Source organism: Podarcis gaigeae (genome assembly GCF_964106915.1).
Source record: "Podarcis gaigeae genome assembly, chromosome: 2".
Classification (NCBI taxonomy): Eukaryota; Metazoa; Chordata; class Lepidosauria; order Squamata; family Lacertidae; genus Podarcis; species Podarcis gaigeae.
Window position 1 is genome coordinate 107,891,684 of NC_139679.1, and position 69,624 is coordinate 107,961,307.

At 47.7% G+C, this 69,624-nt stretch overlaps 5 protein-coding genes across 10 annotated transcripts in view; 3 read left to right on the forward strand and 2 right to left on the reverse strand.

The window, feature by feature from the left end:
* LOC310839485 (uncharacterized protein) overlaps positions 1–910 on the forward strand; it is a gene marked incomplete at its 5' end in the record, with an annotated part of 7,822 nt that extends 6,912 nt beyond the window's left edge. Inside the window, one exon of the mRNA XM_083728125.1 lies at positions 1–910. This exon is cut by the window's left edge and continues 3,066 nt beyond it. Within this exon, the coding sequence (XP_083584251.1) occupies positions 1–35 (35 nt within the window). The 3' untranslated portion in view covers positions 36–910.
* Positions 911–9,472: 8,562 nt separating this feature from the next.
* On the forward strand, positions 9,473–24,716 carry LOC310836622 (uncharacterized protein). Its single transcript, XM_083722168.1, has 5 exons — positions 9,473–9,539; positions 10,543–10,646; positions 12,272–12,398; positions 14,482–14,682; positions 17,283–24,716. Exons 2-5 carry the CDS (start codon positions 10,629–10,631, stop codon positions 23,912–23,914), a joined length of 6,978 nt encoding a protein of 2,325 aa, XP_083578294.1. The 5' UTR covers positions 9,473–9,539; positions 10,543–10,628; the 3' UTR covers positions 23,915–24,716.
* Positions 24,717–30,396: 5,680 nt separating this feature from the next.
* On the forward strand, positions 30,397–42,352 carry LOC310837580 (uncharacterized protein). 3 transcript variants are annotated; one of them, XM_083724412.1, is made up of 9 exons: positions 30,397–30,805; positions 32,999–33,082; positions 34,340–34,534; positions 35,414–35,436; positions 35,539–35,651; positions 36,572–36,604; positions 37,271–37,362; positions 41,315–41,438; positions 41,647–42,352. In XM_083724412.1, exons 1-9 carry the CDS (start codon positions 30,431–30,433, stop codon positions 42,252–42,254), a joined length of 1,647 nt encoding a protein of 548 aa, XP_083580538.1. In that variant the 5' UTR covers positions 30,397–30,430; the 3' UTR covers positions 42,255–42,352. The 3 variants fall into 3 exon arrangements, with proteins under 3 accessions (XP_083580538.1, XP_083580536.1, XP_083580537.1); XM_083724410.1 differs by having other exon boundaries at positions 30,398–30,805; positions 41,644–42,352; XM_083724411.1 differs by having other exon boundaries at positions 30,400–30,805; positions 37,274–37,362; positions 41,644–42,352.
* A 2,055-nt stretch (positions 42,353–44,407) lies between these two features.
* On the reverse strand, positions 44,408–57,674 carry LOC310839486 (E3 ubiquitin-protein ligase TRIM58-like; the record flags this gene model as incomplete). Its single annotated transcript, XM_083728126.1, has 6 exons — positions 56,862–57,674; positions 55,370–55,465; positions 52,709–52,939; positions 50,963–50,985; positions 46,437–46,543; positions 44,408–44,982 (listed from the first exon to the last, which is right to left on the reverse strand). Exons 1-6 carry the CDS (start codon positions 57,252–57,254, stop codon positions 44,408–44,410), a joined length of 1,425 nt encoding a protein of 474 aa, XP_083584252.1. The 5' UTR covers positions 57,255–57,674.
* Positions 57,675–62,473: 4,799 nt separating this feature from the next.
* The window catches only part of LOC310837565 (uncharacterized protein), a 7,776-nt gene continuing 625 nt past the window's right edge, over positions 62,474–69,624 (reverse strand). The window contains exons 1-2 of one of the 4 annotated variants that reach the window (XM_083724360.1): positions 68,443–69,624; positions 62,474–64,789 (exon numbers count right to left, since the gene is read on the reverse strand). The exon at positions 68,443–69,624 is cut by the window's right edge and continues 625 nt beyond it. In XM_083724360.1, coding sequence (XP_083580486.1) covers positions 63,168–64,789; positions 68,443–68,509 — 1,689 coding nt within the window. In that variant the 5' untranslated portion in view covers positions 68,510–69,624 and the 3' untranslated portion in view covers positions 62,474–63,167. The other 3 variants (XM_083724359.1, XM_083724362.1, XM_083724361.1) reach the window with 3 other exon arrangements.

Sequence of the window (69,624 nt, forward strand, 5' to 3'; positions counted from 1 at the left end):
ATTTGAAGACCCATTTGAAAATAAGCTCCTCCTAGAGCTAGACCAGCTAGATCAGGTTTCTCAACACAGGGTTGCCATATTTCCAAAAAGTAAAATTCCTGACGCCTGCAAAGTTGCTCAGCTTTTTTTTTTAGGAAGGTCCCAAAATGTTGAGCTTCTTTGGGGGACCCCTCCCCCCACAAAATAGTGATTTTAAGCTTTTGGAACTGTTTCCGCTGCTTTTTCCATCGCGTTGCCACACATCCGTGTTTTCCCTGACATTTTGCCGATTTGGCAATATCCCCCCCGACGCCATTTTGGCACCCAAAAACCAGGACGTATCAGTGATTTTCCTGACGTGTGGCAAACCTACTTAATATGTTTTCCCAAGAAGTAATGAAATGGGACGATCCTTAATATTGTCTGCTAATGTGGGTCTGTTTTACCTAAGATCAATGGTGCTGAAACACTCCGGTGTCTTCAGGTAACCCAGAATCTCTATACTGTATAAGGAATGGTCATAATCTACCTCATAATCAACTTTACTTTGTGCAGTTTCAAAGTACCTTTGCTCAGGGAATGAACCTTTTGTGCTGCTGGTGATACATAGATATTTTGGTTGTTTTGAATTACTGGACCTGACTGGGGAAACACGGGTGTTGCTTGACGGAGGAAGGAAGTGGTAACCAAGAGGCCAGTCTACTCTCTCAAAAGAAGAGGTGTGGGGAGAAACAACTGTGTAGTTATTAATTTTAAAACATCCACTCCCTAGTCAGAAAACAAGAGCTGCAGAATATTGTTCACTTGGGCATGGCTTAGTTTGATGTTGAACTGGTCTGAATTCTAACACCCTGGTCTGAGCCAGTGTGGCACAATGGTTAGAGCAGGGTTCCCCAAACTTGGGTCTCCAGCTGGGTTTGGACTACAATTCCCATCGTTTAGAATGATACCGCATAGGGAAATGTTCCCTGATACCAAGATGAGGGATTCTATGGAATGCAGACAGAGAGAATTGATAAGAATAATCATCTGTTGCGACCTTGACGGAAGCATACAATAGACGAGCCTTCTTGTGTTTTGGCTCGTCCGTCTCTCTCTCTCTCTCTCTCTCTCTCTCTCTCTCTCTCTCTCTCTCTCTTCTTTTCTTTCTTTTTCTCCTTCTTTCTTTTTTTCTTTCCCCATAATGGCTCACGTTTTATGCCATGTATTTTGATATTTTTTGTAGTTTTGTATCCCTTTCTATTATTATTAAGGATTTCTCTTTTGTAATTTTGTAAATTTACCAGTATTTGTTTAAAGCAAAAATAAAAAAAAAATCAATTAAAAAAATTCCCATCGTCCCTAACCACAGGTCCTGCTAGCTAGGGATAACGGGAGTTGTAGTCCCAAAACATCTGGAGACCAAAGTTTGGGCAGACCTGACGGACCAGGGTTCAAGTCCCCATTTGGCCCCTGGGTGACCCTCAGCCAGTCATTGCTTCTCAGCCTAATCTTCCTCACAGAGTTATTGTGGGGATTAACAGAGGAGCAAGGGAACCATGTCTGTCACCTTTGAGGGGGGGAGTGGCATATAAATGCAATAAATGAATAAAAGTAATAATTCAAAGTCCCTCTTTCATCTTCTGGAATATGAAGGTTTTCACTAGGATATTTTTTTAAAAGGAGAGGCACAGCAACTGAACTGTTTGGCAATTTATGAACCTTGTGAAAAGACAAAATATTCCTAGTATTCTTAGGCACACTGGATTTTGAATGTCTTTTATTCTGATGCACACTGCATGTTAGGCATAATCACCATAGAAATCAAAGTTTAATCACCACCTTGCTATGCTACTGTTGCTGTTGTTTTGGTGGTCTTTCCTTTCTCCATCAGATATATCTCAGGTTACTGTCTTAGCATGGGACTGGCAGGGAAAATATATGTGTGCAGACATATTGCATAGCAAGGGCTCTGTCAGGGAAGTTCTTTGTACAGTGGTGCCCCGCAAGACGAATGCCTCGCAAGACGAAAAACCCGCAAGACGAAAGGGTTTTCCGTTTTTCGAGGCGCTTCGCAAGACGAATTTCCCTATGGGCTTGCTTCGCAAGAAGAGGTCCTGGACCTCTTCTGAAGGCTGGCGGGGGGCGAAAGTCTTTGCTCCCCCCCGCCTGCCTTCCCGGGGGCTTTAAAATCGCCCCGGGACAGCAGAGAAGTCCTCTGTCCGGGGCGATCTTAAAATGCTGGCGGGCGGCAGCGCTGCCGCCCGCCAGTATTTTAAAAAACCCCGGGACAGCGGAGAAGTCCTCTGCTGTCCCGGGGTTTTTTAAAATGCTGGGGGTGGGAAGAAAAGCCCTTGTCCCCCCCCAGCCTTCAGAAGAGGTTGGGGGACAGACTGTCCCCAGACCTGGTCTGAAGGCGGTTTCCATAGGAACGCATTGATTGATTTTCAATGCATTCCTATGGGAAACCGTGCTTCACAAGACAAAAAACTCGCAAGATGAAAAAACTTGCGGAACGAATTAATTTCGTCTTACGAGGCACCACTGTACATCTCTCTCCCTGCTCCTGGTTGTACCGTAAGGTGTGAACTCAGAAAATCTGGGAAAACACTAGTGGTGGCAACAGGATTAAGTACTGAAATATGGTACAAAATTAAAACCTACAGATTTCTACAATTTACAGCGACTGGAAAACCCAAGATCGTTCAGGATAATTGCCCTACGAAGTCCATCTTTTTCAGGAATCCCAATTTACTATTGTTTTTCACCTGGATATGTATATTGTGTGTGTGTGTTTTATAGGAGCAGCTGCTACTTACTTATCGCAGACACTCCTCTGGAACCTAAAACTTTGAGGATGAATTATTTACACTGGTTTTTTTCTTCATAAAAGCTTTTTTTTTTTACTGGTATCTGTTTTCTGGATTTTATTTCGGGGTGGGTGGGGTCAAAAGACATGGCTGCTGGATGGCAGAAGAAGGAAATTATCTTGAGTGTAGGAAAGCGATTTGTCTGCCTAGTCAAAGACTGGGAGGGGATAATAATAATAATAATAATAATAATAATAATAATAATAATAGGTTCCCCCAGCCACTCTGGGCGGCTTCCAACAAAGATTAAAAATACATTAAAACATCAGTCATTAAAAACTTCCCTAAACAGGGCTGCCTTCAGATGTCGTCTAAACGTCTGATATTGTGTATCTCTTTCACATCTGACAGGAGGGTGTTCCACAGGGCGGGCACCACTACCGAGAAGGCCCTCTGCCTGGTTCCCTGTAACCTCACTTCTCGCAGCAAGGGAACCGCCAGAAGGCCCTCGGAGCTGGACCTCAGTGTCTGGGCTGAATGATGGGGGTGGATAGGCCATTTAGGGCTTTAAAGGTCAACACCAACACTTTGAGTTGTGTTCAGAAATGTACTGGGAGGACAGTGTAGGTCTTTCAATACTGGTGTTACGTGGTTCGACGGCCGCTCCCAGTCACCAGTCTAGCTGCTGCATTCTGGATTAGTTGTAGTTTCTGGGTCACCTTCAAAGGTAGCCACACGTAGAGCGCATTGCATAGTCCAAGCGGGAGATAACCAGAGCATGCACCACTCTGGCAAGACAGTCCGCGGGCAGGTAGGGTCTTAGCCTGTGTACCAGATGGAGCTGGTAGACAGCTGTCCTGGATGCAGAATTGACCTGCACCTCCATGGACAGCTGTGAGTCCAAAATGACGCCCAGGCTGCACACCTGGTCCTTCAGGGGCCCAGTTGCCCCATTCAGGACCAGGGAGTCCTCCACACCAGCCCGCCCCATGTCCCCCGAAAAGAGTACTTCTGTCTTGTCAGGATTCAGCCTCAGTCTGTTAGCCGCCAGCCATCCTTCATATCATTCCTCATTTGTCTGTGACAAATGTGTTTTGGTATGGAGGAACTCGCGGTTCTGTGAATAAAGTGGTTTAACCTAGAACCAGGTTTTCCATCTCACCTGCATTTTGGGAGCCAGAGAGGGTGCCAAACCTCTCAGATCAGCTGCCTGCTTCCATCACTGGTTGCCCAACAAGCATTTTCAAAGATCATCGAGGCTGGTTGGATTTCTTCTCCATGTTTTGTGTCCTGATTCTGTCATCTGCAGAAACTTGTGAGTGCCCTGAGTGTGGCTACTTTGTGAGGGCAGCAGTGAGCCAGGGCCTCACAAGTAGCACCTGGCTTTCCTCACAAATTTCCAATAATACTTCTCCCGCCCCAATCCTGCTTCCTCCCAATTCCTCTGTGGGAGGTTGTGCACCTAGCAGCATGACAGGATGCTAGAGCAATGAAGGTAATTTTCTCTCTACATATGTAAGCTTCATAGAATCATAGAGTTGGAAGAGACCACAAGGGCCATCGAGTCCAACCCCCTGCCAAGCAGGAAACACCATCAGAGCACTCCTGACATATCGTTGTCAAGCCTCTGCTTAAAAACCTCCAAAGAAGGAGACTCCACCACATTCCCTGGCAGCAAATTCCACTGTCAAACAGCTCTTACTCAACATACGCATTTGGGTATTCAGTCAAAAGTAGGCCATAGTCAGTCTTCCTAAATTTCCACAGCTGCCATATTTCCTGGTAGGGCTTTAAAGAAGTGAACGGAAGATTAAATAAGCTGCTACCCAGTAGAAGCTTCTAGAACCCTGTCACCAAGCCCACACGTGGCCGATATTTATTTTTGTTCGGTTCAAAAAGTAGAAGTTGTATTGAAAACAGCTATTTATTTTTTTACATACACAACTGTTTACAATTATCACCTTCCTGAAAAATAAATTTAAGACCTTGTGTGAAAAGAACCTTTTTACAAATGAGTTTATCCATAAAAGTCAAGCGCAACATAAAATTTAACATACTAAAGTCCTGAGCCAAAGGGTGGCATTCTAAGGCAAATATATCACTGCATAAACTGGCCTGTGGGGATTTGAACCCAGGTTTTTCAGCATTCGCTTTCAACATTTCAGAGACCCCTTGGCCCAGTGGATCTCTACTTCCTAGCTGGAGTGGGTTGAATGCAAAGGCAGCTGTGCTGACCCATAAAGAAAATGTCATAATCCTCACAAAATTCTGTGCAAGCCTTCAGGTTCTCCAGAACGCTTTCATCAAGCTAAATGGTGAATAAAGAGGAAGAGTTCTGGGTAACTCAAAAGCTTCCACACTATAAAGCCAGAATTATGTATAGTCAAAACCCATTGGGTGCAATGGCTGATGGCATTGTCAAAGAGATTTTCTCCAGACACCAGCCCTCTTTTGAATTAAAACATATTTTTGGCCAAGTGCATAAAGATGAATGTGCACAAGTTAAAACAGCATTCCGTTGCCCTAATGGGGATTTTGGAACGTCATCTCTCCAGGTGGTTGTGGTGGTTATCTCTTAGTGAACCGGCAGGTTATCTCCTGTAAACCAGCAGGCAGATTTACTAAGATCTGAACAGCTCTACTAAGGAGTTTATTCCATCAACTTGGGCTGGTGGCCCAGGGATAATGTAACTACTGCTGTCTATGCTTTGGTAACCTCTAGGTGAGATTACTGCAATGTGTTCTACATAGGATTACCTCTGAAGATGGTTCAGAAACTCCAGTTGGTGCAGAATTTGGCCAAGTTGCTCACAGGGACCAGAGTCTTCCAAGTGGCCCTATTTCCCAGGGACAGTCCCGGATTTAAAGAAACAGTCCCAGTTTCTGACTTGACTCCAAAATGTCCAACTTTTCCTTAGGACATCCCTATTTTCACTGGAGAAATGTTGGAGAGTATGGAGTTTTCTGACCCCCCCCCAAGCCACCTGAAGGCAGCCCTGTATAGGGAGGTTTTTTAATGCTTTGTTATGTTTTTATATATGTTGGAGTGGCTGGGGCAACCCAATCAGGGGGAGGGGGATAATAAAAATAGAATCATAGAGTTGGAAGAGACCTCAAGGGCCATTGAGTCCAACCCCCTGCCAAGCAGGAAACACCATCAGAGCACTCCTGACATATGGTTGTCAAGCCTCTGCTTAAAGACCTCCAAAGAAGGAGACTCCACCACACTCCTTGGCAGCAAATTCCACTGTCGAACAGCTCTTACTGTCAGGAAGTTCTTCCTAATGTTTAGGTGGAATCTTCTTTCTTGTAGTTTGGAACCATTGCTCCGTGTCCGCTTCTCTGGAGCAGCAGAAAACAACCTTTCTCCCTCCTCTATGTGACATCCTTTTATATATTTGAACATGGCTATCATATCACCCCTTAACCTCCTCTTCTCCAGGCTAAACATGCCCAGCTCCCTTAGCCATTCCTCATAAGGCATCGTTTCCAGGCCTTTGACCATTTTGGTTGCCCTCCTCTGGACACGTTCCAGTTTGTCAGTGTCCTTCTTGAACTGTGGTGCCCAGAACTGGACACAGTACTCCAGGTGAGGTCTGACCAGAGCAGAATACAGTGGCACTATTACTTCCCTTGATCTAGATGCTATACTCCTATTGATGCAGCCCAGAATTGCATTGGCTTTTTTAGCTGCCGCGTCATACTGTTGGCTCATGTCAAGTTTGTGGTCAACCAAGACTCCTAGATCCTTTTCACATGTACTGCTCTCAAGCCAGGTGTCACCCATCTTGTATTTGTGCCTCTCATTTTTTTTGCCCAAGTGCAATACTTTACATTTCTCCCTGTTAAAATTCATCTTGTTTGTTTTGGCCCAGTTCTCTAATCTGTCAAGGTCGTTTTGAAGTGTGATCCTGTCCTCTGGGGTGTTAGCCACCCCTCCCAGTTTGGTGTCATCTGCAAATTTGATCAGGATGCCCTTGAGTCCATCATCCAAGTCGTTGATAAAGATGTTGAATAAGACCGGGCCCAAGACAGAACCCTGTGGCACCCCACTAGTCACTCTTCTCCAGATTGAAGAGGAACCATTGATGAGCACCCTTTGGGTTCGGTCAGTCAGCCAGTTACAAATCCACTGAGTGGTAGCATAGTCAAGTCCGCATATTTTCATTGAAGAAATGATGGAGGGTATGCAAGCATGATATATTCAGGAATGAATGAAGCACCCTATATGTTCAAGAAAGCCTTTCTTCAGGAGCAGACTCTATACTGTATTTCTGGCTTTGTTCTTTTTATGGGGTCCTTTGCTGCTGCAGGATAATAATTGACACCTCTATTTCCATCAGAGAAATGTTGGAGGGCAAGACTGTTTCAGCATATTGCACTGATCCTGACCCGACTGCACTGGCTGCCAATTAGTTTCCGGGCCCAATTCAGAGTGCTGCTTTTGTCCTATAAATAAAGCCTTGAACAGCTCAGGACAGCAATACCTCAACAACCACCTCTCTCCATATAAACCTATTCAGACTCTGAGATCATCCTATGAGGCCCTTCTTTGTGTGCCTTCATGAGAGGTCCAGAAGGTCCATGGGTGCAGGGAGGGGGAAGCTGCCCCCCAAATCAAGTAAATAAATAAAAACAACTAACTCATCAATTGAGTCACAGAACGCTTGGTTCTGCCTCACCCATGAGTGAAATGCTCTCCCCAGTGGGATTTGTCCGGTGTCTTCAATATATACCTTTAGGTGCCAGAAACCACCCCAAAAAACCATTCCTCTTAATTGGGCCTTTGACTGATTAACATCCAATGTCCTTTAAAATGTGTTTCTGGAAGCAGGGAGTTATCGGTTTGTGGGTTTCTTTGTTCTTGTTTTTATTATATATTTTGTGTTTTTATCTTGTATTTGTATGTTGTGAACTGCCCTGAGATCTATGGATGAAGGGTGGTATACAAATCAACAACAACAGCAACAACAACAATTTAAAATTCATTTCCCTTTTGAGGTAATGCAGTCAGGCCTTTAACAGAAATGGGACACACTTCATTTAGGAGTAAAACAGGTCGTGTGAAAGTGGTTGTCCTCATTTGCACCTTGACATGCTTGCTGAAGTGGTCTGAAAATATTCAACAAAGTCCAGTGGAAATTACTCCCATGTAAGTATAGGAATAGAGGCGGATCTATTATAAAACTAATGAAGCTTAAGCTACAGGGCCCTGAATCCCAGAGGGGCCCCAGATTGCTTAATTATTTTTCTTGGTCTAGGAGACCCTGTTTGAGTCTCGTGACTCAAATTGATTGCTTTTTTGTTGTATATATTTCAACAATCCCAAAGTTTGAGATTCAGGAGCTCAGATGTTGCAATGGTGTGGCGATCTGTCGTGGAACAACCCCATTGAAGAAGTTACTACAAACCTCCTAGCTGGTTGCAAAGGGGCCCCCAGGACAGTCCAAATTTCAGGACCCCCAAAATCTAGGTCCACCATTGTATACATCTGCACATTTGCTGACTAAAATATTTACTCAGAAGGAAGCCTTCTCGGGATTATTGAACAGAGCATTTTCTCAAGTAAGTGTGCGTAGGATTGAAGGAAAGTAACTGTAAAGCGGGTGGTGCTGTGGGTTAAACCACAGAGCCTAGGACTTGCCGATCAGAAGGTCGGTGGTTCAAATCCCCATGACGGGGGTGAGCTCCCATTGCTCGCTCCCTGCTCCTGGCAACCTAGCAGTTTGAAATGCTCCTGCCAACCTAGCAGTTTGAAAGCACATCAAAGTGCAAGTAGATCAATAGATACTGCTCCGGTGGGAAGGTAAACGGCGTGGCGTTTCCGTGCGCTGCTCTGCTTCGCCAGAAGCGGCTTAGTCATGCTGGCCACGTGACCCAGAAGCTGTACGCTGGCTGCCTCAGCCAGTAAAGCGAGATGAGTGCCGCAATCCCAGAGTCGGTCACAACTGGACCTAATGGTCAGGGGTCCCTTAACAACTCTCAGCACCCTCAATAAACTACAGCTCTTATGACTTTTCGGGGGGGGGGGCTTTTTACCAAGTGGGACGGTACTGCTTTAAATATAATGCCAATGGGACCTCTATCTCTTGGAGGATGGGCATGCATATCAGAAAACATTGCACTCTGCAGGTGCCTAGAGGCACACTCCTCTGATAAAAGCTTTTCCTGCCTCCGGAGAGGGAGAGAGAGAGACTAAAACTGGTCTTTGTTATCAACTTCCAGGCGCCAGAGGGGATTGCCAGACAGGCAACAAACACACTTCCCTGCAACCTCAATATCCCTTTCTATCATTCCTCTTTTTTTTGCGTTTCCATTGTTCCATTGTTGTTCTCAGGTGCTTTGGGAATGGGGAAGACACTCTGGGTTGAAAAGGGGAATGGGGAGAGGACGGAGGAGTGAAAAAAGTTGTCTGTAGGGGCGCCGTGGTCCTGGGGGCGAACTGCACCCGGTGTCTTTCAGCCTGTCGCACGCAGCAGCTGAGAGCACAGGCGCAGATCTCGGAAGGGAAAGATGGCAACCTCAGTTGGCCATTTGAGGGCGAGGGAGAGTTTTTTTTTGTCTCCTCCTTTCCCCGCCATCCTGGGACTGTTGGGTCAGACGCTCTTGCTTCCGGGACTTCGCTCTCCTGGGGAAGGAGGCATGGATGAAAGCAACTGCAGCTCGCCCGCAGCATCGCTGGGAATTTGGAGAAGATCTCCATCCGTCTTGGAAAGTGGATCCACTTCTCTTGGAGCCAGGGAGTCCCTGAGCTGAGTTTGGAGGCTCCAGGTAAGCAAACCAGGAAGGGGAGAGCCCGTGACTCTGATGGCGGGGGCCATAATGGGAACCAGAAGGAAACCGAAAGGGGGAAAGAGAAACAGAAAGAGGAGACTCTCCAACTTCTCTGAGCAGCGGTTGGGTGGCCATCTGTCATGGATGCTTCAGCTGAGATTCCTGTGGGGTCCCTTCCAACTCCATGATTCTTTTTTAAAGTAATTTTTATTAGGTTTTACAATTTTATATTCAGCCCAGTCATCATAAACACAATAATAAAATAAATAAATCCAAGTCTTGACTTCCCCCAACCTCCTCTTCTGGTTCTTTAAAAGTTCGCTCCTTCTACTTATTTTGTTTACCTTAATTTAAAAAAAAACCTTTCAACTAAATATTCTTCTGTTCTTATCCATTGGTAGCATGGGTAGAAACCAACGTGGACTGATTTAAAGCCACATCTGCAATGAGTTCAAAAAGTTATGCGTAGTGTTCCAAACTAGAATGTTCACCATAGAACTCACATAGATTACAGAGAACCTCATCTTGCAAATTTTTGGGTAGTTTTCCCAATTATTGCTCCGTAATTTATACACTTTCCCCCTTAATTGTAAGTGTTTACTCAAACCCTGCTAATAAGTGTTTACTCAAACCCTACAATTCTATGATTCTAACTCTGCCCAGATCAATTAGTTCAATTTAGGAGGGTGTTCTTATGGGTGAAAATCGGGAGGGTGAGTCTGAAGGGAGAGGGGGTGTGGAAAAGGAAGCATTTGGATTTGTAGCTGGTGTGCCTGTATGCAGATTTTAACTGATGCCTTTTAGTTGGGTCTTGAGATGCAAAAAAGCACCTTCAAAGGACTTCACTTGGCTATAATAATATTATTATTATAACTGGCACCCTGAACCAGCAAGATTTTAGGGTATGGAGGGATAGAAATCTGACTTGCGGGGTCTCCTCACTTGGAACCATCAAGGGAGGAAAGCCTTTTCTGAAACTATCCTTCTTGCTTCTCCACAGGCTGCGGCGAAAAAAAGAATATTTTTTGACTCGGCCAGCTCTTGCTCGATTCGGGATCATCCCAAACTACTGACGGAGGAAGAGAAATGGCGAAGATGGCTCAAGTAGGGGAGATTTGGGGGTTTCTGGTGGGGTGGGTGAAAGATGTGGGGAGAGAGAAAGCTTACCCTAGGGGCAGGTGTGGTGGCAGTGGGGGTAGGGGCCAGGCCAAGAGTGCATCAGGTCAAAATAGATTCAGGTGTTAAGGGGAAGAGCAGCACTGTATTGTATCTGAGGTACTAAAATGCTTCATGCCATGTTCCTTTAAGATGGGCCAGCCATATTCTGAAGATAAGGGATTGATGCTGAGCAAACAATGGTTTGCCTATGGTCCCCTAATAAGTTCTTGGTTTGGTTATGGCTGCATTCTAAATCTAACCTGGCTTTCTCCCACCCTGTGCCATTTCATTCTCACAACAACCCTGAAAATTAGGCTGGGCTGACTCCCCATTACCACTCTGAAGGTTGGTTACATGTTCTGTACTTTTTCCCTAAATTGAGAGCGGTCTTCAGCTCTCAGTCCTCTCACATTAAGATATACTCCTGTGCTCCTCCCCCCCCCCCATTTATTTTTTTTAAATCTTGGTAGCATAATTCAGAAGGGGGAATGAGACGTTTTGTTGTTTGCTATTGTTATGTATAAAAAAGAGGGAGTCAGAATCTTTGCTGATCTACTGCAGATCACTCAGATTTCCAGACCACACTTGTTGTATTACACTCCTGCAGTTGAGAAACAGCGTTGCCTTTGGCAAAAGCCAGGGAGTTTTGTTAAAAGAAATGCTGTATGCATCTTTACCTGAGCCAATAAAAATATATGTGGTACAGTTTAAGAACAAGTGTGCCCTGTAATTATTATTACATTATGTTATTTAATCTTCAAGTATTACCCTGGCATTATCTGTTTTTTTAAATATTTTAAGTTTTTTTCAGTTATACAAAATGAAGTGAAAAAGTAATATATGCATGTATGTGCATATATATATATATATATATATATATATATGATTCTTATATGCACTAATACATATATGATTATTAATAATCTACTGTGATCTGTATAAACTCATTTCACATATCAATATATTTATCCAGACAAAGTGTGCCTTAATAGGCAAGCCACTCTTATGTTGTGAGTGCTGTCATGTCTTCAGTCCATTGATTATTAAAGGGGAGCATATTTTTGTTCTTCCAGTTTATCAATTACCAGTCTTTGGGTTGTAGTTAGGGCGCACAGAATCCATTTTCATTGTTCAGTTGTCTACTTCCATATAATAGGTATATAATTCAAAATAATACTTTCCTCTGAATTTTTTTAAAATTTTCTGTACTTTCAAATTTATACAGTTTAACACTTTCTCCCAAAACTTAGTGAGAGCAGGACACTGTAAGAACATCTGTTTCAAAGAGGCATTATCCTTAGCACATCTCCAACAAAGAGTTGCATTTGACTGTCCTTTTCTATGTAAATGTAATGGAGTCTAAATATTATTTTCTGTTGTATATGTTTAAGATCCACCGATACCTTTGCTACCACAATTGCCCAAGAGCTTCATGGCCACATGAGGGTTTGAACCCATTTCCCCACCCACCCCGAACCTTGCCCTAACCACTACACAACACTGTCTCTCATGAGCTATCACTGCAGACTCTGAGTGAGGGTCTTTCTTTTTTTTTATTCCTGCTGTTCCAGGTACCTGAAGCCTTGGTAGAGGTGACCGTGCACTCCAGCGAAGGGCCGTGTCTGCTTGCGGGCCGTCGCCAGAGAGCCTTGTGCAGGAACGCCATGCAGGAGAGCTGTAGCTCTATGGCCTCCCTCGGTAAGGATTCTTTAACAAATATATGCCACAAAATCAGTCCACTCCAGATTAAATAATGGTGGCACGAGTCACCGGCTCGTCTCTCAAATTGTTCAGGAGTTTGAGGTTGTTGAGCATTTTTCCTCTCGCCTGTAGGCGAAACCTGCAGTCGCTCAGCCACAGAGTTTGTTGCTGGCACATGAAAGATCCCAGAAGTAGTTCCTGCTGGCACAGGGCTGGCATCACAGGTTGGCAGCTGCTGAGGGGCCCCACCCCACTGATAGCATGCAGAGGGACGGGAGGCCAGCTGGCTAGCCCTTGCTGGGCTGTCTCCTTCCGGCTGTCCCGCTGCGAAGACCATCACCTCAGCTCCAACGTAAATCAGCGACCGGGGCTTCTGAGCCAGGGCACACTATCAGCAGATCAAACTGCGCACACAGAATAGGTGTGAGGCTTGTGGAAGCATACTACAACTACAGATTTATTAATCATAAATCAGGACAAAGAACAATCTCTCTCTCTCTCTCTCTCTCTCTCTCTCTCTCTCTCTCTCTCCTCATCTCAGAGAGAACAGGAAAAAGCAAAAGCTATACACAACGGAAGTTCCCAGCAAGCTGTGCTGGAATGTAAACAGACATGTGACACACAACAGTTCCACACGTCTCCTCCTTAAGGTGGAATGGAAATGTCAACATCGACAAGAGTCCTCTAGCCCTGCGGCTGCAGCCCATGGAGGGAGTCTTGCCCAAAAGACTGCCAAAATCTGGAGCTGGCATTGCCCCAATGTATCCAGGGTTGGGGCTGGGAAAGACCTGAAATCCAATTTGAAACAACCTCGCCCCTAGTAAACAACACTCACCCAAGCGAAAACCCCACCCCCATTAAAACCATAGGAGCCTGGCCAACACCCTTGTTCCGTATAAACACAAAGTATCAAATGTGGTGACAGTAATAATAATACAACATGCATACAGCTTTGTGTTTCCAACTCAAGACCCGTTGAAGAACATCTCATCCAGTTCAGTCTTTGAAAAACAGCTTTGAAAGACGTTTTCAAGTGTGCTACCCTTGCCATTGTGGCGGCACGGGGTTGCCGTTCTGTGATTGGAGTTACGCTACTTGTTGAATGGTTCATTTATCCAGTCTGTATAACGTTTACTGCACATGTAACTTGTTATGATAAAAAGGTAAAGGGACCCCTGACCATTAGGTCCAGTCATGGCTGACTCTGGGGTTACAGCACTCATCTTGCTTTATTGGCCGAGGCAGCCGGCATACAGCTTCTGGGTCATGTGGCCAGCATGACTAAGCTGCTTCTGGCGAACCAGAGCAGCGCACGGAAACGCCGTTTACCTTCCCGCCGGAGAAGGTATTTATCTACTTGCACTTTGACATGCTTTCAAACTGCAAGGTTGGCAGGAGCAGGGACCGAGCAACGGGAGCTCACCCTGTCACATGGATTTGAACCACCGACCTTCTGATCGGCAAGCCCTAGGCTCTATGGTTTAACCCACAGCACTATCCGCATCCCTTGTTAAGATAGAGTTGTACATTTATCCACTCCATGTTTACAGTATCTCCTGGCTTTGTTTTGCACATGGCACCTTAGCATGTTTGTTGTTTGAGTGGTTATAAGTCTATCTCTATTCTAGCTATTATTCTAGTGAATTTGGTTTTACACTTATAAGCCAGTTTGTGGTGTTGTTGTTTTGTTGTATTATTACAACACCCTTGTTCCACCATCAAAGGGATGTTCCTGCCGCCAGGGTTTGCAGGCTTTATAGAGCTTCCCCAGCAACTGATGCACACCTAGCTGGGGCTTCAGGTGTTTCCAGTGCTGTTTGTCTGCCCAGGGTCCTGGTCCCTGCCCTGCTTTCACAACTGCAAGTAGGTCCTGGTCTGGAGAGCCAGTAGAGGCCCCAGATCCAGCAGGTGGAGGGGAGATGGAGGTCCCTCAGGCAGTGGTTGCAGTCAGGTCCGTAGAGCTGCTGTCAGAGTTTGTATTTTATTTGCCCTTCATCCAGTGTCCCCCTGCTCTCTCTCTCTCTCTTTCTCATGTGCTCTGCTCAACTCAACTCCGTCTTCCTCTTTGTGCCCACCTCAGGCACATTCCCTGCCCAAGGGTCCGAACTGCTCAGCCGGCTGGATCGAGGGGAAGACGCTTGGGTCCCAGATCTCCAGAGCTCTGAGGAGAGTGCAGAGGAAGGCCCGGTGAAACCAACGCTGAAGCGATGGCCGAAGGCAGGGGTGTGGTGGGATCTGTACAGAAGCCCGGTGAAATACAACAGTACATCAGAAAGCTCAGGTCAGGATTGTCTAGAGCAGGGGTAGGCAACCTAAGGTCCGGGGGCCAAATGCGGCCCAATCACCTTCTAAATCCAGCTCGTGGGCGGTCCGGGAATCAGCGTGTTTTTACATGAGTCGAATGTGTCCTTTTATTTAAAATGCATCTCTGGGTTATTTGTGGGGCCTGCCTGGTGTTTTTACATGAGTAGAATGTGTCCTTGTATTTAAAATGCATCTCTGGGTTATTTGTGGGGCATAGGAATTCATTCACCCCCCCCCAATATAGTCCGGCCCACCAGATGGTCTGAGGGACGGTGGACTGGCCACGGCTGGAAAAGGTTGCTGACCCCTGGTGTAGGGAAGCCCTTTGTTTAGACAGCTCCTACGGAACACCATAGAATCCCAGAACTGTCAATTTGGAAGGGGACCCTGAGGGTCATCCAGTCTGACCCGTGCATTGCAGGAATCTCAGCTAAAGCATCCCCACCCGACCTCTGCTTAAAAACCTCCAAGGAAGGAGAGGCTACCACCATTTGGCCGTGCTCCAAATCCCACCATTTCTTCCTAAGGGGGCATGGATGGATTTTATTATTTCAACTTATTATCCAGTCTTCACTCGAAGGTTCCCAAGGCATGTTACAACCATTTAAGCATCATGTTGATGGAAACAGTTTAAAGCAATGTACAACCATGAAAATATGGCGGGTCCTAAAGAGGCACATCTCTTGCGTCCAGTGCCGGATTTACGTATAAGCTAAACAAGCTTAAGCTTAGGGCCCCACTCTCTTGGGCTCCCCCCAAAAATTTAAAGGGAAAATTTAAAGGGGGGAAAAACTGGATGTACATTTCCAAAATATAAGATAAAAAAAATAAAAGAAGACCTACATACAGCAACAGTGTTTTGTTTTGTGTAGGCTCCTATGATGTAAGTAATGGGCCCCGCCTGCCAACTTGCTCCCTAAAATAGCACTGGTTTGCTCATTTCTATGTATAGGGTGCCTACATTCTGCATAGACTGGTTGCATGGCAACATGTGCAAACGGCTTTAGATACCTATTAGGTCCATAAATGACCCTATAGCATATATGCAACACAAAAAACAGTGACAATTTGTTGTTGACAGCTGGACACATAAAGGGCCCCATTACCTTCAGTAGCTTAGGGCCTCATCAAACCTAAATTCGGCCCTGGGCGGGAGGGGGCAGGACTTTGTCCTATCCACTTTCTCCCACAATGCATAATTTTTATAAACTTTTCCCAGATAGATTATGGTAATTCTTAGTCTATATTCCTGTGTCCTTGTTGGTTTTTCAAGTATTCCACTTGCTCATTCTGTTAACATAAACATTACTGCTGGTACAGTTTGGCTTCCTCCCTTTCCTTGCCCTGCATGTGCTCCTTCCCAAATCTACTCTGGAGTATTTGGGGGCCCCCCGGTACCCCTAGAACAGACATAGGGGACATGCGGGTGAGGGGAAGTACCATTCTGCTGGCTGAAATCCTTGTGCCCTGTCTTAATATCACATTGAATGCAACCCGCTGGATCTGGCAGGACTACTCTCAAATAAATATACAGTGGTACCTCAGGTTAAGTACTTAATTCGTTCCAGAGGTCCATTCTTAACCTGAAACTGCACTTAACCTGAAGTACCACTTTAGCTAATGGGGCCTCCTGCTGCTGCTGCTGCGCCGCCGGAGCACAATTTCTGTTCTCATCCTGAAGCAAAGTTCTTAACCTGAGGTAATATTTCTGGGTTAGCGGAGTCTGTAACCTGAAGCGTATGTAACCCGAGGTACCACTGTACTGAGGATTTTTATTTTTTTATTTTTAGTGCAAGAGACCACTACAGATACTCTTTTGGATAGCAAGTGAAAGTAATTCCTTTCTGTACAAAACATGCACATATTCATTAATTAATTGCATTTATATACCACCTTTATCTTCCAAGGAGCTCAAGGTGGTATGTATGATTCCCTTCCCCGTTTTATCCTCGCAATAACCCTGTGAGATTGGGTTAGGCTAAGAGATGGTGATTCGCCCAAGGTCACCCAGCGAGCTTCCTGGCTGACTGGGGATTCGAACCCTGCTCTCCCAGGTCATAGCCCAACACTCTAACCATGATGCCACACTGCCATATGTTGCGCATCATACCCGTTTGTTCTCAGACATCTGCTGGGAAAAAACTTCTTCCCCTCCCTCAAAAAGAAAGCGAAATAAATAAAATAAAATATTGCCTTTTCTGCAAATTACATAGAAAGAAGGGAAGAAGCATTTTAAAGGCAGGAAGAATAAGTGAGAAATGGAGGGAGGAAAGAAGTCTTGATTGGATGGAATAAAGGAGCAGTTTTAGAGATTTTTCAGGCTGCCTGCCTGTGGCTAAAGGAAGTGAATAGCGAGTGTTTTCTCCACACTCCCCTTACTAGAACATAGTGTGTTTATGTGTGGGACCCACAACGGAATTGGTTGTCATCGAGACGCACAAAATTATTTCACGCGGTGCATAATTTGTGAAATTGACTGCCATGAGATGTGGCGACAGCTGTTGGGGTGGATGGCTTTTTCTCTGCTCTCATATTGATCCCATTTTTGTATATCCTTCTCCCTTCTGTTTCCTGCAGAGGATGATCAGGAAAGTGAGGCTGAAGAACAGAAACGGCCACGTGGAGGTCACAAGCTGACGATCCTTCGTAGAAGCATACTGGATATCTTCAAGGGGAATGGATGCCAGGGCGTGAGGCAAACGGAAGCCTCCACGAATAGGCCTCAGCTGAAGAAGCCCCCACGAGCCCAGCTGGGGAAGATAAAGTGTAGCGCGACAGAAGTTGGCGACGTTGCTCCATGCAGAGCCAAAAAGAAGGCTTCCAGAGGGCAGCCTCAGAGGACCTGCCCGGACTGCGGCCAGGCCTTCAAGACAAAAGCATCCCTCCTCAGTCACCAGAAAACTCATTCTGGCGAGTGCCCCTATAAATGTTCTTCCTGTGGGGAAAGGTTCACAGCCAAAAAGGCCTTTGCCAGTCACCAGAGAGGCCATGCGGAAGAAAGGGGTTATAAACACCCCAGCCCAAGGAAGCACCCCAAGGCCTACCTGCGAGAAAGGCCTTTTAAATGCTCCGAGTGTGGGATGTGCTTCCAGCGGAAGCGCACCCTGACAGCGCACCTGAATAGCCATACGGCAGAGCGGCCCTATCGATGCCCCGAATGTGAGAAAGCCTTCACCCGAAAGGAGCACCTTGACAGACACCAGAAAATCCACCTGAGGGAGAAGGAGGGCAGCCTTCCCAAGGGAGAGAGAGAAGAGAAGGCGGCCATTTTCCCTGGTGCTCCTGAGAAGAAACCTCCTGCAGCCTCTGTCTCTGAGGGAACTTTCTTATCGGGCCTTGGCTCTGATAGACAGCAGGGGACCCCCCCAAATCTCTACAATTGCCAGTTTTGTGGGAGATGTATGCGGACCAAAAGTTTGCTCGTTGATCACGAGAGAATCCACAGGGAAGAGATGCCCTACAAATGTCCCCAGTGTCAGAAAAGCTTCCTTCATAAGTACAGTTTTCTCCAGCATGAAGCGACCCACTGGAGGAAGGCAGCCTGTGAACGCCCTGTGAGAATGAATGCCAACTATACCCCCTCTGCTTCCAGAATCGTCTACACGGTGGAAAGTCTCCCTGCAGTCCCGACGGACGGGGGGAAAGTCACAAATGTTTTTAACCTTTCCCAGCACCCAAGAACTCCAGGTGGGGAACGGGTCTATAAATGCCAGTACTGTGGCAAATGCCTGAGTGGAAGTGGTCCGCTCACTAACCACGAGAAACTCCACAGAAGAGGGAGATCCTATAAATGCCCCTATTGTGTGAAACGTTTCTCTCGAAAGGACAACCTTCTCCAACACAAAGCAACCCACAACAAACAAAAACCTGTCGGAAGGCCCAGGTTGAAGAGTAGCCGCTCTGTACCTGAAAGAATCCACACAGAACTGCAGCCCCATACAGACCTGAGGGACGGCGTTGTCACTCGCAGCGTGGCTCGTAGCTTAAGCCTTTCCAAGCACCTAAAAACTTACATGGAGGGCAAAGTCTACAAATGCCAATACTGCGGGGAGCACACAAGAACAAAAAGTTTGCTTGTCGATCACGAGAGAATCCACAGGAGAAAAAAGAAGCCTTACCAATGTTTGGAGTGTGGGAAAAGCTTCTATCAGAAGAACTACCTTGCTTCCCACCAGAGAGGCCATGTGAGGAAAAAGCTCTCCAAACGCTCAGACCAAAAAGTGACCACAGACAATCCCCGCTCCCTGAAGCGTGGGAATCCTCACAGAAGGAAAGCACTATGGCGATGCTTTAAATGTGGGAAACGCTTTGATTACAAATATCACCTCACTAGGCATCAAAAGACCCACTTGGCAGAAAAGCCCTTCAAATGTGTGTGTGGGAAAGGGTTCGTTGAGATGTGGCATCTGAAGAGACATGAGAAAACCCAGCTGAACAAGAAATGCCATGAAAAGCTCCTCAGGGCTGAGGGGAAAGGTGCCATTTTGAATTCTGCAAATGGCGTCCACCCTGAGGAGAAGAATCCGGAAGAGCTACCCGTAAACACTGAGCCACCGACAGCATCAAGCACAGTAGAAAGAAACATTTTACAGGACACTGAGGAAGAAAACACACGGTGTCTGGCGGCCTTGGCAGAAGCATCTGAGGTGGAGATTCTAGACGTTTCTGGGCAGGGAGGAACCCATGTTCAGGTGCAAGTGGAATTATCCAAACAATCCCAACAAAACTCCTTACAGAACTGCAGAGAAGAGAACGTCTCTGTCAGCCAGCCAGTGGAATCGAAGAGAAAGCTATCAGGAAAAGACTGCGTTATTGCGCGTCACAAGCAAGACAACCACAGCAAAAGTCAGCAGGTTCATCAAAGACACTGTTCCAAAAGGGCCCGTCTCCAGAGTAACAAGCAGAAAAAAGCCTGTGTCAAGTGGCAGTTGAGATCACAGGCCATGATGTTAAGGAGGAGATCTAAGCAAAAGATGCAGCTAGTTGGTAAGCAGGCCAGATCCTGCTTCTGTCAGCAGGAAGAGCCAAGAAGGAAACCCAGCCTCCTGCAGGCCTCCATGAAGGTAAAAACTAGCAGCGGCCCTCAAAGGAACCAAGACACAGCTGCTTCCCCCAAAGGCAACTCGGAAACTTGGAGTTGCACGGCAGGAAACTGCGATGCTGTTGCCATCAGTGGGCAAGAAGACCTGCAGGAGTTGTCACCCTTGCCTGGAAGAAGCCCTTTGCAGAGTTGTGAAAGAGCCCAACCTGCAGATGAACTCCAGAATGCGTCTCTTCAGAACATGGAGGAGATGTGGCCAAGATGGAACCCCAGCTCCCCAGGGGTCTGCAAGGAGGTAGAAACTTGCAGTGGCCCTCAAAGGAACCAACACACAGCTGCTTCCCCCAACAGCAACTCAGACTCTGGGAGTAGCACGGCAGTAAACTACGATCCCCTTGATATCATTGGGCAAGAAGACCTGCAGGAGTTGTCACCCTTGCCTGGAAGAAGCCCTTTGCAGAGCTGTGAAAAAGCCCAAGCTGCAGATGAACTCAAGAATGCGTCTCTTCAGAACATGGAGGAGATGACAAGATGGGAACCCAGCTCCCCAGAGGCCCGTACGGAGGTAGAAACTTGCAGCGGCCCTCAAAGGTACCAACACACAGCTGCTTCCCCCATAGGCAACTCGGAAACTGGGAGTTGCACGTCAGGAGAATATGATGCTGTTTCCATCAGAGGGGAAGAAGACCTGCAGGAGTTGTCACCCTTGCCTGAAAGAAGCCCTTTGCAGAGTTGCAAAAGAGCCCAAGCTGCAGATGAACTCCAGAATGCATCTCTTGAGAACATGGAGGAGATGTGGCCAAGATGGAACCCCAGCTCCCCAGGGGTCTGCAAGGAGGTAGAAACTTGCAGCGGCCCTCAAAGGTACCAACACACAGCTACATCCTCCAGTTTGCTCAGAGGTTCCCCAAAGGACTGCGAACCAGCAGAACACAGCTTCTGCTTGCCATCCCAGACAACGTTCTCCACAAAATCTGAACCAGAGACTATCAGAAGTGCTGCACTAGAGATGTTGGCCACTGCTGCATTGAAGAAGGGGCCAAAAGAAGTGTTGGAAAGGGACTCCGAAGTCAACTCGGAAACTGAGAGTTGCACGTCAGGAGAATATGATGTTGTCATCGGTGGGCAAGAAGACCTGCAGGAGTTGTCACCCTTGCCTGAAAGAAGCCCTTGGCAGAGTTCTGAAAGAACCCAAGCTGCAGATGAACTCCAGAGTGTGTCTCTTCAGAACATGGAGATGTGGCCAAGATGGAACCCCAGCTCCCCAGAGGCCTGCAAGGAGGTAGAAACTAGCAGCGGTCCTCAAAGGAACCAACACACAGCTGCTTCCCCCAAAGGCAACTCGGAAACTTGGAGTTGCACGGCAGGAAACTGCGATGCTGTTGCCATCGGTGGGCAAGATGACCTGCAGGAGTTGTCACCCTTGCCTGGAAGAAGCCCTTTGCATAGTTGCGAAAGAGCCCAAGCTGCAGATGAACTCCAGAATGCGTCTCTTGAGAACATGGAGGAGATGCCAAGATGGGAACCCAGCTCCCCAGGGGTCTGCAAGGAGGTAGAAACTTGCAGCGGCCCTCAAAGGAACCAACACACAGCTGCTTCCCCCAAAGGCAACTCAGACTCTGGCAGTTGCACTTCAGGAGAATATGATGCTGTTTCCATCAGAGGGGAAGAAGACCTGCAGGAGTTGTCACCCTTGCCTGAAAGAAGCCCTTGGCAGAGTTCTGAAAGAACCCAAGCTGCAGATGAACTCCAGAGTGTGTCTCTTCAGAACATGGAGGAGATGCCAAGATGGGAACCCAGCTCCCCAGGGGTCTGCAAGGAGGTAGAAACTTGCAGTGGCCCTCAAAGGTACCAACACACAGCTGCTTCCCCCAACAGCAACTCAGACTCTGGGAGTAGCACGGCAGTAAACTACGATCCCCTTGATATCGTTGGGCAAGAAGACCTGCAGGATTTGTCACCCTTGCCTGGAAGAAGCCCTTTGCAGAGCTGTGAAAAAGCCCAAGCTGCAGATGAACTCCAGAATGCGTCTCTTGAGAACATGGAGGAGATGCCAAGATGGGAACCCAGCTCCCCAGAGGCCCGTACGGAGGTAGAAACTTGCAGCGGCCCTCAAAGGAACCAACACACAGCTGCTTCCCCCATAGGCAACTCGGAAACTGGGAGTTGCACGTCAGGAGAATATGATGCTGTTGCCATCGGTGGGCAAGAAGACCTGCAGGAGTTGTCACCCTTGCCTGGAAGAAGCCCTTTGCAGAGTTGTGAAAGAGCCCAAGCTGCAGATGAACTCCAGAATGCATCTCTTGAGAACATGGAGAAGATGTGGCCAAGATGGAACCCAAGCTCCCCAGGGGCCTTCAAGGAGGTAGAAACTTGCTGTGTACCTCAAAGGAACCAATACACAGCTGCTTCCTCCAGTTTGCTCAGAAGTTCCCCAAAGGGCTGTGAACCAGGAGAACTGAGCTTGTGCCTGCCATCCCAGACAACGTTCTTCACAAAATCCGAACCAGAGACTATCAGAAGTGCTGCACTGGAGATGTTGACTGCTGCTGCATTGAAGAAGGGGCCACGGGAAGGGCTGGAAAGGGAATCCGAAGGCAACTCAGAAACCGGGAGTTGTACATCAGGAGAATATGATGTTGTTATCATCGGTGAGCAAGAAGACCTGCAGGAGTTGTCACCCTTGGCTGGAAGAAGCCCTTTGCATAGTTGCGAAAGAGCCCAAGCTGCAGATGAACTCCAGAATGCGTCTCTTCAGAACATGGAGGAGATGTGGCCAAGATGGAACCCCAGCTCCCCAGTGGTCTGCAAGGAGGTAGAAACTTGCAGCGGCCCTCAAAGGAACCAACACACAGCTGCTTCCCCCAACAGCAACTCAGACTCTGGGAGTAGCACAGCAGTAAACTACGATCCCCTTGATATCGTTGGGCAAGAAGACCTGCAGGATTTGTCACCCTTGCCTGGAAGAAGCCCTTTGCAGAGCTGCGAAAGAGCCCAAGCTGCAGATGAACTCCAGAATGCGTCTCTTCAGAAGATGGACATGTGGCCAAGATGGGAACCCAGCTCCCCAGAGGCCTGCAAGGAGGTAGAAACTAACAGCAGCCCTCAAAGGAACCGACACACAGCTGCTTCCCCCATAGGCAACTCAGACTCTGGAAGTTGCACGTCAGGAGAATATGATGTTGTTGTCATCGGTGGGCAAGAAGACCCGCAGGAGTTGTCACCCTTGCCTGGAAGAAGCCCTTTGCAGAGTTGTGAAAGAGCTCAACCTGCAGATGAACTCCAGAATGCGTCTCTTCAGAAGATGGAGATGTGGCCAAGATGGGAACCCAGCTCCCCAGAGGCCTGCAAGGAGGTAGAAACTAACAGCAGCCCTCAAAGGAACCAACACACAGCTGCTTCCCCCAAAGGCAACTCAGACTCTGGCAGTTGCACGTCAGGAGAATATGATGTTGTTGTCATCGGTGGGCAAGAAGACCTGCAGGAGTTGTCACCCTTGCCTGAAAGAAGCCCTTTGCATAGTTGCGAAAGAACCCAAGCTGCAGATGAACTCCAGAATGCCCATCAGCAGCCCAAAGTGCAGCTGACACTGTCGGGAGAAGCAGGTAACACATCTCTGCAGATCTACAAGAAGGAGAGAGACAGTGATGCGCCACAGAGTCCGATGGCAGCAGAACCCCAAAGACCAGCTTCTTGGGACAAGGGTGTTCCCAGGGAGTGGAAATCAGAGGAAACAGAGCCAAGGTATGAGTGCAGCTACTGTCATCAGTTCTTCGAGAACCAAGACCAGCTTGTGAGACACGAGAATGCACACAAGAGGAGGCCCTTTCTGTGCACTCACTGTGGGAAAGGCTTCCCTTCTGCAAATGCCCGGACCATCCACACGCGAAACCACACGGGGGAGAAGCCGTTCAAATGCCCCGAGTGCGACTTTCGCTGCTATGCGAGCGCCAACCTCAACAGGCACAGGAGAACCCACAGCCGGGAGAGTCGCCACCTTTGTGAGCTGTGCGGGAAGAGCTTCTGGTTCAGCCACAGCCTCGCCGTGCACTGGCAGATGCACAGCGGGAAGGAGACGTACACCTGCGCCGACTGCGGGCAGATGTTCCTGCGCAAAAACTTGCTCGTTCTGCACAGGAAGTACAAGCACCAGTCGGAAGCTCTGTAACTGGACTGTTCGGTTGAGGGGCAGCCTCTCCCTTCTCCTGGAGAGGTCAGCTCCGAGGGAGCATGCTTGGCGCAACAGACCAACCTAAGCTGAGACTGCAATCGGCACACTTGCATGCTGTAACTTTGGCTGCTGTTTTGATCAGGCTCCCAAGCAAACTCTTGCGACAGTCACACCCTGACTCAGAACTATGCTAGCTTGTCCCTTCTTGCATCTCTCCCAGTTGCACCAGGAACCTGGGGCGGGGCGGTTTGAGCCCCACAACCCTCTATATGGTGAAAGGACAGTGGAAGCCGATATGGGCCAGGCCCCTTGGCAAGATGATTAGGAGGGATATTTGCCTTCCTGAGCCTTGGCAGGCAGGCAGGGAGGAAAGAACGACTTTATCTCCAATGGCTCTCCCATGTGTGCTTTCATCCCTTCTGATGCGTCCAAAATATCAAGCTTGCTTTGGCAGGTCTGCTGGAAAGGGGTATACAGATCCCTGCTCTGCCATTGATGGGCTTTTTTGGCCTTTCCTTGTCTCTCACGTCACGCAGCCGTTGAGAATGGATTCTGGACTGAGAAATGCCGCCCCCACTCCCATCTGCACTGTGACCACTATTCTGATCTAAAAGACATTTTTTTGCTCCTCCGTAAAGTAAGACTGTTTTTTAAATCCAGCCTACGTCCTCCTTTGTCTGTATGTGACACAACTTGCCTGACCCGGCTGTTTTCTGGTTGTTAGTTCTTGAAAATCTTTTGGTCCACCTTTTTAAATGTCGTTTTCCTGATAAGAACCCCCGCCGCTTCTGCAGCAGCCACCCCTTTGTGCCTCTCCATGGAAAATGCACACAGTGGGAAGAGGATATCTGAAAAAAAACAACCCCCTCGCCCAGCCCCCAAGTTGGGGATTTATCCTGTCCGCTTTTGTTCTACCTCATACGTCCTGCCTTAGAGCAAGGATAGAGAGGGGCCTTTGGTCCTCCAGATGTTTGGTGGACTACAGCTTCCATCACTCCTGACCACTGACCATGCTGGCATGGGGCTGATGGGGAGTTGTAGTCCATTATCTGCCACGGAGCAAAGCTTGGTGAGACCATACACCTTCTACCCTTCTGACAAGAAATTCAGTCCTGATGGGCTCTCCCTTAATGGCCTTTTAACACATGTGGATGTAGGAAAACGCAATTTCCGGCTGAATAAAAACCTGTTACATACAGATCAGTGTCTTTGCCTCTGTCACACACAAATACATCACAGGTTTATACTGTTGGTCCATGGGAATTTAAGGAGCTACTTTGTGCTAAGTCAGACCATTAACCTGTCTAGCTTAGTATAGAGTTTCAGGCAGGAATTTTCCTGGATTGAACCAGACACCTGTCCTTTCTTTGTTGACATTCTGTCTTGAGAGCAAGCAGCTCAGTCACCTCAGCAAGTTCGTATTCTGGCCATTATCAAGAGTAATATCTCGTCTGTCCTTGGTAGTAAGAGGTATACAGTGCCTCAGATTCCAAGGCTGAATGTGGCCCTCTAGGTCCCCTTATCTGGTCCTCAGAATTCTCCTCAGGCCATACCCCTCACAGGTCTGCTTTTACTTATTTATTTATTTCCTACAATTTTTTTCACCACTCAACCAGTGAAGTTTTCTAGCTGACTGTACAATGTTATAACCGTGACATGGAAAATATACAGTCATACCTTGGTTGACAAACGCCTTAGCAGTCAAATGTTTTTGCTCCTGAATGCCGCAAACCCGGAAGTGAGTGTTCCGGTTTGCGAATGTTCTTTGGAAGCTGAACATCCAGCGGGGCTTCCGCGGCTTCCAATTGGCTGCAGGAAGCTCCTGCAGCCAATTGGAAGCCACGCCTTGGAAGTCAAACATTTTGGAAGTTGAATGGACTTCCAGAACAGATTCCGTTCAACGTCCGAGGTACGACTGTAATACCTAAAGCAGAATAAAAAACTGCTGTGGATAGCAGTGACGTAAAAGATTGAAGACATCCTAAAATGTTTATTTAGAAGCCTGGGAGCATAAAGCAAGTATTTTTACCTGTTTGCTGAAAATGCCACATGTCATGGAGCCATCAGTGAAAAGGAGGCTGAGTGGAACATGGTCCAACCTTCATCATCATCATCATCATCATCATCATCATAATAATAATAATAATAATATAATAATAATAATTTATTATTTATACCCCATCCATCTGGCTGGGCTTCCCCAGCCACTCAAGAGGCAGAGCAGTAGTATAAACTCATTCATGCATGTGTAGCCACTGCCACACACAAGCTTCTTTTAAGGTTAGATTTTTTAAAAATTAAAATCTTACAAAGCAGTCAAATTTTTTTAGTGCAAATCCTTTTAAGTGTCAAAAACTGCTTTTTTTAATGTAAAAAAATTTATTGATATAAACACATACAAAACACTGTAAAAGTGATGAACTACACATAAGCTTTATGCTAGGTTAGATGGTTTGTCCATTTAGCCCAGTATTATGAACTCAAGAGATGAGGAACTCGTGGCCTTCCAAATGTTTTATTCAGTGTGGTGTAGTGGTTAAGAGTGGTGGACTCATAATCTGGTGAACCGGGTTCGCTTCCCCGCTCCTCCACATGCAGCTGCTGGGTGACCTTGGGCCAGTCACACTTCTGTGAAGTCTCTCAGCCCCACTCACCTCCCAGAGTGTTTGTTGTGGGGGAGGAAGGGAAAGGAGAATGTGAGCCGCTTGGAGACTCCTTAAAGGGAGTGAAAGGCGGGATATCAAATCCAAACTCTTCTTTTTCTTCTTCTTAACTGAGCTTTCAGAATGAGAAAGAGGAATGTCAAAGGAGATAATAAGAAAAAATAGAGTGAAATAACAAGCCCCACTCCACCCTCTGCTGTGGGTCTAGAGCAGGCATACCCAACCTGTGGCCCTCCAAATGTTTTGGCCTACAACTCCCATGATCCATAGCTAACAGGACCAGTGGTCAGGGATGATGGGAATTGTCCAAAACATCTGGAGGGCTGAAGGTTGGGGATGCCTGGTCTAGAGCAGCATTCTCAGAGAAATGCATTACACCACGGTTGCTCATGAGAATGTGGCAGATGTCACATTCTGGTGGCCCTCCAGATGCTGATTGCCTCCAACGCTCGTTAGCTGAGGTCAACTGTCCGGGATTATTGGCAGCTGTAGTCCAGCAACACCTGGAGGTCCACACAGGTTCCCCCATCCCTGGGTCAGATCTCCAGAGTCTCACCCTGAGGCCTCTCTTATTGCTTGCTACCTGATCCTTTTCCCTGAAGAGACCTAGGATCAAATTTGGGACCTTCTGCCTGCAGAGCGTGTGCTAGTGTTGCAATATTTCAAAAAATGAAAAATCCGGACACAAATGTTGAGCTTTTCCAGGCAAAGTTTTGCTGGCCAAAGTGATTCCCAATGGCCAAATCCCAACTATATGGCAACCCTAGCATACACTCTGCCACTAAGGGCCCATCTGCACTCTACATTTAGAGCAGTACAATGTCACTTTAAAGAGTCATAACTTTCCCCAGGGAACTGTAGCGTGTGAAGGGTGCTGAGAGTTGTTAGGAGCCCTTCGCAGACCTACAATTCCCAGAGCGGATTAACAATCAGTCCCTCTTCCCAGGGAACTCTGGTTGGCAGGGGCCTCCCTGAATCCTGTAGCTGTCAGAGGAGGGAACAGAATAGTGGACTAGATGATATTAGATGTTTTTCTACTTTCCTGAGGGAGGGGGTGGAAAACCTCTAGCAACTCACCTGAAGATACTGGTATATATATTTTTTAACATCCCCAGAATGCATGATGGAGGCAAAACAAAGGTGCTTATTTACTACCACAAATAGGACCTAAAGCCAACAGGATAAAGAAAGCTTGGGCAAATCAGGAGAACTGGAGCCTAAAGTTTCTACACTTTCTCCCTGGCCCCTGATACTTAAAGACAGTATCAAAATTAATCCAGAGCCTCAGGTTGCAAAAGGGAAGTTTTAAAAACTCGCTAATGGCTGATTCTTGAGGTGACCCTGAAATATTTTATGAAGAGCACAGAACAATAAGGAGGAAGACACCAGCCTTTCCTGCTTAGTTTGTCTTGCCTTTCAACAGTTCTCTTTTGTTATTTAAGTAATCTCTACAGCCTGAAGATCTGGGGTCTTCAGACAGGCCAATGCATAGCCATTATGAGAAAGAGTACTTAACTCAGGAATGAGGCAAGTTTATATCCAGCAGGGCAGTTAATGGAGGAATAATAGAACCACCACCACCAACAACAACTTGGCAACAACAACAACAACTTGGCCCTCAGGAGCTGAACTCCTGCAAGGAGTGAAAAACCTCCATATCTAAACATTTCCAGCAAATTAGTTCTCTCCACATGTGGCTTGTCAGTGGAAGTGAATCAGTCAGGCTCCCAAATCTCTTTCACCCTTACTCTATATTTTGTAGTCACCCACGATTATGAGATGAATCTGTAAATTGCCTTGAGTCCCGTCAGGGGCAAATATATAAAAATATTTGTTGTTGTTGTTGTTACAATAGCTCCAGTGTGAAACTGCTGGGTTACAATTACGGTAATCAGGAAATTCTACTCTATTGCACCTGATAAAATGGACTCTAGGACCTGGGAGGCTGAGGAGGTTCAAATCCCTGCTCAGCTATGACTTTGGGCCAGCCAGTCTCTCAGTCTCTGACCCTACCCCACAGGGTTGTTGTGAAGATAGAATGGAGAGGTGAGAACCATGTGCACTGCTTGATCTCCTTGGAGGAGGGATATAAACTCAGTAAATAAATAAATAGCCAATGGAAGTTTAAACTTTGTTCATCTTTAAAGCACCGCAAGATTCTTTGTCGGTTTTGCTCCAATTTTATTGCAATAGGAATTGCAAATAAGTACCTTTGCCAATAGATGGCAGTATACATTTTTCTTGGCTCTTTCGTTGTGCAGTTCACAGGAATTGTCTAATAGTGCCTTTAAATTAAGGACCAATCGGTTTTTATTCTACAAATGGCCCGGGGAAGCAGCAGCCCTCTCTCCTGTTGCTGCTTCTCTCACAACCCTTATTCAGAGGTTGTGTGTTTGCTACTTGTTTTTTAAGCATTGTTAAAGGTAAAGGGACCTCTGACCGTTAGGTCCAGTCGCAGATGATTCTAGGGTTGTGCGCTCATCTCACTCTATAGTCCAAGGGAGCTGGCGTACAGCTTCTGGGTCATGTGGCCAGCATGACTAAGCCGCTTTTGGCAAACCACAGCAGCGCACGGAAACGCCATTTACCTTCCCGCTGGAGCGGTACCTATTTATCTATTTGCACTTTGACGTGCTTTTGAACTGCTGGGTTGGCAGGAGCAGGGACCGAGCAACGGGAGCTCACCCCGTCGTGGAGATTCGAACTGCCGACCTCCTGATCGGCAAGCCCAAGAGGCTCAGTGGTTTAGACCATTAGAGAGTTGTTACGATCTGCCAAAGCATCCCTTTCCCTCTCAAACTGTGGAACTCATGCGCCCAGGAGGCAGCAATGGTCCCCCAACTTGGATGGCTTTAAAAGGGGATTCATGGAGCGAAAGGCATCCATGGCTACTAGCCATGAAGGCTACGCTCTGCCTCTGGCACTGAGAGGCAGTAATGGTTTTGAATCCCACTTGCTGGAAAACACAGGAGGGAAGAACACCCTTGCGCTCCTGCGCTGCTCGCTGGTTTCCCACTGGTTGGCCACTGTGAGATCAGGATGTTGGCCAGGGCCAGATTTAGGTTTGATGGGGCCCTAAGCTACTGAAGGTAATGGGGCCCTTTATACGTCCAGCTGTCCTTTGTCAACAACAAATCATTGCTGTTTTTTGTGTTGAATATATGCTATAAGGTAACTGATGGACCTAATAGGTATCTAAAGCCATTTGCACATAACAAAATATGCATTTTATCAAAGTAATTGTTGAACTGAAATACAATTAAGAAGAAGTATATTAATAGTGAAATAGTTATGAAGCTCTAACTTAAAATGATTTTTTATTCATAACAAACTTAATAATGCAAACACAGTAACAAAAGTTCCTCTAGAAACACAATTTACAATGACCAGTCTCTAGAACCTTGCTATAACATGAAATAATAAATGTAAATATAGGATGCAAACTACTAATAATTATAAATAGCTTTATTAATATGAAATTAAGTGTTTTTTAATCTTATATTTTGGAAGTGTACATCCAGGTTTTTTTTTCCTTTAAATTTTTGGGGGGGCCCGAAGAGAGTGGGGCCCTAAGCTATAGTTTGTTTAGCTTATACGTAAATCCGGCACTGACTGGCCTTGGCTGGGCCATTGGCCTCATCCGGCCGCGTTCTTCCCAAATTCCAACGCGTACTAAGCGATAGCCGAGCTCGGAAGTGGGGGAAACGATGAAAACTCAGCTGCGCCGCCGCCTGCCACGCCCCCTTAAGCACCTCCACCCGAAAGGGCGGGGCTAGCAGAAGGCCCCGCCCACCTCCCCAAATCCCACCCTGTTTCCCAGGGATCCTTTTGTGCTTTCCAAGCTGCGGCCATGGCCGATCTGGGAGGCCTTCGGGGCGCGCTCTCTTGCCCCGTGTGCCTGGACCTTTTCCAGGACCCGGTGATGGTGTCCGGCTGCGGCCACAACCTGTGCCGGGCCTGCGTGAGCCGCTGCTGGGGGCAGCTGGAGAGGAGCCTGCGCTGCCCGCTCTGCCAGCAGCTGCTCCCGCTGCATCGCCTGCTGCAGCCCAGCCCGCTTTTGGGCAGCCTGGCGGAGCGCCTCCGGAGCCCCCGCCGCGGCCCCCCGCTGCCGCCTCTGGAGGCAGAGAGACCCCCCGCTTCCGTGGACGGAGGATCGTCGTCCAGCATTGCGCCTGGTTCGGCCTCGATCGTGGGAACGGCGGCGGGGGTGTTTGGGGGAATGTCTGTGAGCAGGAAAGATACTCCGGGATGGGGTGGGTGGAAGCTGCGTGGCGGGGTTTAAGAAACCTCGGTGGTCCTGCGGGGGATGGGGGGTGTTGTGGGGGTTGAGATCTGCCTCTTGCTTCCAGCCTTTGGACCATAGCTGTCAACTTTTCCCTTTTCTCGCGAGGAATCCCATTCGGAATAAGGGAATTCCCCTTTAAAAAAGGGGGAAAGTTGACAGCTATGCTTTGGACGTGTCTCTGTTGAAGCTGGGAGGCGTCGTCAGGATCTCAAAAGTTTCCAGCTGTCCTTAAAAAGAAACAGAAAAAGCACGCATCTAGATGTCTATAAGAGTATTTGTTTCTTTTTTGGGGGGGGGGGAGATATCCGGGTCACTTGGCAATAAAGCGTCCTGAGCCATAAAACAAAAGAACAATGGCTTTGCTCTGTCTCCCGCTGTCAGAGGCAGTATACTGGGAATTTCAAGCAGGGAGAGCTGCTGCTGTTCTCTCCAGGTCTGTTTGCTGGCTTCCAAGAGGCTTGGCCCCTGTGAGTGCAGAATCCTGGAGCAGATAAGCCAGGCATAGGCAAACTTGGCCCTCCAGATGTTTTGGGACTACAAGTCCCATCATCCCTAGCTAACAGTGGTCAGGGATGATGGGAATTGTAGTCCCAAAACATCTGGAGGGTCAAGTTTGCCTATGCCTGAGATAAGCTCTTGGCCTCATCCTGCCAGGCTTTTTAAAATTCTGTTTTGGCTCTGATTTTTCACTGAAAAACTGGGCAACATTTTAAGCCAGCAGCAATATAGTCATAATGTGTTGTTTTTTTTAAAAAAAATAATAATAAAAAAATGCAAAGACATTATTGGGTTAAGGGAACAAATAACCTTGCCTTGGTGGTATCAATCACTGTGATCAAAGTCTATACATAAGCAAATGCCTGGAGGAGCTTTGGGTGAATGATCTTTTTACCTGCCATGGGGAACTCCTTCTTTACAACATCCTGGGCTTCCCCTGCCTATTGCTTACTAAGATGCCTCTGAGCTGTAAGCTGCAGCCTGATCCAAACAAGCCTTGGCTAATGCTAACCTTACATGTCTGGTCAGATGTAAATTGTTTTGCTTTCAATAGGGATTCCTTTCAAATAAGTGTGCCTAGCAAGGGAGCTGATCTGTGGCTCTCCAGGTGTTATTGGACTCCAACTTCCATCATCGCCGACCCTTGGCTGTGCTAGCTGGGGCTGATGGGAGTTGGAGTCCGACTGGAGGACTACTGGTTCTTCATCTCTGGTTTATAGTGTTGCAGCCAGAATGGTGGTCCCCTGGTCCCCCCAATGAGCAGTGGCAAACAGGTCCAAGGATCACCGCAAACTGCTGGGATTTATTTAAAAATCATGCCCTGCTTTTCATGTGCCTGTCAAAGCAGCTTACAAAAAAATAAAATAAACAAAACATGCAACGTGCAAAATTTAAAGCATCAGAGAATTAGAATAGAATTCATGGTGCAAAGGCCTCCTGAAATAAAGCTGCTTTGACTAGACACCTGAAACTTTGCAGGGAAGGTGCCCACCTGGCTTCTCCTGGGAGGGAGTTCCATAGAATTGGGCCTACTACATTGAAGGAAGGAACACGACTGGAGCTGTGGTTTAAACCACTGTGCTGCTTGGACTTGCCGATTGGAAGGTCGGCGGTTCGAGGCCCTGCGACAGGGTGAGCTCCCGTTGTTCAGTCCCAGATCCTGCCCACCTAGCAGTTCGAAAGCACACAGTTCAAGTAGATAAATAGGTACCGCTCCAGCGGGAAGGTAAATGGCGTTTCCATGTGCTGTTCTTGTTTCGCCAGAAGCCGCTTAGTCATGCTGGCCACATGACCCGGAAAAACTGTCTGCGAACAAACGTCGGCTCCCTTGGTCTGTAAAGCGAGATGAGCGCTGCAACCCCAGAGTCGCTTGCGACTGGACTTAACAGTCAGGGGTCCCTTTACCTTGACATTGAAGGACATGGGGACCAGTCATCAGGCTCCTGCAGATGATTTTTGAAACGTCTTATAGCCAGGGTTGCTACGTGACCAGAGAAATAAAACCGCCTAGCTAACAGCACCCTGAACATTTGAAATCAGCAGAGATTTGCTAAAGACGTGAGAGCACAGCGTGGTGTTGAGAGTTGGCAGCGCTTTGTGCAGCTGTTCACAAAAATAACCACATCTGTCTTTCAGGGGAAACTGGTGGTGGACCAGTCTGGTCTGAAGCTGGAGAGAGAAGCCAGCACCACTGAAGAAAAGCAGAGAGAGGAGCTGCTGGTAGGTATTTTAAATCAGATTTGCAAGTAGGGTAGCCAGAGGCAAAAATGTCACTTGCACGACAAATTTCCTCTTCTGTACAGCAATTAATGGTGCGGAAGGCACAACCGCTTTTGCATTTGGCCACCCTTGTTGAATTCTATACAGTCACACCTTGCCTTGGGTCACAGACGCTTCAGGTTGCGTTTTTTTTGGGTTACGGACCGCCGAAACCCGGATTTACCGGAACGGGTTACATCCGGGTTTCAGCGGTCGCACATGTGCAGAAGCACTAAATTGCACTTTGCGCATGCACAGAAGCACCGAATCGCAACCTGCGTGTGCGCAGACGTGCCGCTGCGGGTTGTGAACGGATCACGTTCGCAACCCGAGCGTCCACTGTACACACACACCACTGTTCTTTCAAGGAACTCAGGGAAGTGTGCAATTCCCTGCCATCTCTTGCCGCCCTCACAACAACCCTGTGAGGTAGGTTAGGCTAAGAGATGGAGACTGGCTCAAGGTCTCCCAATGACCTCCGTGGCTCGGAGAGGGCGTTTGGACCTCTCTTTGTCCTGATGCTCTAACTCAGAGACAGGGAGCCTGGGGCTCTGGGTGTTCATCGTTAGGAGCTGGAGCTGGGAGTGGGTCAGCAATAAATGAACAGTAGTGTCAGTGGAGGCAACCCTTTATTCAAAGAAACCAAAATGACGCGGGCCTAGCAGCAACTCTTCCCAGTAGACCTTTCCTGAATGAGTTGCAAGGTTCTGATTCTGCACTGCTCTCTGCCACAGCCTCTTCCTGCTCACTGAATCCTGTTGCCCCTTCAGCTGCTGACACCACCACCTCCCGGTTTGCTCCCTCTTCGCCCTCATTGTCACCACTCCCCTGGCTCTTAGTCTTCTTCCCCTGGGGGTTCCACAGTGGGTGTCTCCCACCACTCCTCTGTATCCAACCAGTCCCATCACAACTCCCCACACCATCTCTGACCATTGGCCATGCTGGCTGCATCCAGTAGATTTTTCCTGTTCCACCTGAATGGCTCCTGGTTCCCCATCTCTCTGCTGGCTGTTGCATGTCGCAGGTAGAAATTTAGCCTGGGGAGTTTCCCCGCAGGTTAACTGTGTGTTAGGAGGAGCCTCGCCTGCTGAATTCTTGTTTGCCAGGCAGCTGTTGAAAGGCCTGAGAGCTACGCTGGGGAATGCTGCCTTGGCAATTCTTCCAGGAACTCTCCTTTGCCACACGCTCGATTTGTTTTGCTCGATCCTGTCCCTGCAGAAGCAGGCGGAAGTGGAAGGACAGCAGCTTACCCAGCAATGGAAGGAGCTGCGTGGCTTTTTGGAGGAGCAGGAGAGGCATTTGAGGAACCATTGGGAAGAACTCAAGAGAGACATCGCCCAGGGAGCCCCCAAAACGCTCCGTGAGGATCCTCTGCAGCAGGAACCGTACAGGGAGCGCGGCCAAGTGTCGCCCGTAAGTTCTGCAACAGGGCTGGGGAACCTGGGGCTAAAGCTCCAACCAGGTGCTTTTTCCTGGTTGAAACATGCTGGTGATTTAAATAATAATACTGTAATTGTATTTGTGTTTTATAACATCTGAATGCAGCATGCGTGTCTCATTCAATTCGGAAGCTGGTTCCTACTTTTAGTAGAGCTGTTGTACTTTTAAAGATGGCCCAGTGATTGCCATTTTTCACAACGGTCAATATCTGTGGCTTTGAAGTAATAATAATAATAATAATAATCGTAGTAGTAGTAGTAGTAGTAGTAGTAGTAATAATAATAATAATAATAATAATAATTTATTTTTATACCCCAGACACTCTGGGTAGCTCCCAACAGAATATTATTATTATTATTATTAATAATAATAATAAAGCGATAAAACATCAAACATTAAAAACGTTCCTAAACAGGGCTGCCTTCAGATGTCTTCTAAAAGTCAGGTAGTTGTTTATTTCCTTGACATTTCCTTGACATCTTATTGAAGGGCGTTCCACAGGGTGGGCGCCACTACCGAGAAGGCCCTATACCTGGTTCCTGGAAACTTTGCTTCTCGCAGTGAGGGAACTGCCAGAAGGCCCTCGGCGCTGGACCTCAGTGTCCGGGCTGAATGATGGGGGTGGAGGCGCTCCTTCAGGTATACTGGACCAAGACCATTTAGGGCTTTAAAGGTCAGCTCCAACACTTTGAATTGTGCTCGGAAACGTACTGGGAGCCAATGTAGTTCTTTCAGGACTGGTGTTATATGGCTTCGGCAGCCACTCCCAGTCACCAGTTTAGCTGCCGCATTCTGGTACGTATGGTTCCCTGACTCATGTGCACATAAACCTCTTTTTATCTTTCCTTTTAGGGTGTTGGAAGAACAAGGAGCAGGTAAATATTGGCCCTGTGCCTCTGCATCTCTGCTGGGTTTGTAACAAGCAGAGAAATGGATGTCGGGTTTTGGGATCATCTCTCTTCTTCCTCACTCTTCAGCATGGAAGATGGCATGTTGAAGACAGACCTCGCTGTAGCAGAGCTAAAGCAGAGACTCAGCAACTTCTCCAGGAAACGGGCCATCCTGCAGGAGGCGCTGCTGCGATTCAAAGGTAAACAGGAGTCTTGATGCGGCACTGCCTCATGGGACTTGTGTTATTTGCGTGATACCAGCAGCCGTATGGGTGAGGTTGATTTTTGTGGCTTTTTGAGTCTGCCAGCATGGTGCTCTTTAGATGTTGTTGGGCTACAACTCTCTTCAACTCTGATATTCCAAATGTTAAAAAAACCTAGTTTGCTGGGCAGCTTGAGGGTTATTTACGGAAAAGCTCAGCTGGGAGCGTCTGCGTTATGAGCTGATATGGTTGGCCCACCATGCTGAGCCACAAATTTAACCATAACTTGTCCCACAGATTATCAAACAAACCATCGCTTGTTTCTCCAAAGTTAGGTTTGTCTCCAGCTGCTTTCGCCTCGTTCCTTTGCGGTTTGATGAGCGTCAGCAGCTGGTGTGGTGAATCAAACCATGCTTAAGGGACGGTGCTGGGTTTACACATAACGCCAAGCTTTACAAACTTACAAACTTTGTCTTTACTAACAGCAAACCTTTGTTTCAGACTGGTTTGTTGACAGTGAACAAACCATAGCTAGGGCTGGGTTCATGCATACTGCTAAGCCATGGTTCATATAACCATGGTTTAGTATTGTGTGTGAACCAGGCAGACCGACTTCTGAATAAATACATGAGATTGTGCTGGTGAATTCAGATCCAAGCCCTTGGTTCCATTCTTGACTCCTGTTACAGAAAGATCCAATCTCAGTCGCCTAGATCAGCAGACCATAAGGGTTGTTTTGTCTTGTAAATTATAGCAATCATTTACAACCCCATCTATTGTGAGAGTTTAATTCTCCTCCCTCCTTGACTATGCATGTCTCTCCCCCTCCCCCCAGAAGTAAGTCCTTATTGAGCTCAATGGGGCTTTCTCTCAAGGAAGCGAGTTTCGATTACAACCTTATTTTTTTCTTCCTCCAGAGAATCTCTGCATGGAAGTAGATGGAGACATAGGTAAGTGATAATGGCTGTCTTTGGGGCATTCGATGACACGAAAGGACACTGATGGATGAAGAGGTTGATCTCGCTATACAGTGGTACCTCGGGTTACAGACGCTTCAGGTTACAGACTCCACTAACCCAGAAATATTACCTTGGGTTAAGAACTTTGCTTCAGGATGAGAACAGAAATCGTGCTCCGGCAGCGCGGTGGCAGCAGGAGGCCCCATTAGCTAAAGTGGTGCTTCAGGTTAAGAACACTTTCAGGTTAAGAACGGACCTCCGGAACGAATTAAGTACTTAACCTGAGGTACCACTGTATTCTGCTTTCTCTCCTCTTTCCCCCACCCCCACTTTGAAAGCAGGCAGGGGAGGGGCAGGGAGGTTGAGCTGCCATTTGACCTTGAAATGTAAAAAATGGTGTCCCAGATATGTGTACCAAATTTATTCCCACCCATTGATGTTCAGGGGAGCTGAGGAATTGCAAGCAAACAGAATTCCCAGTGGAATATTCCAAGCAAAGGCTTGTCTTCACTTGGCTAGCCATGTTGCTTTTTCTTCCTAGGCCTCTGTGCTGAATAAAATGCCCGTCCCATGTCTCTAGAGTTAGAGCCCAAGAATGATTAAGATTATTTCCTCTCCTATGGACTAGATTCTCACCCGTTACCCTTCTTGCTCAAGCAGGCTACAGAACAACACCCTCACTTCAGTCCGTGCCGATCCACTCTCCCCAGGAAAACAGAAGCAAAACATCTGCGGCGGACGTGATCCAGGTATCTGGTTTTTGGAGAGCAGCAATTCGGATCCCCTGGTCCATCTAGCTTAGTTTTGTCAACACTGGCTGGCAGCAGCTCCCCAGCCCCGCATGAAGATGAACCTAGGATTGATTGAACCTAGGACCTTTAGCATACAAACCAGATGCTCTACCACAGAGCTAAGACCCTTCCCTGTTAAATGTTGCTTAACCATTCTCTCTGTTTTCAAAGTTCAGAGGTGAGTGTGGATCCTTAGACAGTGGTGCCTTGGTTCTCAAACGCCTTGGTACTCAAGCAACTTGGAACCCAAATACTGCAAACCCAGAAGTACCGTATTTTTCGCCCCATAGGACGCACCGGCCCATAGGACGCACCTAGTTTTTTTTTTTGGGGGGGGGGAATAAAGAAAAAAAATTATTTCGCCCCCAGGTGCGGGGCTGGGGCGGGGGAAGCCCGAGCTTCCCCCGACCCCAGCCCCCGGAACAGGCTGCTATCCGCAAGCCATGGGAGAGCGCGAAACCCGAAGCTTGGGGCGTGCTGAGCTCAGCACGCCCCAAGCTTCTGGGTGCCGGCAAGCTCTCCGCTAGCCATGGGAGAGCTGCATCTCCCACAGCTAGCAGATGGCTTCAGCGAAAGCCTGCATTCGCCCCATAGGACGTACACACATTTCCCCTTCATTTTTGGAGGGGAAAAAGTGCGTCCTATAGGGCGAAAAATACGGTAAGGGTTTCGGCTTGCGAACCTTTTTCAGAAGCCGAACGTGCTCCGTTTTGAGCGTGACGCTTCCGATTTGAGTGCCACACTTCCGTTTTGAGTGTTACTCTGAGGTCTGTCTGTTTTTGCTATTTATTTTGCATTTTTGTTCTTGTGGCTCTTATTTTTTTGTTACTGTGTGGAACCCAGTTCAGCTACTGATTGATTGATTGATTGATTGATTGATTGATTGTGTGACTGCAGTACTTGTTTATTGCTTTCATTTTATGGATCAATGGCCTTGTTAGATAGTAAGATTCATGTTAAATTGCTGTTTTTAAAACTCTGGAATGGATTAATCCATTTTGCATTACTTTCTATGGGAAAGCATGCCTTGGTTTTGGAACGCTTTGGTTTTGGAATGGACCTCCGGAATTGATTAAGTTTGAGAACCAAGGTACCACTGTATAGGGAAAAAACAGCATCATCCACACTAGTAGGGATGTGTCTGCAGGTTAAGGAGAACCCCAAGGTTGGCAGAAGTACAACAAAAGATCTGTAAAAGGAGAGAGCTTCACAAAACCATTGAGAAGGAAGTGTTCTCAGTGAACACAGAATGCATCATCAACATCATCATCATCATCATCATTATTATCATTATTATTATTCCACCCATCTGGCTGTTTTGCCCCAGCCATTCCGGGCAGCTCCCAACAAATTAATACACAGTAAAACATCAAACATTTAAAAAAAATCCCTATACAGTACAGGGCTGCCTTCAGATGTCTTCTAAAAGTTGGGTAGTTGTTTGTTTCCTTGACATCATATTGGAGGGCGTTCCACAGGGTGGGCGCCACTACTGAGAAGGCCCTGACTGCTGGTGGGGAAACTGAAAACCACGGGGAATGGAATGGAGTATCACTAGAACTTGTGGACATCCAATGATTGTTGGAGGAGTCAGGATAAATTAAAGAAAGTACTTCTTCATGCATCGCGTACTGAAACTGTGGAACTCACTGCTCCAGGAGGCAGTGATGGCCCCCACGTGGATGGCTTTGAAAGAGGATTGGAGAAAATCATGGAGGAGAGGGCTATCGATGGCTACTAACCCTGATGGCTATGCTCTGCTTCTTTGGTCAGAGGCAGCAATGCTTCTGAATTGCTGGAAACCACAGGAAGGAAGAGGGCTCTTGTGTTCGAATCCTGCCTTTTTTTTTTTAAACATAATTTTTATTGAAGTTTTCCATGTTTCATTTAGTTCAATACACATATTCACAACTTATATTATTTGCTCAAAATGAGAGACTTCCTTCTATCTCTCTTTCTGACATCCCTATAATCTATAGCATATTTTTCGCATTCCCGTAATCATTTCTTTATCCTATAATCACCTTAAAATACCACATTCTTGTTTACAAATCAACATCTTAATTTCACATTACAAAACATTTCAAGTTAGTGCTACAAACATTTTCAAATGAGTACAATTTTCTTTCAGGGAATTAATAAATTTGCTCCAGTCCTTTTGATATTTTTCTTCGGGTCGATTCCTAATTCTCTCCGTCAGCTTCACCAACTCCACAAATTTTACCATTTTTATTCTCCAGTCTTCCAATGTAGGGAGTTCTTGCTGCTTCCCCCTTTGAGCCAGGAGGATTCTCGCTGCCATTGTGGCGTACATAAATAAATTTACATCTTTTTTTATAAATTTCTTCATCAATTAGCCCTAATAGGAATGCCTCTGGTTTTTTTACAGAAGTTATATTTTAGAATCTTTTTTAATTCATTGTAGATAATATCCCCAAAAGCCTTAACCTTAGCACAGGACCACCACATATGTAGGAAGTTCCCTTCCTTCACCTTACATTTCCAACATAATTTGTTCTGGCACCTATACATTTTGGCCAGCTTAGGGTGATGTACCAATGGTAGTGTTCGAATCCTGCTTGCTGGTTTGCCACAGGCATGTGGGCAGCTGCTGTAGGAATAGGATTCTGGACTAAATAATAATAATACCTTTATTGTCATTGTACAACCTGTGCACAATGAAATTAAACGAGCCCCCTGTCCACTCAATCTCTTATCAAACAACACACCACCTCACAAGTCAATTTCACTATGTTACCTTTTCATTCAACAGCCTAACAGCCCACGGATAGAAGCTATTTTTTAGCCTGTTGGTACGGCTGGTTATACTTCTATATCTCCTGCCCAAGGGTAGAAGATTAAAGAGGTGCTGGCTGAGGTGTGAGTCATCCCTGAGAATTTTTCTCGCTCTCCTAAGGCAACGATCCCTTGCGATGTCATCCAGCGGACTCGAGGGACAGCCCATGATATCATGCGCTGTGTTCACCACCCTCTGTAGAGACTTTCTGTCTGTGGGTGTCAGGCCAGCATACCACACTGTGATACAATATGAAAGGACACTTTCTGTTGTGGACCAGTAGGAGTTCATCAGTTGTTGTATCTACGGGACCGCCTCTCCTGGTATGCCCCGCTGAGGACTTTAAGGTCCATGAATAACCATAGTTTGGAGGTCCCGGGCCCTAAGGAAGTCAGACTATCCTCCACCAGGGCCAGGGCCCTTTCAGTGATGGCCCCGATCTGGTGGAATGCTCTGTCCCATGAGACTAGGGCCCTGCAGGATTTAACCTCCTTCCGTCGGGCCTGTAAGACAGCTATTCTGCCTGGCCTTTAATTTGAATTCAGCCTGATCTTTTATTTCCCTTCTCTTCCTTTCCCCTCCCCTTTTATGAAGATTACCCACTCTGAGACCCCACAGCTAATTCTCCCCTGGTCTCCTTGCTGGCCCAAGTAGGACCAATTCAGCCAGCTAGCCCTGGCGATTATCTAATTGATTTTTATTGTTATTCATGTTTTTATACTGTATTTTATGCTGCTTTTATTATTAAGTGTTTTAAAGTGTTTTAAATTTGTTGTCAGCCTCCCTGAGCCTGATTTTTGAACCAGGAAGGGCGGGGTATAAAAAAAAAAATTATTATTGTTTAACATTCCTTCTCAAGACCCTGAGGAAATGGAGTCTCTGTTGGGCCTTTCTGACCACCTGAGTTATGTTGATTTCCCACGTGAGGTCCTCACTGAGGTAAACGCCCAGGAATTTAAAGGAGCTATGAGACTGTTTCCGCAGAGTTCTTATGTTCTTAAAGCAGGGGCAGTGGGGGACAGTGCCAAGGGCCAGATAAAGAGATTTGGGGGCCACGGTTGCGCCCCCCCCAGGCCAGTTTGAAATTTCCCATCTCTGTTCTTGGTGTTTCAGGAGTTGACAGCCTGCAAGAGAAGTGCAGTACATTCAGAGGAGTTGCTGGTGGACTCGCCCCTCACAACTGCTGCCATCGCTAGGACCATCAAGGAAGAGGAAGAGGAAGCTGGCATCCCTTCAGGTAGGAGCCCCAGACCCCACTTGTTTCACTGAGGTGGAGTCTCCCATCAGCCCCAATTATCAGGGCCAGTGAACCGGGATGATGGGAGTTTGAGTCTATAGCAACAATTAGAGGACGCATTGTTGGGTACAATTCGATGGTTATCTAAGCTCATTTTTCTCCTGCTTGTTCTTCCCCTGGCTTCTTTGTGCGCTTTTCATTCCAGCAGGCGTTACGCTGTCGGGCGGAATCAAGGAAGAGAACCCGCAGCAGAACGGCCACGAGCCGGCGGAACTCCCCGCCACAAGACCGCCGCGCTCAGAATGCAGCGCTCCCCAGAGTCGTGAGCGGGTGGGTGCAGGCCAAGCCGCCTTTGCGACAGGAAGGTGGCAAGGAACTAATCTGGCGACGGGCGCGGGTCAGCCTGCGTGGCCCAAGGGAGGCCGCGCGAAGGCAGCCGCCCAGAAGAAGAAAGAGAAGTGCTTCCCGTGCCCCGAATGCGGAAAGACCTTCCGGCAGTTTGGCGTCCTGATCACCCACCACCGTCTGCACACGGGCGAGAAGCCCTACAGCTGCAATTACTGCGCCAAGCGCTTCAGCGATTACTCCAACCTGATCGCACACCAGAGGACCCACACCGGGGAGAAGCCCTACCGGTGCACTGACTGCGGGAAAAGCTTCACCCGCAGCACCACCCTCACCATTCACCAGAGGGGCCACACGCGGGAGAAGCCCTATCCCTGCCACCAGTGCGGAAAGCGCTTCAGCCGGTCCTCGAACCTCACCATCCACCAGAGGACTCATGCAGGGGCGATGGGGAAGAAGTCACGGACTTGAGACAAGGGGTGGGGCGGGACGAATGCTGACCTTTGGCTTGATCCCGTAGAGCTTGGGGGATTTTGGAAAAATCAATAAAATGGGTCAAATGTTGAAAACAGCACTAGTCTTCTGTGCCAAGAGATATCAGACACTCATTCATGAGCCATTGCTTGTCCTTATTAAATACCGTATTTTTTGCTCTATAAGACTCACTTTTCCCTCCTAAAAAGTAAGGGGAAATGTGTGTGCGTCTTATGGAGCGAATGCAGGCTGCGCATCTATCCCAGAAGCCAGAACAGCAAGAGGGATTGCTGCTTTCACTGCGCAGTGATCCCTCTTGCTGTTCTGGCTTCTGAGATTCAGAATATATTTTTTCTTGTTTTCCTCCTCCAAAAACTAGGTGCGTCTTGTGGTCTGGTGCGTCTTATAGAGCGAAAAATACGGTAAGTTGGAATGAAGATGCAGGAGGCGTTTAATCTCAGGGCTGTGGGTTCAAGCCCCACGTTGGGCAAAAGATTCCTGCATCGCAGGGGGTTGAGCTAGATGACCCTTGTGGTCCCTTCCAACACTAAAAAAATATGATTTTATAAAGCAACTTTAAAGCAACCAAGAAGATTCATGATAAGGGTTTAATTTTAATTGATTTAATCATTTTTTCAATACAAACAGCAACCGCTAAAGACACATACCACAAAAACCATAATAACACAATTTGACAATTCAGATTTGAATACTGATATACCTATGACTACACCTTTTTAACAATATTTTCCCACATCTCCTCCCCAGCACTGTCCGCCTTATCGCTTAAATATTCCTTCCAGATTTCTTCATATTTATCCATTGATGATAAGCGTTTTACTATTATACAGAGAATAAGGTAGAATCAAGTCGTCACTATTATTATTATTATTATTATTATTATTATTATTATTAAAATGTATATACTGTCCTATACCCGCAGGTCATCATCATTTTATTTGTATGCCGCCTTTCCATAGTTAAAACAACGCTCAAGGCGGCTTAAAACATGACAAGATTTACATACAGTGGTACCTCAGGTTAAGCACTTACCGGTAATTCGTTCCAGAGGTCCGTACTTAACCTGAAACTGTTCTTAACCTGAAGCACCACTTTAGCTATTGGGGCCTCCCGCTGCTGCTGTGCCACCTTAAATCAGCGCTAATTGCGCCTGGACGCAGTATTTACTTCCGAGTAGGCCCCCTCCCCCCCCCCTGTAGCACCTGACATTGCTATTCGTATCATCAGGTTTGTTTGTTGATAATTTAATTGTTTTAAAAGCATCATGCTAAAGAGCTCTCTCCCACCCCCAGACCCTTGGGCAAAACAGAAACACACACACATACACAAACACAGAGATTGAGCCCTGCAGGTTTTATGAAATGAATGGATTCTGAATGCCTGTTTCAGTGGCTTGTCCGCCTTAGGCTGCTGGGCCAGACACCTGTTACACGGTGCAGTCCGTAAGCTGTGAGCGCTGCTACCTGCCGCCGAGACCACGTAACGACAGTCTTGAAAGACCTACATTGGCTCCCAGTACCTTTCCGAGCACAATTCAAAGTGTTGGTGCTGACCTTTAAAGCCCTAAGCGGTTTCGGTCCAGTATACCTGAAGTAGCGTCTCCGCCACCATCGTTCAGCCCAGACACTGAGATCCAGTGCCAAGGGCCTTCTGGCAATTCCCTCACTGTGAAAAGTGAGGTTACAGGGAACCAGGCAGAGGGCCTTCTCAGTAGTGGCGCCCGCCCTGTGGAATGCCCTCCCATCAGACATCAAAGAGATAACCATTACCTTCTATGCTGTTACTATTTTTTTATTTTTTTTTTACATAAGTAAAAAGTGACCTTTCCCCATCTGGCATGGTGGTGTGCCTCGAGATTTTTTTCATGAAACAAGTGTGCCTTTGCCCAAAAAAGGTTGGGAAACACTGCTTTAAGGAGCCTGTCAGGCCCCGCTCCAAGCCAGGTGGAGAGAAGCAGGGCAGGGCCATAGCTGTCAACTTTTCCCTTTTCTTGCGAGGAATTCTATTCGGAATAAGGGAATTTCCCTTTAAAAAAGGGAAACTGACAGCTATGGGCAGGGCCCCTCAGGCCTATAGGGAAGCTGTTCATTATTACCACACTGAAACCTCAAAGTGGGGGGTGATTATATTCAGAAGTTGTTGCTCTTTTTTGCTTTGGGGCCTGGGCAGATAAGCAAGGGGTGGGCCCCCTTTGCCCCTTTGCGTTGGCGGCTGGGGCTAAAGAAGGGCCGCAGGGGGCCACAGAAGGTCCCGATGTACGTGTAGATGTGGGTTCTCTCGGTCACATTGTAAAAGGAAATCTCCCCTTCCGAATAGTCCAGGAAAACTCCCACCCGCTTTGGCCTTGTGTTCACGGGAAGCAGCGTAGGGCAGGAAATCAAGGCCTTGTACTGGTCCCCCTTCCGAAGCCACAGCCTCCAGTACCCACTTAGGGGGGAGAACATGATTCGCTGCCCCTTCCTGCTCACCGATTCCCTACAAACCCCCAGGTCCCATTCTGGGCTGTCTCCCACCTCCACCTCCCAGTAGTGCCTTCCAGAGGTGAACGCCTCAGAGCCCAGAACGAGGACATAAGTGTCAAATCTCTCTGTGTTGTTGTCATCCTGAGGCCGCAGCTGCCGGGATCCTCTGTATTCCACACTTTTCCTGTCTGTGGAGAGCAGGAGACTTGGGTGCGCTGTGGTTGGATCCAGAGACACGTCCACTAGAGGATGGTCAGAGAGAGAGAGAGATAGGAACAGGGGTAGTGGACGGGACAGGCACAAAACCCGTAACAAGAACTGCTGGAAATGATCCTAAGGGGTCCTCTACTCCAGGCCCAAACCTGGTGCCCTCCATCTGCTGTTTAGGCTTCCTCTATATATTTATAGACACAGATGGTGCTGTGGGTTAAACCACAGAGCCTAGGACTTGCTGATCAGAAGGTTTGAATCCCCCTGACGGGGTGAGCTCCCGTTGCTCGGTCCCTGTTCCTGCACATTAGAGTGCAAGTAGATAACAAGGTACCGCTCTGGCGGGAAGGTAAACAGCGTTTCTGTGTGCTGTTCTGCTTCGCCAGAAGCGGCTTAGTCATGCTGGCCACATGACCCGGAAGCTGTACGCCGGCTCCCTTGGCCAATAAAGTGAGGTGAGCGCCGCAGCCCCAGATTCGGTCACAACTGGACCTAAGGGTCAGGGGTCCCTTTACCTTTAGTTATATATTTATTTTGGGACACGGGTGGCGCTGTGGTCTAACCTAGGGCTTGCTGATTGGAAGGTCGGCGGTTTGAATCCCCATGACGGGGTGAGCTCCCGTTGCTCGGTCCCTGCTCCTGCCAACCTAGCAGTTCGAAAGCACCTCAAAGTGCAAGTAGATAAGTGGGTAACGCTCTGGCGGGAAGGTAAACGGCGTTTCCGTGCGCTACTCTGGTTCGCCAGAAGCTGCTTAGTCATTCTGGCCACATGACCTGGAAAAACTCTGAGGACAAACATTGGCTCCCTCGGCCAGTAAAGTGAGATGAGCGCTGCAACCCCAGAGTTGTTTGCGACTGGACTTAACAGTCAGGGGTCCTTTACCTTTTATATATTTATTTATTTTATCATTACACACACACACACACACACACACACACACACACACACATATCCCAACATTTTCTCCAAGGAGCTCAAGGTGCTGTATGTGGTTCTTGCCCTCGCCATTTTATCCTTGCATCAACCCTGTGCATAGGTTTTAGGCGGAGAGCTGATGACTGGGCCAAGGGTACCCACTGAGCTTCAGGGCCAAGCAAGGATTGGAACCCTGGTCTCCCAGGACCTAGTCTGACACTTTGGACACTACACTGGCTAATGTACTGCGCCATACCATTTATCCCTGGTCACTGGTTATGCTGATGGGAGTTGTAGTTCAAAGCATATGGATGGCATCAGGTGTGTTTGGGGGGGGGGATCTGATTTAGCCCATCTAGTTCAGTTTTGTCTGCACTACGGCTGGGGAACCTGTGCCCCTCCCCCCCGCCCCCAATGCCATTAGGTCCAAACAGCTCCAGCCAACAAGGCCAATGATCAGGGATGATGGAAGCTGTAGTCCATCTGGAGGCCCATCCATTGCCCCATCCTTTCACTAAAGCAAATGGGAATGTATCTTGAGTGAAAATCCAAGCACTGGGGTGCACGTACCTTTGAATTTTGTTAAGATCTGGATAATGTCAAGGCAAGGAATGTTGTAAACGTTCTTCAGTTCAGTAGGAACGACTTGCGGTTCGAACAGGGTAACGTTTTCCGCCCTACACAAAAGGATAACCATTTCATTTGTATATGCATTTCCCATCTATGAGGCTAACGGGGAGGTGGTGCAGAGAGTGTTCTAAAGTAATTAGGAGGGCAGCGGTGGACTTTGGGCTTTCCCATTTCAGTGGCGCCCTGCGTGACACTAAACGTCGCCACCCTTCTCTATCGACACCATTGTTGCCACAACCACACCCAGTCTGGCTACACTGGCTGTGCTACCCTAAAACTGCTGTGGGCTCTAGGCATCGTTGGACTACGACTCCCATAACTCCTGGTGGTTGGCCATGATGGCTGGGACTGATGGGAGCTGGAGTCCAGCAATATCTGGAGGGTGACAGGTTCCCCATCCCTGGTCTAAAGTAAATTCAAAACACCACACTTTCCTTTTCCTCTCTCCTTTTCCTTTCTTACTGCTTCTTTCTCTCCCCCCCCCCTTACCCCGCCTTTTCATAGGTGTTTTCATTACCAGTTTTTAAATTTACATTAGTTTCCTATATCTTAACTGTATTGTGAGAAACTTCAATAAAAACCAAAGTAAATTCAAAACGCCGTATTGTTGTGTTGCAGGAATCTATGTATAGGTTGGGGGGGGGGTTGCCCCTCCAGCAGATATCATGCACATGCAGCCCACTACCAAAATCAGCACAATCACTTTTGTGACTTTTGTGATTTGTCCCCACAAAACACTTCATCACAGTTTCTTCCTATCTATTCAAAGGGCCTCTGCTGCACGATACCAAATGTAACAATTCACTGATAAATGTACTGGATCACAGGGAAAACTTCAGAAATTCATATAGACATGTGAGCACAGCTACTCAGCAGCCCCTCTGCCTGAGTGATAATTCCTGGCATCCTGATACCTGAGTGCCAGACAGGTAGCCATTCCATAAATAACAAACCCAGATGAAGACAAAAATGTGTGATTAACTTGGCTGGGAAACAGGGAAATGTAAATATCTTTTTTTGTTACACTTGATGGGTGTTTGGTGGAGGGCAGGGTCCAGGATGCTCAGATTATTGCCACCAGACTTCCCCTTTCATGATGTAACCATGAAGTAGTTTGGGGGGGGGGTGTAACATGGGGATGGGCCTTAGAAAGCACTGCAAATAACAAGGCCAGTGGAAGTGATGGTATTCCAGCTGAACTATTTAAAATTTTAAAAGATGATGCTGTTAAGACACTCAATATGCCAGCAAGTTTGGAAAACACAGCAGTGGCCAGAAGATTGGAGAAGATCAGTCTACATCCCAATCCCAAAGAAGGGCAGTGCCAAAGAATGCTCCAACTACCGCACAATTGCACTCATTTCACATGCTAGCAAGGTTATGCTTAAAATTCTACAAGGAAGGCTCAAGCAGTATGTGGACCGAGAACTCCCAGAAGTGCAAGCTGGATTTAGAAGAGGCAGAGGAACCAGAGACCAAATTGCAAACATGCGCTGGATTATGGAGAAAGCTAGAGAGTTCCAGAAAGACATCTACTTCTGCTTCATTGACTATGCAAAAGCCTTTGACTGTGTCGACCACGGCAAACTATGGCAAGTTCTTAAAGAAATGGGAGTGCCTGATCACCTCATCTGTCTCCTGAGAAATCTCTATGTGGGACAAGAAGCTACAGTTAGAACTGGATATGGAACAACTGATTGGTTCAAAATTGGGAAAGGAGTACGACAAGGCTGTATTATGTCTCCCTGCTTATTTAACTTATATGCAGAATTCATCATGCGAAAGGCTGGGCTGGATGAATCCCTAGCCGGAATTAAGATTGCCGGAAGAAATATCAACAACCTCAGATATGCAGATGACACAACCTTGATGGCAGAAAGTGAGGAGGAATTAAAGAACCTTTTAATGAGGGTGAAAGAGGAGAGCGCAAAATATGGTCTGAAGCTCAACATTAAAAAAAAAAACACGAAGATCATGGCCACTGGTCCCATCACCTCCTGGCAAATAGAAGGTGAAGAAATGGAGGCAGTGAGAGATTTTACTTTCTTGGGCTCCATGATCACTGCAGATGGTGACAGCAGCCACAAAATTAAAAGATGCCTGCTTCTTGGGAGAAGGGCAATGACAGGCGTAGACAGCATCTTGAGAAGTAGAGACATCACCTTGCCAACAAAGGTTCGTATAGTTAAAGCTATGGTTTTCCCAGTAGTGATGTATGGAAGTGAGAGCTGGACCATAAAGAAGGCTGATCGCCGAAGAATTGATGCTTTTGAATTATGGTGCTGGAAGAGACTCTTGAGAGTCCCATGGACTGCAAGAAGATCAAACCTCTCCATTCTGAAGGAAATCAGCCCTGAGTGCTCACTGGAAGGACAGATCGTGAAGCTGAGGCTCCAGTACTTTGGCCACCTCATGAGAAGAGAAGACTCCCTGGAAAAGACCCTGAAGCTGGGAAAGATGGAGGGCACAAGGAGAAGGGGACGACAGAGATGAGATGGTTGGATAGGGTTCTCGAAGCTACCAGCATGAGTTTGTCCAAACTGCGGGAGGCAGTGGAAGACAGAAGTGCCTGCGTGCTCTGGTCCATGGGGTCATGAAGACTCGGACACGACTAAATGACTAAACAACAACAACATGGGGATTAGGTAAAGGTAAAGGGACCCCTGACCATTAGGTCCACTCGTGGCCAACTCTGGGGTTGCGGCGCTCATCTCGCTTTATTGGCTGAGGGAGCCGGCATACAGCTTCCGGGTCATGTGGCCAGCATGACTAAGCCGCTTCTGGTGAACCAGAGCAGCACACAGAAACGCCGTTTAGCTTCCTGCCGGAGCGGTACCTAGTTATCTACTTGCACTTTGACGTGCTTTCGAACTGCTAGGTGGGCAGGAGCAGGGACCGAGCAACGGGAGCTCACCCCGTCGCGGGGATTCGAACTGCTGACCTTCTGATTGGCAAGTCCTAGGCTCTGTGGTTTAACCCACTGCGCCACCGATTAGCATCTAATAAAAGTTTGTGGGCTCTTTTGTTCTGGGCTTCCATCTTGTTCCCCCCTGTGGCAGGTGGGAGTCCTGTCGTGACAGTCTTTAATAAAGACCAAGCCTACTGGCTGCTGTTTTGCTCTGGTATTCCTGGGTGGTGTCCTTGTTTTTTGTCCAAGCGAGCCCTCAGATTTCTCCCCTAACAGTTGTTAACTGCAAAATGCAGAGAGAGGGAACCGTTCTTTTTATGCAGTCTGTGCACAATGATGTGCCCCGTGAATCGCGTTCCTTCTGAAGAATACCAAGGGGGAAAAGAGGGATTGTATGACTGTGGGAGAAGAAGAATTGCAGGTCTGAGGAACCTGGGACCCTCCAGATCTTGCTGAACTGCAGTTCCCATCACCCCTGATCATTGAGCACGATGGCTGGGACTGATAGGAGTCCTCTGAACTTGAGGATCACAGGTTCTCTGCAGCTGGTGTATTTGGGGCCCTTGGTGACGAAGCTGAGAAACTCATGGGAGTGGGGGGAGAGAGAGGGCAAGGAGCTGGCAGGGTGACCCTAATCCCTGCAAAGGTCCCTTCTGATTTCTGCATCTGGTTGCGCAATGTCAGCCCTGCCACAAACAATCACTGGGGAGGCGGGATGGGAGCTGAGAATTAGGAAGCAAAACTGGCAAAATTGACATATAAGTTACGGGACAAGGATAACTGTGACTTTAAGGATGAATGGAAACCTTTCACAAAGTATCTGAAGATGCAACAAAGCGAACTGGACTCCTTGGCAGGTTTTGAATAAACATTCACATTTTTTTTACTGATAATAATCAGCTAAACAGTTTGAGGATCTATACAATTTTGTAACATGCAGAAAATAGCATTATTGGAGAAACCAAAGACTGGAACTGAGGGAAGTCAGGAGGTGGGGGGATGGGTTCTGTGGGGGGGAGGGGGGAGGGAGGAAAAATGGGGGTGGTGGAATAAGGATATGTTATTGGATAATATGTTTTGTTATAACTTTGAATAAAAAAAAATGAGAGAGAATTAGGAAGCCATCAGACTGCAAAGCAGAGGGAGAGAACAGAAGCATTGCCTCTGCTCAGTGACCAGCTGCCTTTGGCTCCCTCAAATGTCGCCTTGTAGGCTGTGATGCCATCAAGCTGCCGGAACTGTTTCCTATCCCTGCTGCTTATGGTAAGAGATGCAACTTTAAGCCCCCTCTTCCCTCCCCATCCCTTTTTCCTTGTGTGTCGTGTCTTTTAAATTGTAAGCTTGAGGGCAGAGGCTGTCCGAATGCGGATGATTGTAAGCCAGTCTTGAAGCCTTTTTGGCTAAAGAGTGGAGTAAAAATAAATGCTATAAATAAATCAGTTAGAGGGAAGGGCTCAGATTCTACACCTAGAAGCCAGACTTTGTGGCTTGATTACTGTGGGACATTTCTGCCGGATATTTCAAACCTTTTAATTGGAAAGCAAACTGACAAGCTTACCTTGCCAACACATTCTCCACATCCTGGGCAACCGGAAAATGAAGAGAAAAATAAGTGGCTATTATTTTATTTTAATAAAAAAAATGGTTGAATGCTTTTAAAAGTATACCTTATCTATTTTCTTAAATCAGCCGCATGCAGTGTTGCTGCCTTGCTAGTTTTGAAATAACCTATGCACTTTATTTTCACGGTCACCTCCCTGGGCCTGGCTAAAAATGAATTCAACAAGCCCAACGGAACCAGTTTTTTATTTGTCCCATGGCCATCACTGTCTGTTTACTTGCACGCCACTTTCCCACAAAATTGTGCTATTCAACTTTGCGTAAACCAATACAAACGAGCTAATCTAACAGCTTAAAACTAAGCAAGAGAAATGATCATGCCTAACACGGAAATAAATATGTACTATACAAAACATCTCCACTCTCCAGATGATGGGTATCTCCAATAGTTTGAATCCAGGACTCAGGGCTCACCACACTTTGGTTTGCCCCAGGGTCTGAGTGATTTTGTGTTTATCCCACTCTGTCTAGGCATGGATCCAAGTGTTTTGCAGTTGCCCTGCTGCTTTAACCAGAAGGGGGTCTTTCTATTTAGCTCTTTAGCGCTAAATAGGAACAAATGGCAATCTGTTGAAAACCCGATTGCTGTTTGTTCCGATTCAGCACTAAAGATCGGATTTCCCAGGAGAAAGCAGCGCTGCAAATGGAAGTGTGGGTAACCCCCAGGTCTTCAAACATCCTCTACTGCGAAGTTTTCAATTCTTGGTGTTTAGTTGTGTTTTTATATTCCGCTGGAAGCTGCCCAGAGTGGCTGGGGCAACTCAGCCAGATGGGTGGGTTATACATAATATATTATTATTACTACTATTACTACTACGCAAATGCTCTACCACTGAGTTGTGTGGTCCTTCTCCATAAGAGGCAGCAATTAAATTTAAAATAACCTTTGTAAAAATAAAAACCAGCAGCTTTTCTTTTGGGAATTATAGGGACACAACTATCTAAAATGTATCAAAACTTATTCATGTATGCTACTGCAGCAGCAACAATGTTACTTGCCCCAAAATGGAAAGAAGCGGAAGTCCCAGTAAAGGAAGAATGGATACAAAAGTTTACGGAATATATAGAAATGGCGAAACTTACCAGAAGAATAAGAAATCAAGATAACAGTTTTTTTTATATTAAAGAATGGAAATGGTTTGTTGACTACTTACAGATAAATTATAAACAGATAAAAAAAAATGGCAGGATTATTGCAGCAGCATGCAGTTTTATAAGAGTATATATTTAAAGAAGATGAATAAATGAGTGAATTAAGTTAATTTGGATATGCAGAAGATATTGAAAACAAATTTAAGGAACTGCAGAAAGAGGGGGAAGGAAGTCAAGTTTTGAAATGTCAAAATGAGTGTAAAATTAGTGAAATGTATAAAAAACTTGAAAAGTTGTGTGTATGTGTGTGTGTTACATACATTTCAAACTAGGAAAAAAGAGGCAACAATTAAACAATTAAAAGTTAGTTGAACTCACACAAGCAGGAAATCCAACATTTACTCACAAAACCTTTTGGGGCTGCCTCCCAGACACCCTCCATAGCTCAATTGGTAGATCATGAGACTCTCAATCTCAGGGTTGTGGGTTTGAGCCCCACGTTGGGCAAAAGATTCCTGCAGTACAGGGGGTTGAGCTAGATGACCCTCGTGGTCCCTGCCAACTACAAGGCTGATTCTATGCCTCATCTCACCTTCAAAAGTTCAGCAGGCGCCTTCTGGCTCTTTGACTTGATCTCCTTAACCAGCTTAATCAGCGAGGTGTTTTGCTTTGAGAGTTGGGTTAAATTCCTATCCAGCCTCTTCAGGGTCTGCCTCTCCTCTGCCTTCAGCCTCTGCAAGAGTTCCTCCTCTTCCTCAATCAGGAAGTTGTACAGTTTTGCAAACTCGCTCTCCACCCGCTCCTTCTGACTGTGCACCTTGTCCTTCATCAGCAAGGAAAGATGAAGACAGAGAGATTCAGCAGCACTTCCAGCTCTTGGCTCCGGGGTTAAGAACGTCAGAATAGTTAAGAAGAAGAAGAGGTCCCAGCAAAAGAAGAATGGATACAAAACTTACAGAATATGCAGAAATGGCGAAACTTACCGGAAAAATATAAAAATCAAGAAAACAAACTTTTTATAAAAGAGTGGAAATAGTTTCTGGAATATTTACAAACAAACTGTAAACAAATAAGAACATAGGCAGGATCACTGTAATAACCTGAAGTTCTATAAGAGTACAGTGGTACCTCTGGTTGTGAACGGGATCCGTTCCGAAGCCCCGTTCGCAACCTGAGCAGAACGCAGCCCGCATTTGCGCATGCACAGGTCGTGATTCGCTGCATCTGCGCATGCACGTGACGTCATTTTGAGCATCTGCGCATGCGCGAGTGGTGAAACCCAGAGGTAACCCGTTCCGTTACTTCCGGGTCGCCGCGGGACGTATCCTGAAAGAAAGTAACCTGAACCGAACGTAACGAGGTCTGACTGCATATATTTAAGGTAGATGAATAAATGAGCAAATTAAGTTAATCTGGATATGCAGAAGACATTAAGAATAAATTTAAGGAACCACAGAAAGAGGCGGGAGGAAGTCAAGTTTTGAAATGTTAGAATGATTGTAAAACACTGAAATGTATAAAACTGAAAATCATAAATATTATATACATATGAAGAACACTGCTGGATCAGGCCAATGGCCCACTTAGGCCACCATCCTGCTCTCACAGTGGCCAACCAGATGCTTGCGGGACCTGAGCACAAGAGCCTCCTGAGGTTTGCAGCAACTGGTACCCGGAAGGCAGAGCATAGCCATTGTGGCTAATAGCCCCTGATAGGATTATGATGGCCAGTTGCAAAGGAGAACTGCCTGGGCGCTGTGGGTTCTTCTGCATCCACTAGTCAGCCCTATCAGCTCCTCAATGGACAGGGATGCGGGTGGCGCTGTGGTCTAAAACACTGAGCCTCTTGGGCTTGCCGATTGGAAGGTCGGTGGTTCGAATCCCCGCGACGGGGTGAGCTCCCGTCTTTCGGTCCCTGCTCCTGCCAACCTAGCAGTTTGAAAGCACACCAGTGCAAGTAGATAAATAGGTACCGCTCTGGCGGGAAGGTAGATGGCATTTCCATGCGCTCTGGCTTCCGTCACGGTGTTCCATTGTGCCAGAAGCGGTTTAGTCCTGCTGGCCACATGACCCGGGAAGCTGTCTGTGGACAAACGTCAGCTCTCTCGGCCTGAAAAGTGAGATGAGCACCCAACCCCATAGTTGCCTTTGACTGGACTTAACCGTCCAGGGGGACCTTTACCTTTTTTCAGTTATGGACAGGGCTGCCAACACTGCCTTCCCTGAAGCAATTGTCTCATTCTCTCTTATGCAGTGCCGAATTAAAACCAGTGGAGGCCCCTAGGCAGTCGAAATCTCGGGGGGCCCCTCGCAAATTATCTGCTAACTTTTTATTTTATTTTACCCATCTTATTACACAATATTATTTTGATCCACTGTTGTGGGGCCCCTAGGCCAGTGTCTGCTCTGCTTATTTGGTAATCCGGCACTGCTCTAAACAGCGGGGCCATCCCTACCTGCTGCCTCCAAAGGGGCTGTTTTCAGATAAGCCCTTGGGGAACCGGTGTGTTCCTGTACCCCGTGGTGGCTGATGCTCATTGAGGCTGGCAGGGAGCCCCAAAAGTATGTTGCACCAGAACCAAGGACAGAGCTGACTAATTTGGTGTTCTTCCCACCCTCCTCCTCCTGCTCCGTGTGGAGTTCTGCAAAGATTAATAGGGAGGCTAAGGAGGAGGAGGATTTCAGGCAGCGCCACCTGTGCCCTACAGCAGGAGGAAATCTTTGGAGGCTTGTAAACTTGTAAACTTAAAAAGCAGAGACATCACCTTGCCAACAAAGGTCCGTATAGTTAAAGCTATGGTTTTCCCACTTGTGATGTATGGAAGTGAGAGCTGGACCATAAAGAAGGCTGATCGCCAAAGAATTGATGCTTTTGAATTACGGTGCTGGAGGAGACTCTTGAGAGTCCCATGGACTGCAAGAAGATCAAACCTATCCATTCTTAAGGAAATCAGCCCTGAGTGCTCACTGGAAGGACAGATCGTGAAGCTGAGGCTCCAATACTTTGGCCACCTCATGAGAAGAGAAGACTCCCTGGAAAAGACCCTGATGCTGGGAAAGATGGAGGGCACAAGGAGAAGGGGACTACAGAGGACGAGATGGTTGGACAGTGTTCTCGAAGCTACCAGCATGAGTTTGACCAAACTGCGGGAGGCAGCGGAAGACAGGAGTGCCTGGCGTGCTCTGGTCCAGGGGGTCACGAGGAGTCGGACACGACCAAACAACTAAACAACAACACAAACGTGGCACCTGCCTTCCACGCAGCTGTTTTCTTCCCTTCCTTGTATTTCTGCTCCAAAGACTCTTCCAGTTGCTGAGTGAGAAAAGATACGGCGTGCTGCAGCTTCCCCTGGCAGGAAAATGGGAAGAGAATTACCAGCAAATCAGGTTTGTTTATTCCGCCTTGGTTTCCCCCCAAGCCAATTCTATTCAGTACTTTCAGCCCAATTCCAGAGAACCCTGGCAGCTTAATTCGTAGCTCAGCAAAGGCTGCGTATGCACCATACATTTAAAGCACACACACCCCAACACAAAAACCATGGGAACTGTATTTTGCCCCACGGAGCTACAGTTCCCAGCACCCTGAACACACCAGGGTTCTTTGGGGGAACCCAGGTGCCTTAAATGTTTAGTGTATGCAGCCTCAGTTGGTACCAAACTACTCAGCCCATTGGTTTGGCATTGGCAAAGTGACTTGCAGATTTCCACCCATCAAGCTGAGCAACTGAACTGCTCCAGAGCTACTTTGTGTGACTTGGGCGACAATCCCAAATGTACGCACCTGAGAGTCAGTCCCATTGAACTCAGTGGGGCTGACTTTGTGTGTGTGTGTGTGTGTGTGTGTGTGTGTGTACACACGGTGGTACCTCAGGTTAAGTACTTAATTCGTTCCGGAGGTCCGTTCTTAACCTGAAACTGTTCTTAACCTGAAGGACCACTTTAGCTAATGGGGCCTCCTGCTGCCACCGCGCCGCCAGAGCACGATTTCTGTTCTCATCCTGAAGCAAAGTTCTTAACCCGAGGTACTATTTCTGGGTTAGCAGAGTCTGTAACCTGAAGTGTATGTAACCTGAAGCATATGTAACCTGAGGTACCACTGTGTGTGTGTGTATATATATTTATATATATGATAACACTGTTATTTTTAACACCACCACATACCACCCTTTCCCCCCAAATACACCTTATAACAGTGACAAATACATTAAGGGTGTCCTGAGCTACTGGCATTCTCCAGTACTGAATTTAATAACCTCACTCACTATTCATTGAGTCAGACCATTGGTCAGCACTGCCTACACCAACTGGCAGTAGCTCTCCAGGCTTTCAGACAGGGCTATCTGCCAGCCCTACCTGGAGACGCCCTGTATTAAACCTGGAACCAAGCAGATTCTCTGCCACAGAGCTACACCCCTTCCCCTCAAGGTCTGTTTCACAGGCTTTTTCCCCAGCTGCCAGCAGATGAGGCACTATTAGGCAGGTGTTCAACCAGAGATGGGGCCTTTCCTGTAGTGGCACCCTGCTCTCGGAACACTGTCTCCGGCACAGCCGAAAGGAAAACGCAGCTCTATTCCCTAACTTCTATGGATGTCTGAGGGGTTTTCTCGTTTTAGTTGGGTGTTCCATTTGGTTTTAATCCTGCATTTGCTGCCTCAGATATTGACAACTACAGAAGGGCAGGCTGGGAAGGGAAGGGAAGGGAAGGGATGCAATGGGACTGTAGGAAGGAAGGGGGAAAACCCCACCTGGTATTCCTGGGCAGCATCTTCAACAGGCACCACGGAGTGAGAGACATGAACTTTGGAAGCCTTGCAGCTCTCGCACAGGAGAGCCTTGTCCTTCGTGCAGAACCATGTCAAGTCTTCTTGGTGCTCCTCACATAGACTCCGAAATTCCTCCTCTTCCCCAGTTCCTCTCTCCTGCTCTCCTTTCTCCTCCCCGTCTCCTCCTTTCTCCTCCCCATCCTTCGGGGAAGGCCCGCTGGCTGCGGCCTCCCTCTTCATGCGAGAAAAACAGAAACGGCATAATTTCTGCCCTGCGACGACCACGGCTGTTTTGTAGGGCCCCTGGCATAGGGCACAGACAGGCCTCCGGGGTTTGGGCTTGAAGGCCGGCTTCGAAGCAGGAGCATCAGCCATCTCTCCCCTCCAAGAAGCGCAGATTGCTTAGGTTTCGTTTCCCTTGCTCGAGGAATCCCTTCAGAACTGAAAGCGCAGCTGCTAGTTCTTCTCACAGCTGGGCTCTGTGCCAGGGCAAGGTAGTGCCATGTGGCAGAAAGGCACTGCTAGGGAAGCGTGCCAAGAGTGGACCCAAGTCCACTGCGCAAAGTTCAGCACAGAGGCTTTTGTTCAGAGTGGCATTTGATGCCTTTACAGGCACGCAGTGACAAGTTCCTGGGAGCAAGAGTCCAGAATATAACAGATCTACCACAAGGCAGGGTTATTATCAGGGCTTTTTCTCAGCCGGAACTTGTTGGAGCCAGAGGTGTAGGAAGGTGGGTGCCGGGGGTGGGTGGGTTCGGGCCGCCCCGGGTGTCATCCCTGAGGGGGTGACAAAATGGTGCACCGTGGGGGCGGGGCCTGGCCTGCAGAGCGCCCGAGCCACACGCCTCTCCTGGGACTGATGCAGTGGCTTGGGGTCCCACACTGCCCCTGTGCATGGATCCCTGCCACTCCAGGTGCCAGAGCAGCTAGCTACACCCCTGGTTGGAGCTCAGCTCTGGCACCTCTCAGGTCGGCGCTGTTGCCATTCTAGAAAAACAGCAGCGGTTATTACCACTGCTTATAAAATTTGTATACTACCTTCCTTCAACAGATCATCTTCTGAGGCCCTCCTTCGTGTGCCTCCTCCTTGAGAGTAGAGCTTACGTATGGTCTTTATTAAGCATCTATTGAGCAATACCTCAAGGACCACCTCTTTCCATATGAACCTACCCGGACCCTGAGATCATCTTCTGAGGCCCTCCTTCGTGTGCCTCTTCCTCAAAAGGTCTGGAGGGTGGCAACACGAGAACAGGGCCTTCTCTGCAGTGGCTCCCAGCCTGTGGAATGCTCTCCCCAGGGAAGTTCGCCTGCCTGGCACCTTCACTACACACCTTTAGGCGCCAGGCAAACACGTTCCTTTTTAACCAGGCCTTTGGTTGATCTGTCTGACATCCTATACCCTTTTAAAATATGGCTCTTTTCTGGGGGGATGTTATTGAGTTGTTATTGGGTTGACCATTAGGTCCAGTTGCGGATGACTCCGGGGTTGTGGCGCTGAGGGAGTATAGGCCGAGGGAGCTGGCGTACAGCTTCCGGATCATGCGGCCAGCATGACTAAGCCACTTCTGACGAACCAGAGCAGCGCATGGAAATGCCATTTACCTTCCCGCTGGAGCACTACCTATTTATCTACTTGCACAGAATCCTTTCATAGAGTCTAAGACAACAATTTCAACCACTACTATGCTATAAGATCCACTATCCTGTAATATTACATATGAGCCTGTTCTACTGATGAAGCCTAGGATGGCGAAACAAGGCTAATATTCCAGAAATCCTTGTCTTAGACTCTGTGAAAGGATTCTATGGAACTGTAACCACCCTTCATATGATTACTCTATGAACGGATAGGTGGAATAGACACTTACACATGTATGGACCTTATGCATGAACTGACTAGAGAATGATCTGATCCACTGGGTCTTCTGCTTTTTTCGTTGAACTTTATGAAACCTGTTGAAATCTACAATTTGATACAATGAATAGTACAGTGGTACCTCGGGTTACATGTGCTTCAGGTTACAGACTCCGCTAACCCAGAAATAGTACCTCAGGCTAAGAACTTTGCTTCAGGATGAGAATAGAAATTGGGTGGTGGCGGCGCGGCGGCAGCGGGAGGCCCCATTAACTAAAGTGGTACCTCAGGTTAAGAACAGTTTCAGGTTAAGAACGGACCTCCGGAATGAATTAAGTTCTTAACCCGAAGTACCACTGTATACCTTCTTTATTCAAAAGTACAGCCGGTTACGTCTTGTGTGTTTATTGAGTAAGTTTCCATACGTAACCATACATTTGTTGTTCTCCTAGAATAAATATGCAGAGGAACTTTTAACAGATAAAGAATGGATAAGGCGAACACGAAGGCGCCTCCATGGTCAGAGGAGGCAGAGCTTCTGAATATTAATTTCTGGAAACCACAGGAGGGGAGAGGGGTCTTGGGCTCAGGTCCTGCCTGGTGGTTTCATAGAATCATAGAGTTGAAAGAGACCACAAGGGCCATCGAGTCCAAACCCCCTGCCAAGCAGGCAACACCATCAGAGCACTCCTGACATATGGTTGTCAAGCCTCTGCTTAAAGACCTCCAAAGAAGGAGACTCCATCACACTCCTTGGCAGCAAATTCCACTGTCAAACAGCTCTTACTGTCAGGAAGTTCTTCCTAATGTTTAGGTGAAATCTTCTTTCTTGTAGTTTGGATCCATTGCTCCCTGTCCGCTTCTCTGGAGCAGCAGAAAACAACCTTTCTCCCTCCTCTATGTGACATCCTTTTATATCCCAAAGGCATCTGGGAGGCAACAATGAGAACAGGATGGTGGCCTAGGTGGGCCATTGGCCTAATCCAGTCTGCTCTTCTTGTGCTCTTAGAATACTGAAACATTACTGTGTACATTCATGGACACAACTAAGAACGTTTTTCTTAGTCCCAAGGAATTCCAGGTACAAGGCTGCTGGTGCAATAACATATTGTGTTGTCATGTCAAAATCTCAGCTTCCAGCTCAGAGATGGAAAGGAGATAGTTTCTACCAGATCAGGTTGATGGATTACGCCGAAATGGCCAAAATGACTGGAAGAATCAGAGATCAGGAAGACCAAAAAATTAAAAAGGAACGGGGGAAATTCATAACTTATCTTAAAAACCATTGCAAACAGTTAAAATCGTTAGGAGGATTGGAATACCACTTGTAGTTTAATGGTGAATTTTGGACACAATGGAGAGGTAAAAGATTTTGGATAATCATAAGAGGAGCAGGAGGAAATGATTTAACAACAGGACCCACAAAGGAGAGGTGGGAAGTCTGAGAGATTCCTTGGAATCTAGTTTTTATGTTGCAAGTTGGACATGTGACTGTAAATTTGTAATTTGAAAAACCAAATATATATATTTAAAAAGAAGTCTCAGTTTATCTGCCTGCGTGCTTCATCTGCCAATGTTGCATTTCTACAGCTCAAATCCCTCCTCAAGCATTCAGCGGTAGAAGCGACCTAAGTCGATGACAGCCTGCTGCGTATTCCACATTCTGCGACAGCAACATCCGCTCACAGCCATCTCTTGGAAGCTGGGATAGCTGAGTTGTTAAGAGCATGAGACTCTTAATCACAAGGTCACGGGTTCGAGTCTCGCATTGGGCAAAAATAAATAAATCCTGCACTGCAGGAAGCTGAACTAGATAACCGGGAGGTGGTCCCTTCCCATTCCGTAATTCTAGGATTCCAGCATATGATCAGTTCTCATTTTCTGCTTTGCTGAGAAATCGCCCCAAGGCTACGCCATTCTCCCATGGGAAAGGCAAAGTGCTGGTTCAGTGACCTACCCTCTGCTTTACACAGCAAGGACAAGGCACTCACAGACTCTCAGCCATCGTGACTGATGGAAGCTGGGAGCCCAACATCTGCAAGGCCACAGCTTCTTTGCACTCGGCTGCAAACCAGGTCTGGGGAGCTGCTGGCCTCCCCAGTTGTGGCTGAACCACAGCTCCCATCATCCCTGGCCATTGGCCGTGCTTGCTGAGGCTGATGGGAGTTGTAGTTCGACAACATCCGGAGGGCCCAGCGTCCCCCATAATGTGATAGATGCACCAATGATCTCAACATATAGGAGGAACAAGAGTGACAACACCTCACAGGCAGGCGGTACTGTGCAATGTCTTGTCCAATTTGCACACATGTGCCAGGCTTTTCCTCTGCCTGTGCCAATTCTGATGAGAAAAAGAAACCTGGATGTTTTTCCTTCAAGTTTGTATCCAAAGCTAGCAGGTACAGTGGTACTTCGGTTTTTGAGTGTCTCAAAAACGTTTCAGTTTTTAAAACACCAAAAACCCGAAAGTAAATGCTTCCGTTTTCGAACACGCTTCGGAAGTTGAACGGCTTTTGCTGTGTGCATATGTTATTTTTTGCACTTTTCTGCAGACCACCCTTTGTGCCTTGGTTTTCAAACGTTTTGGTCTTCCGGAATGGATTACGTTCGAGAACAGAGGTACCAACTGTATTTTTTGTCTGTCGGTGAAAACCCACGTGTGAGTTTCCTCCTAGCAGTAAGACTCAAAGGTTAGGTGCCCTTGGCAATACGGTCTGAAGGCACAAGACACAGGCGGCCACCTAGTTGAAGCCAATCAGGTTAGGGGTCTGAGCAGCCCTGGCATAGAAACCTCCACACATCACCACGGGGTTTACCACAGAAGGAAATGGGTCATAAATTAAATCTACTATGTATTTTGGAAAGCTGCTAATTTGTTAAGCATTTGGATGCCTGTGAAGATACTGTAACAAAACGTTGATTTCTGTGAAGGAGGAAGTTTTTGCCTCTGTCCGGATACAATCAGATGCCACTTTGAATCAAGACAGCCAACTGAACCTTCCAGAAGTGCCCTGATTTTAACCACATTTTGCAGGATCGTTCCTGAAATCAAGGGGCAGATTTTTGTCCACGTTAGGACTGGGCGCAATTTTGAATCAAGGTGGCAGGTGGAACCTTTCAAACCTGCTCTGACTTTTACCGATTTAAATCTTGCACTGATTTTTTTTCTGTTTCCCAGAATTCCCAAAAACGCCATGTGTGAGGCTGCTAGTGTGATATAGATATAACCATGCTAATGATTTTGCTAGAACTTTTGCACCTGTACCTCCCCACAATACTGATGGGATTCAGCCACCAATTTTGGCTTTGGTACTGTGCAGGGGGAAAAAGGAAACTTTCTAGATTTTAAAATATTACTCTTTCTATTCTACACCTTATTTAATTGATGATGATCCCACTCTCTCTCTCTCCCCCAGTCTGCATCCTCAAAAAGGGTACCCACCTTTTGAAATGTCAACCCAGGCATTAAGGGCCTGATCCTATGATTCCTAGGAGTCTTCCACTCTGGCTATGGAGGAGGCAAATCTCAAGGCAAGAGTGTGCTAAAGGACTGGGCGCAATTTTGAATCAAGGTGGCAGGTGGAAGTCCTAAAAATCTGCTACAGCTGTGCAGGGGGAGAGGTGGAAAAGAAAGGGAGCACATTTGAAGATAAACTGAGAGAAGCCTTGGTTCTGCAGTCTCCGAAACCTCCAGCATCCCTGCCCCCTCGGGAAAAAAAAATGACAAGGAAACCACTGCCACATGAATTTTGGCTCTGGGGATTTTTTTTTGTTCTCTCCATTTCCATATTTTACTAATTTATTCAAGTGTTCTCACTAGAAACTTAAGGAGATAAAACAAGGCATAGTTTTCTTTTCAGGAAAAATAATAATCCCCCCACTACAAATGAAAAACAAACTCAGGTGAACTCCCAAGTCACTGCCCACCTCCCCTAACACTAGACATTTTGCTACAGGGCAGGCTGCTCCCCCTTTCCCCCTCCAAAGTTGGGGCACTTTTGCTTCTGATCCGTTAAGCAGCGCAATAAGCGGTCCGTGTGAACCCAGTCTGTCCATCGCCCACTGCAGTGATGGGGTCCAGCTGCCGCAACAGGCGGGAGAACTTTTGATGCCGGCGCCAACGGCGGGGACACCGTGGGTCGGAGCCTAGGCTCCATAGGCACCACGCTGGCATCCGGACTCCAAGTCAAAAAAGCAGCAAGGCGAGAAAGAAATCTTGGCACCGAGTCCGTAACAAAAGCCCGCGCTGGGAATCAACTCTGGGGGGCTGAATCCTCAAGCTCTTCAGATTAAAGGATCCCCAGGAAAAAGACCGAGCACCCCAAAAAAAAAAAAGACTGAGCGGAAGAGGCCGGCATGTCCAAAGTGCTTCTCTCCCGGGTGAAGGGTGGCGGATGGAAGATGCACCCGTAGCTTCAGGCGCGGCTTAGCTCTCAGGAGTCTGTTCCCGAGTAGATCAGCTGAGTCGGGAAAGGCTCGGCAGGACCGTCCGTTTCCTCGTCGCCCCAGAAATAGGTGACGAGGTTGTCGGAATCCAAGATGGTGGCGGGCATACTGTTCGCTTTGACGGGGTTGAAGGGCACCCCGGGGTGCGCCTTGTGGTGGTGCCTGGCCAGGTGGCTCCGCTGGACGTAGCCCTTGTCGCAGTGGGGGCACATGTAGGGCCTCTCGGCCTGGTGCAGCATCTGGTGGCGGGTCAGCGTGGACTTGACGGCAAAGCTCTTCCCGCAGATCTCGCAGTGGTAGGGCTTCTCCACCATGTGGATTCTCTCGTGGCGGCACAGCTTTGACATGGAGCAGAAGCCCTCGCCGCACATGACGCACCGGTACGGCCGCTCCCCCCGGTGCATGCGCAGGTGGCGGTTGAGGCTGCCGCTGTGTGCAAAGGCCTCACCGCAATCGGGGCACAGGTAGGGCCTCTCCTCCACCATGGGGGGCATGGGGTAGGGGAACGGGCCCGGGAACATGTAGGGGAAAGCCTCCTCCCACAGTTCGCCCTTGTAGGGGCCGTCCTCCTCCCGGTGGCTCCGCTGGTGGCGGGTGACGCTGGTGCTGCGAGTGAAGCTCTGCCCGCAGTCAGGGCACTTGTAGGGCTTCTCCCCCGTGTGGGTCATCTGGTGGGTGAGGAGGTTGAGGTTGAGGCTGAAGCTGCGCCCGCAGTCGAGGCACGAGTAGGGCTTCTCCCCCGTGTGGGTCCGCCAGTGGCGCGTCAGCGTTGACTTCCGGTTGAACACCCGCCCGCACTCGGTGCACGGGTACGCCCGCCCGCCGGGGTAGAACTGCTGCTGGAAGGACGCCTCAAAGGCATCCCCCAGGCTGTCGATGGACATATCCCAGTCCTCCTTGGGGTAGTTCCCTGAGTACATGGCCGGCTTGAGCGGGCTCTCCCACATCGGGTAATCCTCAGCGCCCTGGGAGAGGCTGGCTTCCTCGGGGTCGTCGAAGATGCTGAAGTGCAGCTCCACCTGCTGGTCGGAGGCCTCCTGCGCGGGGGCCTCACCTTTGGTTTCTCCTTCCGGTCGGCCTTCAGCCGGGAGGAACGAAGGCTTCGCCGCCTCCGACGGCGGGCTGAGCTTCCTGCTCCAGGGAACGGGCCCGTCCCACGGGCGCTCGGGGTAGCCGGCCTGCAGGGGCTCGTCCGGCCTGACCTCGCTCGCGCAGAGCTTCCCCTCAGAGATGCCCCCTTCCGACTCCTCCAGGATGGTGAAATGAAGCTCCACTTGCTGCTCGGGGCCTTGCGGAGGGTAAGCCTCTGCCCGCCTCTCTCTGGCTCCCTGCTCAGGGTGCGGGAGGACCTCCTGGAGTTCCGGGGATGGGGAGCGCAACTGATCAGAGTAAACAGAGTCATCGTCCAGCTCTGGCTGGCAGGAGTCGGCGGGCTGTAGCTCAGCATCGATCTCGCAGTGCCAGAGTTTCCCCTGAGAAATGCCGCCTTCGGATTCTTCCAAGATGGTGAAGTGCAGTTCGACTTGGGGCCCAAAGTCCTCCTCCTCCTCCTCCTCTTCTTCTTCCTCCTGAAGAGTCTTTCCTTTTGGGTCCTTCATTGTTCCATCACCTGCTGGGATAAACAAGGAGAGTCCAGAAGTCACATCATACTCACAACCATACTTGTGAACTATACTTGTGACTATACTTCCTGAAATCAGTGCTTCCCAAACTTGAGTCTCCAGCTGTTTTTGGACTACAACTCCCATCGCCCCTAGCTAGCAAGACCAGTGGTCAGGGATGATGGAAATAGTAGTTTGGGGGGGGAAAGCCGGAGACCCAAGTTTGGGAAACACTGTTTTAGATGCTCAAGATAATCGGTGCTGTTTTGCTGAAAGACAACCCATTGCTGCGTGGCAGAGGAACCTCCAGATGTGGTCCTGTAGCTTCCAGATGTTACTAGACTGCAGCTCCTGGCATCCCCAACCATTGGCCATGCTGGCTAGGGGCTGATGAGAGTTGCGGAGGCCAACATCTGGGCTGCCACACACTCACCATTCCTGGCTCATGGTGATGGATGTTCATGGCTCAAACACTTTAACCAACGTGCCACCCTAGAGATCAGGGGCCATACATGGTTCTCTGTAGATGTTATGACTTTCAGCCCCAGCTAGAATAGCCAATGGTCAAAAAGATTTTTTATGTATGGAACAACAGCCGCCCGGATGTTACTAGCCCAGAGATTAAAAGAAGAGAAGGTCCCTACCAGAGAGGAATGGCAAACTAAGCTGATGGACTATGCAGAAATGGCCAGACTGACTGGAAAACTCAGAAACCAAGAGGAAAATTTTTAAATAAAAGAATGGGGGGGAAATATAAGTTATTTAGGAGACCACTGTAAGCAGATGGAAACATACCTGAAGGAGCGTCTCCACCCCCATCGTTCTGCCTGGACACTGAGGTTCAGTGCCGAGGGCCTTCTGGCGGTTCCCTCGCTGCGAGAAGCCAAGTTACAGGGAACCAGGCAGAGGGCCTTCTCGGTGGTGGCTCCCGCCCTGTGGAACACCCTCCAATCTGATGTCAAAGGAAAAAACCAAGTACCAGACTTTTAGAAGACATCTGAAGGCAGCCCTGTTTAGGGAAGCTTTTAATATCTGAAGGGCTATTTTAATATTTTGTTGGAAGCCGCCCAGAGTGGCTGGGGAAACCCAGCCAGATGGGCGGGATTTATATAAAATATTGTTGTTGCTGTTGTTGGCAGGATTTTGATTTCACTTGCAGTCTAACAAATACCATGGACAATACGTATTGATATAAAAGTTAGAGTACGGAAGAATATGCAGTTGTAAATATTCAAAATGGGACCCCATGGGGGGGGGGGAGTTGCGAGATTCAGAGGCATCTCTGTATATGGATTTATATTTGGATTTTTAGAACCTTGTATTTGTAAAATCAAATAAAAACTATTTCAAAAAAAGAGAGGAATAGCCAATGGTCAGGGATGATGGGAGAAACATCTGGGGAAAACCATACAAGCCACACCTGCAACAGATGTTGCCGGACTACAACTCCCATCATTCCCAACCATTGGCCATGCTGACTGGGGATGATGGGTTTTGGAGTCCAACACCTTCGTTGCTGTCATAATGTGGCATCAGATTATGGAGGGTGCATGCATGTTGAGAGGCTAGCAAGATGAGTGATAAAGTCTCAAATCTGTGATCTCCCCCAATGTCTGGCCCATGAGAAAACATCTAAAAGAATAAGAATAATAATAATTTATTATTTATACCCCGCCCATCTGGCTGGGTTTCCCCAGCCACTCTCGGTGGCTTCCAACAGAATATTAAAATACAATAGTCTATTAAGCATTAAAAGCTTCCCTGAATAGGGCTGCCTTCAGATGTCTTCTAAAAGTCTGGTAGTTGTTTTTCTATTTGACATCTGGTGGGAGGGCGTTCCACAGGGCGGGTGCCACCACCGAGAAGGCCCTCTGCCTGGTTCCCTGTAACCTCACTTCTCGCAGCGAGGGAATCTTGGTATTTAGAAGACTTTGAGCCTCTAACACAAAGTGGCATGAAACACACACGTGCTAATTTACATTTAAATATGCAAATGTAGACTGATTTTCAGATTGGGGTAGGAAGAGACCCCCCCCCCATGGCACTCGCTGTCAGGGCTTAATTTGCCTGATGAAGAGGGCAGGTGGCTGGGGTGTCATTGGAATGGCACTCTGCAGTGTACAGAGCCCATTGTAAGCAAAGACGGAACATAGGAAGCTGTCCTATACAGAGTCAGCCCATTGTTCCATCAAGCTAGCACTGCCTACACTGGCTGGCAGCGGCTGACCAAGGACTCAGGCCAGGCAGACTCCCAAACCTTCCTGGATTCTACCTGGGATTTTTTGCATGCGAGGAAGAGTCACAAGATCAACCCCGGTTTGTGCAGATGCAGATTTGGTTGTGCAATAGAGATAGCGTGAGTTGAAAAAGTTCAAGGAAAGGAAACCCTGATATTGTGGGGACCAGCGCAATGGAGATATCAACTGGCATGCATCAGCAGCGTGAAAAGAAAGGAAAGGCTTAAGAAGAGGCTGCAAATGAACCTGGCAGCGTCATATTGCGGGGAAATGTTTGAAACAGTACGCTTGGCAAAACGAACCCTCGGTCCGATCCTGCAGGGCTCTCCTGTTGGCAGCCAACCTGCATTATGGAGAATAGGATGAAAAATAGGATACCTCTTTTGGAGTTTGCTGCTGGTGGTGCTGTGGTCTAAACCACAGAGCCATGGGCTTGCTAATCAGAAGGTTGGTGGTTCGAATCCCTCCCATTGCTTGGTCCATGCTCTTGCAAACCTAGCAGTCTGAAAGCACGTCAAAGTGCAAGTAGATAAATAGGTACCACTCCGGTGGAAGGTAAATGGCGTTTCCGTGCGCTGCTCTGGTTCACCAGAAGCGACTTAGTCATGCTGGCCATATGACCTGGAAGCTGTACGCCGGCTCCCTCGACCAATAAAGCGAGATGAGCGGCGCAACTCCAGAGTTGGCCATGACTGGACCTAATGGCCAGGGGTCCCTTTACCTTTACCTTACTCTTGCTGCACCAAGAAACCCCTGTCTCAAATCCTAGAGAACTACTGCCAGTCAGTGTAGGTGATATTATTGACTGATTGATTGATTGATTGATTTTGATTGAATTTATATACTACCCTATACCTGGAGGTCTCGGGGCAGTTCGCAAAAGAGATCACAATATATAAAATAAAAATAAAAACAATAACGCATTAATACCCTCCACCCCAATGGTCTGACACACTGTAAGGCGAGCTCCTGTATTCCTGCAGCATAATTCTTGGACTGTGTGGGTCATTGCAAACGTATTTTCTCCCACAGAGACATCTCAGTTTCACAACTGGGAAGGGGTTTTATTTTTGGACGCCACAGGCAAAGTCATGGGACGGACACACCCACAAAGCAAAATCTACATCGCGAATCTTATTCTTTTTGTAAACCGCTTTGTGAGGTTTCATTACGATCAATCGGTCTATCAATTTTGTGAAATAACAACAATTGAAAAGAAAGCCACACCTTTACTGAGCTATCGCACTCCCAGGTGACCACGCGGGGCAGGCTGTTTCAGCAAGCAATGCTTTCTCGTGGTACCGATACCCAGAATAAATGGAAATACAGAAGGCGAAAGCAGAACTCACAAGCTGGTGATCCTAACCTACCAACACAATTGCGCAAGTAAAAAGGAAAGCAACAGGAAAAACATGCACACAAACCGTCAATCGTATCCCCTTTTTTGTGTGGAGGGAAAGCAAAGTTCCTGGTCTTGCAAGTGCTCTGCATCGCACACCAACCCCAATTCACACCAAAGCACAAATACCCAATTCGGCATTGAAAAATAACCTTTGATTAAGCAGGTGTTGATCAGGGAGCCTGTTTCAGCCTGCTAATTAACTTTTCTGACGTAATTAGCTTGGCTTTATGCAACTGCGAGGGATTTCAAGGGGGGGAATAATCTAGCCTGGAGGGACTGCTCAAGTTACCCCACCCATGCCAACACCCACCCCTTTAATACTCTCCTGTGTCCCACCCCCTCAATGCAGGTAGGACTTTGCTCTGCTAAGGTTCTTTGTGCAACCAACAAACAGAACCAAGAGTTGCATTTCTTAGAACAGCCTGTCCTGGATTTTAAGCAATCTCTAGGCCTCATTATGCACACATTTGAAAATGTGCACGGCCTGTTGCTTCGCCCTCTTTTGGGCCCCTAAGCCTCCCCACAGAAACCCAAAAGCCAAGGCAAACATTTTTAAAATGAGACTGTGCAACACACCTCCTTGCTCGGCTGAATTAACGCTCCGGCCTCCTGCCTTCAAGAGTGAGGATGCTGACACACCCAACTATTTAAAATAATTCCAGGAAAGAAGCCTGGGAACTGTAGTTCTGCAAGGGGTGAACTGCAGTTCTCAGGATTCTTGGGGGAGGAAATGTGCTTTCAATGTATGCATGCCTTAGACCAGGCTTCCTCAAACTCCTGATGTTTTGAGACTACAATTCCCATCACCTCACCCCTGACCACCGGGCCTGCTAGCTAGGGATCATGGGAGTTGTAGTCCCAAAACATCTGGAGGGCCGATTTTGAGGAAGCCTGCCTTAGACCCATTTGAGGACTCGGTCTGCCACCCCTTCTGGGGTGTCACCTCACCCTACTCTGTGCATCCCACCCAGGAAAAACTTGCATACTGCCTCTGATGGCGGAGGTGGAAAAAGCAATGTTTAATTTTAGCAACAGGTGCCTGTCGGGAGTTTGCATCTTTCCTCTTCCCTCCAGGTCCCCTTTTCCTTTTGTGCCCTGACTTTTCAACTGCAAGACTGCAGGAAGGGGCTTTGCCTTGCGGATTGCACACAAGCTACTGGGGGAGCCTTTTCGGCTGAGGAGCGGGGATCCAAACGCCCTAATT

Bases quoted from the DNA above. Each gene is read 5' to 3' on its own strand.
- LOC310836622 (XM_083722168.1), top strand. The intron at 12,399-14,481 runs GTAAGGATTCTT...TGCCCACCTCAG, and splicing joins TAGCTCTATGGCCTCCCTCG to GCACATTCCCTGCCCAAGGG. The intron at 14,683-17,282 runs GTCAGGATTGTC...TGTTTCCTGCAG, and splicing joins CAGTACATCAGAAAGCTCAG to AGGATGATCAGGAAAGTGAG.
- LOC310837580 (XM_083724410.1), top strand. From the start codon at position 30,431: ATGGCCGATCTGGGAGGCCTTCGGGGCGCGCTCTCTTGCCCCGTGTGC. The intron at 35,652-36,571 runs GTAAACAGGAGT...TTCTTCCTCCAG, and splicing joins GGCGCTGCTGCGATTCAAAG to AGAATCTCTGCATGGAAGTA. The intron at 36,605-37,270 runs GTAAGTGATAAT...TTCTTGCTCAAG, and splicing joins GGAAGTAGATGGAGACATAG to CAGGCTACAGAACAACACCC.